The sequence below is a fragment of the Pongo abelii genome, chromosome 5 (assembly GCF_028885655.2).
Source record: "Pongo abelii isolate AG06213 chromosome 5, NHGRI_mPonAbe1-v2.0_pri, whole genome shotgun sequence".
Lineage (NCBI taxonomy): Eukaryota > Metazoa > Chordata > Mammalia > Primates > Hominidae > Pongo > Pongo abelii.
In genome coordinates, this window is record NC_071990.2 from 88,847,058 (window position 1) to 88,919,146 (window position 72,089).

The following is a 72,089-nucleotide window of genomic DNA, read 5'->3' on the forward strand; positions in this document are numbered from 1 at the left end:
TTATTTTCTGAAGAGATTTGTCAGAAAGAATGTTTCTCACCATTCACGTCTAGAGAAGACTACAGAAGACTACAGAAGACTACAGAGAAGACTACAGTGTGCATAATGTTATTTCCAGGTGTTGATAAAGTTGGTGCAGTGACGAATGAGACAGCTAGATGAGGATGATATACCCAATGCATAAGTAAAAACAAAACATATTACACTTTGGGAAAACCTTTCTCGGAAGTCGGTAGGATCAAATGGTGGAAATTCTAACATAACTGATAAGACTACAGCACCTAAAGAAAGGCAGTCACCTTTCTCTCCACATCTCTGCAGCCCCTACAAAGCAATCAAATCAAACCAATCATACGATAAAATATTTAGAACATATTATATTTTGGTTTAACCTGCTAACACAATGATAGACCTTGGCATTTTCCACTGCTCAGAGTTTCTTTGTGAGAAGAATTCACCCCATTAGGTGACAGCTGTCGCTGTCCTTGGTACTAAAAAACATTCACGCTCTCTCCCTTTTTTTCTAATGCAAACTAGGAATATTTGTGACTTGCTTTCATAGTGTCTAAAGCACTTGGGTTTTTAATTGATTATTTTTTAGAACAGCCAAGCTTTCCATTGGAGAATTCTTTGAATTTTCAAACAAAGCCCCGTGCCACAGAAACCCTGCAGAGTCATGGAAAAAAAGCAATATTATATCCCAATGAAAGCATTTGGTTTCAGGAGCAGCCATGCTAACATTCATCAACGTCCTTCACTGCCCCCAGTAGTTGCACTGAAGTGAACTCCTGCTGGATGAGATTGTCATGGTCTCTGACCTTCCACTTCTCTCCCCACACATGTTTCAGATTCTCAGACTGCACTTACTGACCAAAGTCGGACAGCCCCCAAAGAAGAAGCCAAATTATCAGAAGGATAGGTGCCTGGATAGGAGGCAAAACGAAAGACAAACGACCTTTATGTCCCAAACTGATGTCTTTAGCAGCTTCCGTCAAACAGGGCCATGTGAGAACATCAGGAAGATTATCACAGTACGGTAGAATCCTCTAACCCACCTCTGCTCCCTGAACACGGTGCATTGTCAACAGTTGAATTGCCAATTGCTTAATCTAAGCTTTTTGAGTGCTTTTTACTGGTCAAAAAAATAATAACAGGTTAAAAGAATGGTTTCCAATCCCTACATTTACTCACATCACAGCTGGTGACACTTTCATTCATTTGGGTGCAGTAGCCCATGAGGATAAAGGGACAATGGAGATATAACAGGCTAGTAGTATATTTAACCCAACACACTGTGACACTAATGGAACACATCACAGACATGGTAATATTAAACTATTTGCATTAACTCTCCCTTGTTGCTGGAAATCATGCTGTGACATGTGTCATATTTAATGAGAAGATAACCTTAAATACTGCATTTTGACACAAACATGTTTTACTACCAACAAAAAATCCCATAAAAACAAGTGCTTCTACATAGATTGCTCTTGCATACACTGACTTAAGGTAAGGAGATGACAAAAGCTGCCTAATTAGCAAGATGTTTTGAAGCTAATACTCAGGAGTGCTTATGCTTCTGATTTCCATTTGTAAATATTTTCATTTTCCCCCAACTGTAATGAAATCTGAAGCTAGTCACACTTTTGATTGGCTTTAGTTTTTGTTTTTTTTGCCTGGTAGGGGCAGGGAGTGGCGAGTAGAATTTCCCTGTATCTAGTGTGAAGATAAAATATTTAGTGTAGAAATTGTATATACCTTCACAGTATCCATTCTGTCAGTATTTCATTGATGTTAAAGGATTTAAAGGGTTTGATCTCCTTTCATATAAGGAAGACTGGGGATGGGGCCCATTGGGGTCTAGCTAACAGAATGCTGCTTATTCTCACTTGAGGGTTTCAAGGTGATGAAAAATTTCCAGAACCTGTGCCCAAATGGATTATAGTCAGAATTAAGCAAAACAGTTGGAGACAATATATTAATTTTTTTAAAAAGCCTAAATTTAAAAAAAGCCAATACGCAAAACCAAACATTTCAAGAACCAAAGGGATTCAATAAGAGAAAAGATTTCAAGCAGTGGAAAGAAGGTGAGCTATGTGAATTTTCTTATTTGGGATTTGATTCTCACTCTTGCTCTTTTAGAATACCCATGGTCCCTGGACTGGATATGTTGAGGGGCCCATTCCATGTGGACAACATAACTTCTTTTCATACATGGGCTTTGTTATTGTTACATGGCACCCAGATATCTCACAGCATGCTGCATTTGGACATGGTTTTACCCCATGGAAAACTTAGAGTATAAAAATATGGATCAATAAAGAAAAGATGCTTAATTTCTGTTATGGGCATAGAATTCTTTAGTAGATATTTGATCTTTCACCTGTTGCTATGGTCTGAATGTCTCCTCCACTGGTTTTACACTATTCAACGACTTGACATCCCCAGTGGAAACAAATCTGAAAGGACTCAAAAGTGTTTTTTTCCTCTCCCACATCCAGAGCAATCAAGATCTCTAGTGAAACATAAGCCCTGCAGACGATGAGTTCACAAATTAAAAAATTACAAACTGCACAAGGAAATGAATCACCATGAAGAAGAATCAAGACATACAAATAAGACAAAATTAGCTACCCAAATCTGAACATAATAAATTTAAGACTGTGTAGATTTTGAAAAAACTAAATAGAACCTCTAGACATAAGAACAAGAGAGATTAAAATTTAAAATGCTAAAAGGGGTAAGTTTTAGTGTGATAAGAGCTTACATATCAGAAAGAAGCATGTTTTTATTTTATATAAAGATTATAAATATTATGAGAATAAGGGAATTGTATGCAATATTTATTAATGCCCACTAGGAAGATCTGTATTAAGTTCTGAAGATACAAAAATCAATTAAGACCTATCCAGTCCCTGACTTTGTGGAGCAAGGTCTAGAACAGACCAACAATAGTGCAATAAAAAGCAATAAAATGTTGTAGATGAATAGGGCACAGGGAGGGTATAGACAGGGAAGTGATCAAGCCTATCTAATGGGGTCAGGCAGAAGGCAGTCAGAAAAAGCTTTATAGAGTTTAAGGTTGAAACTGCCTTTGCAAAAATTATAACAGAAAATTATGACTGTGAAAGAGATCTGACATAACCAACTCCATCTTGCTTCTAACCTCCAACCTGTCTTTGTTCATTCCTTGGCATAGGCCAAACTAACTTTGTTTGTAGTTAAACTTAGTTTATAGTTAAACTTTGAAACAAAGATGATAACAGCCCTTTTCCAAAACAAACCCCCTTCTTGGCTAGGGACTAGACTGCCTTGCAGGAGTAACAAATTATCCACAAGATTAGAAATTATGGTTTAGGAGTCAGGCAGCCTGAAACCACAAGGTTGTGAACCTCCACAATTGCTCCTATGGATAATGTCGTTATTGTAAAACCTAAGATTGATGCTCAAGATATTTTTCAGACCCTGCACTTGATGAATCAGCTGGCACCGCCCAGATTGATAAACTGGCTCATCTAGTCCAGTGGCCCCACCCAGGAACTGACTTAGCACAAAAGGAAAGCTTCAACTCCCTATGATTTCATCTCTGACCCAACCAATCAGCACTCCCCTATTCCTGACCTGCTACCCACCAAATTATCCTTAAAAACCTCAATGCCTGAATTTTCAAGGAGACTGATTTGAGTAATGATAAAACTTCAGTCTCCCATACAGCTGGCTGTGTGTGAATTAAACTCTTTCTCTATTGCAATTGCCCTGTCTTGAGAAATCAGCTCTGTCTAGGCAGTGGGCAAGGAGAACCTGTTAGGCAGTTACAAGATGCTTGAGTCTTGAAAGATAAGTAGATGTTTTCTAGACCAAAAATGAGGGAAAAAACATTAAAAGTAAAAAACGCATGGTACAGCACCATGGTATGGCTGGGCCACTGGGTGTAAGCGTGAAGGAGAGTTGAGAAGTAAACAGGGGCAGATCATGGACAACATATAGTAATTTTTACTAGGATGTATACAGGAAGCACAGTGATACAGTACTTAAGAACCTGGAGTCAGACTGCCTGGGTTAAATCTTGGATCTGTAACCTACCAGTAATGGGACCTGTCTCAAGTTACTTCATTTCCCTGGATCTCAGTTTCTTCAATTGTGAAACAGGGAACAATGCTACAAATCTTCAGAAGATTGTTGTGATACTAAATGAGACTATGGCTGTCAAAACTTGCCTAATTTCTAGTATGTTTTAAGTGCTTAATGATCATTAGTTCTTGTTATTATAACTGCCATTCTTATTAAGAAAAATATGATTTTAAGAAAGATGGAAGCAGACAGCAGAGTAATCAATATTACAACATTTATTCATTTAACAAATAAATATTGGAGACACCATAGAAGTAACTGGGGTTATTGTAGTGAACAAGATGGATTCAATTCCTGCCCTCAAGAAACTTAACATTCTGAAGGAGAAGACAAATATTAAACCACTAATTATCATCTTACAGTTCTGACGGATGTTAGCTAAAATGGTAGAGAAATACATTATCTTGATCAGCAGCACCTAGAAACTTTGTTACAAACGCTAATTATCAGTTCCTATTCCAGAGCTACTGAATTGAAAACTCTGGGTTTGGGGATTCACAATCTGTGTTTTAACAAACACTCAAGATGATTCCAATGCAAGTGAATGCTTAAGAAGCACTGTGTGAAGCTTTTACTGTTCAATTTAATGGAAAGAGCTCTTCACTGTAGTTTAAAACACCCTAACAGAACCTGGAATGGAACTGCCGAGAATTACTAGGCTCCAGGTATTCTTATTGTGCCTTCAGATTTTCATGGGTTTCTCTGAGGACTAATTTAGGTTTAAAAAGACTGTTTCTTAAACCGAATCTTGATAAAAATCTTCAGAAAGAAACCAATAGCTAATTATAGTCTGTTTGGTTTCCCCTCTTCATTACCCCCTGTGGAAATTGAATATAGGCCTGCTGTCTCTAGCTCGGGGCTCCACAGTCACCCAACTGCTAAATGAGGCTTTCTAACCAGGAGTGGAAGTGAGGGTCAGCTGTACACCCAGGCTAACATTACCAAGAATACAGCCAATGGATTGTAGCTCAGTGGTAGATCACAGAGTACCTTTTAAAGAAAGTAGGTCCAGGCCAGGTTTGGTGGCTCACGCCTGTAATCCCAGCACTTTGGGAGGCCAAGGTGGGTGGATCATGAGGTCAAGAGATAAAGATCATCCTGGCCAACATGGTGAAACCCTGTCTATATTCAAAATACAAAAATTAGCTGTGTATGGTGGTGTGTGCCTGTAATCCAAGCTACTCCAGAGGCTGAGGCAGGAAAATGGCTTGAACCCAGGAGGTGGAGATTGCAGTGAGCCGAGATCATGCCACTGCACACCAGCCTGGCAACAGAGTGAGACTCCATCTAAAAAAAAAAAAGCAGGTCCAGTTAACTGCAGGGCTTTTAATTTGTGATGGGGCATACAAATTGGGACAATACTATTACTAGAAAAGGGTCCCCATCCAGATTCCAAGAGAAGGTTCTTGGATCTTACACAAGAAAGAATTCGGAGCTGTTATAAATAAATTTTTGGTGCTGCAAAAGAAATAGCACTCAAACATAAATTTAATTTTTTCAGCAAGGCAATTTTTACTTCTATAGAAGTGTGTGACTCACAGATGTAGTAATGGCAAGACCACACCTGAACAAGGGAGGGGAAGACGTTCTTATTCCTGATGCAGGTAGCCTCTACTGCTCTGTCGTTGCCCTATTGGCTAGGGTTGGACCGCACAGTCTAAGCTAATTCTGATTGGTTATTTTAAAGGGATCAGGGGCACGAGCTGGAGTCGTGGGGTGAGTAGTTTGGCGGGAAGGACGGTTACAGAACAGGTGACTCAGGATGATTCAGGTCAGAGCAGGTGACTGGGATGAGTCAGGACAGACCAAGTGACTAGGGAACAGATGTGAACTACTGATTAGAACTGGTGGGAAAGTTGTTTACTGAAACAAGAAGTAAGGAGGTGAAGAGAACCAGGAAGTTAAACTTTATAATGGAGAACAAAGAATAAGAGAGCTGAACATACTAACAAACTGATTCTTTGAAGAGCAACATGGAGTTCACTATATTTAACAGGGCGAGTCCATACAGTAAAATAAAAGCAAGTTTATTAGAGAAGTAAAGAAACAAGAGACTGGCTAGTCCATAGTCAGAGCAGTGGCACTGGCTGCTCAATTGAGTATATGTATGCTTATTTCTTGATTATGTGCTAAACAAGGGATGGCGTATTCATGAGTTTTCTAGGAAAGGAACAGGGATTTCCTGGAACTGAGGGTTCCTCCCCTTTTTAGACAATGTAGGGATGTAGGATAACTTCAGGTTGCTGCCATGGCATTTGCAAAGTGTCATGGTGCTGGTAGGATTGTCTTTTTGTATGTAAATGCATTATAATTATAGTATAATGAACAATGAGAATGGCCAGAAGTCACTTTCATTGCCATCTTGTATTTTTGTGGGTTTTGTTTATCCTGTTTTATCAGCAGGGTCATTGTGACCTGTATCTTGTGCTGACTTCCTATCTCATCCTGTGACTAAGAATGCCTAATCTCCTGGAAATACAGCCCATCAGGTCTCAGCCTCATTTTACCCAGCCCCAGCTCAAGATGGAGTCGTTCTGGTTTAAACGCCTCCGACAATACCACCGGTGGTTTTTCTCTTTGAGTCTCCTTCAGAGTAATACTCAACTTTTATCTTAAATGTATCTTGAAAAAATCATTCATGAAAATCCATTCCAAGGGATGCCAGATGATTAACCTGCCCAGAGCTGCCACAGGTCCAGTTCAGGCCAGTGCAGACGACAGCTGTATGTCACAGCATGTTGAGAGATAGATAGCCTGTTGCTGTGTTCTTCACTCTCCGAGATGGCCCTTCTCAAACAAGAGGAAAGCAGCTGACCTCACTAAAGTTTAACAGCTGTTACAGGTAAAGGCAGCATCCTTGAGGCTGAAGCTAGTGTAGAGGTAACTTTCATTCCCAAAGCTTGTTTGTAAGGAGGAAGTTATTGTTTGGAGGAAGTTTTCCTATAGACATCTTTTTATTCATGGTTCTTAGACAACCAGATCAACCCACACTCTGCCTGCAGAATAGTATTAATAGTGCTTTTAACTAGACATAATCGGTATCTATAAAGGAAAAGGAGGAATGCATTTGGATGCAAAGAATACTTCTCTTGGCCGGGTACAGTGGCTCGTGCCTGTAATCCCAGTACTTTGGGAGGCCGAGGCGGGCAGATCACTTGAGGTCAGGAGTTCGAGACCAGCCTGGCCAATATGGTGAAACCCTTTCTCTACTAAAAATACAAAAATTAGCCGGGTGTGGTGGCACGTGCCTGTAGTCCCAGCTACTCGGGAGGCTGAACCCAGGAAGTGGAGGTTGCAGTGAGCCAAGATCATGCCTTTGCACTCCAGCCTGGGTGTTGCAGGGAGACTCCATCTCAAAAACAACAAACAAACAAACATAAAAAGAATACATCTCGGTGTGTGTTGTTCCCCTTCCTGTGTCCGTGTGTTCTCATTGTTCAATTCCCACCTATGAATGGGAACATGCAGCACACCAACATGGTACATGTATACATATGTAACTAACCTGCATGTTGTGCACATGTACCCTAAAACTTAAAGTATAATAATAATAATAATAATAATAATAAATACATCTCTTTCCCTTAATGGCAGGGTTAACAGAAGCAGCATTTGGTGACACAGCATTGTACTGGGAGAAGGGTGAAAGAAAAAGGAAGATGGATTCCTTTAATAAGGATGTAGTGCTCTTTTATACTTCTATACGTGTGTAGTGAAAGAAAATGCTTGATATCAAATATAAGAAGGCCCCTCTTAGTGTTCTGCACTGGAGACTGCAGGCATTTTGATTTGTGGGTGGAGGTGGAGGGGTGGGTTGGATTGCAGGTTATTTTACAGCCCAGGGGTGGGCTGTTTGGCAGCATTAGAATGTGGTCCTAAAGTAGATTCCTAATAGTTCTTTAGTTAAACAAGGAAGTGATTGACAAATGAAAACATTTTGTGTGTGTGGCCAAAATATTGGAACCAGTATGAGATGCCAAATATTATAATGTAAATTCAGAAGCATTCCTGGAGTTTTTTTTAGAACCAAACCACAATGAAAGTGCTCCTGATGCAACTTTGCCATAATAAGGAAAAATTCAATAGGTCCAATACCCCAACCTTTGTATCTGCCCAAGGCAGACCATGTGTGCAGGCAACAAGGATAGGGATGGGTTGCCACAGAGCCGAGGAATACCTGATGATACAGGTAGAAATTATCAAAGTGGAAGGCACCTACCTCAACATATTTTTCACTCTAGAAAATGGGTTATTTGGAGAACAGATGTTCATGATAATAAGAAAAGATCAGAATAATTAGTTTTTATTTTATTTACTTTTTTATTTTTTTGAGATGGAGTCTCGCTCTGTCACCAGGCTGGAGTGCAGTGGCATGATCTTGGCTCACTGCAACCTCCGCCTCCTGGGTTCAAGTGTTTCTCCTGCCTCAGCCTCCCGAGTAGCTGGGACTACAGGTGCATGCCACCATGCCCAGCTAATTGTTGTATTTTTAGTAGAGATGGGGTTTCACCATGTTGGCCCGGATGGTCTCCATCTCTTGACCTTGTGATCCGCCCACCTCAGCCTCCCAAAGGGCTGGGATTACAGGCATGAGCCACCATGCCTGGCCAGTTTTTATTCTTCAAATGGTTGACTTACATTGCTATTTGCATGTATTTCTTATGAACTCTCAAAACTATACTATGAGATAGGTACAAACAGAGAAAACTTGAGGTAGAGAAGCTCAATAACTTGCTCAAGGTCACAAAGTGGTGGAACCAGGTTTTGAACCCAGGCACTCAGGCTCCAGAGCTTATGCTTTTAATCAGCTAAACGCCTGTAAACTTAACTGCCTCTTAGTCTCTCTGGATTTATGGACAAAAGAATGCAGCAGCTTTTTGTAGTCTAACCTCCTACAGGTGGAAGAACCTCTGTTTTCTAAACTGCACTTAACCTCACTTATTCTGCAAATTCAGATGTTATGCACAGAGACTGAGGAAATTTTCAATGCATTGACTTAATAATTTGGGCATTTTCCATTGTTATTTCCCTCCCCATTGGTCTCCAGTTGCTTTCCAAACCCATCATCACTGCATTGCCTTTGGAGGATATTACAGTGGCAAAAATGTTTTAATTCCCAGATTTGCTGTGTGTTTGTATATGACCTTAAAGCTAAGGAATTCTCAGGTGATTCTAGTATCTACATTTGTAAATGGCAGTATCTAGGCTGTAAATAGCAGGTAATGGCTATTGCCTGATGGGTTTTTACAAAGCAATTTCTTTGTAAATGACGTTTGGTTTCTAGGGTCAAAGAATTACATCAATTAAATCAGACGTGAAAGGTTCTGACATGATACCAGTTATGATTAGGAAACAGAAGAACCATGGAGATCGGAGAACAAATACACTCAATTGAGTGAAAGTAACAAATTATTGGAAAACACTTTTCAAGTAGAAAAAAATGACAGGTATATGAACAACAATATTCTTACTAATTTTATTTTTTTTAATTTTTATTTTTTAGGCTGGATTTAAAAATTTATTTTATTATTTTGAGACAGGGTTTTGCTCTCTGGCCCAGGCTGGAGTGCAGTGGTGTGATCATGGCTCACTGCAGCCTCGAACTCCTGGGCTCACATGATCCTCCCAAGTAGCTGGGACTACAGGTGGGCATCACCATGCCCAGTTAATTTTTAATTGTCTTGTAGAGACAGGGTCTCACCATGTTGCCCAGGCTGGTCTCAAACTCCTGGGTTTATGCAGTCCTCCCGCCTTGGCCTTTCAAGATGCTGGGATTTTAGGTATGAGCCACCATGGATGGCCTAAATTTTTTCTTACTAATTTTAAAAGAATATAGAACTTCTCCCACTGCAGCCCATCAAAATCACCTTTAACCATTTTTGTTTGGAAAAATGACTTACTATAATATTTTATTTAGAGACTAAAATTCCTGGCTAGGCTTGTGGCTGATGTCTATAATCCCAGCACTTCGAGAGGCTGAGGTGGATGGATTACTTGAGCCCAGGAGTTTGAGACCAGCCTGGACAACATGGCAAAACCCTGTCTCTACAAAAAAATACAAAAATTAGCTGTGTGGTGGCACATGCCTTAAGTCTCAGCTACATAGGAGGCTGAGGTGGGGAGGATCACTTGAGTCCGGGGGTGGAGGTTGCAGTAAACTGAGATCACGTCACTGCATGCCAGCTTGGGTGACAGAGCCAAATCCTGTCTCAAAAAAAAAAAAAAAAAAAAAAAGTCTGGGCACAGTGGCTCACGCCTGTAATCTCAGCACTTTGGAAGGCTGAGGCAGGCAGATCACCTGAAGTTGGGAGTTCAAGACCAGCCTGCTCAACATGGTAAAACCTCATCTTTAACAAAAATACAAAAATTAGCCAGGTATGGTGGTGCACACCTGTAATCCCAACTACTCAGGAGGCTGAGGCACGAGAATCTCTTGATCCTGGGAGGTGGAGGTTGCAGTGAGCCGAGATGGTGCCGGCAATCCAGCCTGGGTGACAGAGTGTGAGTCTGTCTGGAAAAAAAAAAAGAAAAATGAAAAAAAAAAAAGCTGAAGAAGCACTTATTTCATTGATTGACAGAACTGGAAACTTAAAAGACATTAGATTGAGGTGGTGAAAGCAGCCCACAGACCTTCTCAGAAATGAGATCAAGATGCGCACAGGAGAATTACCAGAAGAGCCTGTCAGATCTCAAGGAAAGGTTGACAATAGATCAGGATCTACACAGCAGATATTATTTAAACACAGAAGATGTATATAGCAACATGGATTACAGTATCTATTCCCTAAATACCAGAACCATATCAACTTTAAATCTGCCTAATGGCACCCTAAGAACTGATGAAGAAAAATCCTCTTGTTTCATGTTCAGACAGGTTAGAAGAATCCATGGGCTTCTTGCTCCACATTGTTCAATGCTTTCCAACTCCCCTCAAGACATGGTGCATGCTCCAATATTCCCTATTCTATATAAGTGCCAAATTAAATCTCAGTTTCCTAAGTCAGACATTCTAAACCAGTGTGTGAAAAAACAGCTTTGGGAGGGTTGAGTTATTTTCCTCAGTCCTTAGAGTGACTACATAGGGCCTGAGGCCAGTGGTTTCTAGCCATATGCAGCTTTGGCAGTTTACTCTCCTGTAATATGGAAATAATATATTCTATGCATGCTGTGATTTTGCTTTTTTTTTTTAAGTTAGGGAAGAACTTTAAACTTGGAAGACCTGTCCTGAGTATAGCAGGTAGGCACTCTGATTAATATTACAAGATTAGCTCATACTAATTTAGGAAGCATTTGGAACAGTGTCCAGCACATGGTGAGTGAAGTTAAAGTGCTTGTCAAAAAATACATATAATTGAAGCTATTATTTAAAAGAATTTACACTAAAGTATAAATGACTAATATGTTCAATGTACCATGAGGGTGTTAGCTGACTAATAAAGGTTCTTGTTAATCTGAATTAATTTCTAATTGGATAAATCACAACTTGTGTGATGAACCCTTGCAACCTGTGCATTTTATGCCTTGCAAACTAGTCCTATAAGGCAGAAAATGCACAGATCAATGTTGTTTTATAGTAGAAACTATAAAACACTTCTCTATCCTACACTTCTGTATCCTAACACCCTTACAAGTGATTTCATATCCCATAGGATTTCGTAAAAATAATCATCATTGGAGCAAGAAGTGAATGTTGGCAAGAACCATAATGGACATTTAAAATCAAGGAATTATAGATATAAATCAATAAGCAAATTCCGGTCAATTAATGCCAAATATCTTCAAAGAATAGAGTAAAGCAATCTGGTCTTGGCTCAGTGCTTTAGCGTGTGAAAGACAATGTAGCAATAAGCAATTTTACCAAAATATCATAACACAATATCTGAGAGTTGAGAATTATTGTACAATCCTATTAACTTGATTAGTCAAATATACAAGTTAGATTTTTCAATCTAGGTTGCACTGATTCCCAAAATTAGATCTCAAATCAGGACTGAAATAGACCTATCAGTAACATGGAGAGATTTCAAGTATATTTCTAAATCCACTAGGAATCAACTATTTTTTTTTTTTTTAACTTTCAGTGCCTTTAATTCTTTGCATATATGTAACCTTTGGGAAAAAATATATATTGCAGGGTTTGACATTATGTATGAATTCTATGCACATAGATTGACTGCTACTGAGTCTCCAGGAGGGTTTGGAGAGAGCAAAGTGGCACTGAATTTGATCATAGAAGACAGAATCATATTTTTAAAAGAATTCTCCCAGCAATTCAGCTACATAGCAAAGGTTTGTCACTTTTCCTCTCAAACCCTTCTGGCTGTCAGTGCTCTTGGAGGAAGGTAAGGAGGAATGCAAACAAACTGCTTGGGTGAAATCCAATAATAGAGTTGGGCCCTACTGGGGGCTCCTGGGAAGAAACAGCCCATCTAACGTTACTTCCACTGCTATCTCATTGTCCATATACTGCCATTAAAACCTTTCATTAGGCCGGGTGCGGTGGCTCATGCCTGTAATCCCAGCACTTTAGGAGGCCGAATGGGTGGATCACCAGGTCAGGAGTTCAAGACCAGGCTGACCAACATGGTGAAACCCCGTCTCTACTAAAAATATAAAAATTAGCCGAGCATGGTGGCGCACACCTGTAATCCCAGCTACTCAGAGGCTGAGGCAGGAGAATCACTTGAACTTGGGAGAAGGAGGTTGCAGTGAGCTGAGATCGTGCCACTGCACTCCAGCCTGGGTGACAGAGCGAGATTCCATCTCAAAACAAACTTTCATTAATACTGTACCTTACAGACTTAAGGTGTGGCCAAAGAAGTGATCCCGTCTACTCACGATGCCAGCCTATTTTCCCTTTGAAGCAACCAGGAGAAAGATTTAATGGGGCCTCATACATGGGTTAGGGAAGAAGTACAGCCAACCTCAAACTGAGCTACTAAGTCAGGCTTTCAACTTAGGCTTAGCATCCTTTCCGCTTCAGCACGGTAGCTTCACTGAGTCTCTGCAGCTTTAGGGAGCCATTGCCTGAGGAAGTAGCTGGTGATGATGGCCATTTTGGAGAGCCTTGGGAGAGGATGCAACACACTATAGGAGGCTGAGGTGCTTAGTCTTCTGGGCATGCAACAGACATGGACAAAACCATTGCTGAATGGCAGTAAAATCTGCTCAGCGTTCTTTGCCTTGTTTATGATCTTCTTGTTATTTAGGAACTAATTACACAGTCTGCAGAGTGTCTCTGTTGCCAGGCCTTGTGCTGCTCTCTGACCACTTGCCTGCCTGTTATTTGTCTGTAGACAGAGGTCAGCGAGAGAAGCCATCAGACTTTAATCAAACTTCTCTCCCACTTGTTAATATCAGTGACAAAATCTTTGATGAGGACAGAATGTTTCATACTTGGCTATCAAGGATTCGGGGATCTAGGGATTATTTATGGATTTCATTACGCACTTAATTTCCATCCACTGTTATTGTGAATAGCTGAGGTTTTGCCTATATCCCTAACACAATTTCAAATCTGCAGAGGGGCTCCTATGCCCTGAAGTGCTGAGCATGTTCAGGTTGCCATGCCTATCCAAGAATTCTGGGTTGCAGAATACAAAAATATGCAAGAAGTACTTGTGTAGGATTTCAGGGTAAGATAAGTGAAAATGTTTTAAAGTGTAGGAACATCTCACTTTGAACAATAGAGCTGTTTCAGAAAAAGTTCTTGTAAAATGGATTTATGAACATTTAGTTACATTTTAATCGACCAGAGGAGTTGACAACTCAAGGCTCACTGTGCAATGAGCTCTTTTGCAGGTGCAAAGTATTTATGTGAAGAAATAATTCCCTCCCCATGTATCTTTTTTATGAATTTGAATTTTAATATATCAAGTTGTCTTAAAACACCTGTATAGCTAAATCTGCCAAGATGCTTTTCATTGAATATCTGGTAGATGAAGGGACTCATTCTCCCAGGGAAATATTATAAACAGCCTGGCTGTTTCCACTTTCAAAGCTGAGAAATGCTTATTGTAAATTGAACATAAAGTTTTCAATGGGCCACACCTAATTAGGTTTCTACGCTTCTTGAACACTCACTCTCCGCATTTGGGAGAAAAGCAAGGAGAGCAGTTCATATACTCAGGTTTAGAAGCTTTTGCTTTGTTTAATGTTAAATCTATTTGTTACTATATTTACATATATTTGGGTAAGAAAGGCCTATGTATTTGTTTTTATTTTAAGTTTCTAAATCTTGTATCTTTGCAAATACTTTAATCACTTGCCTACAGAATTTTCATTTAGACCCAAAGAATCAGAATAAGCTCATTTTCATTTATAAATTTCATCTTTTTCTGCTGTTTATGCCTCATCTTTTCTCTTCTACTCCCAGACAAAAGCTTGTGTTTTTAGCTCCCATTTTCCAGATGATTGCTCTGTCTTTGCTGTCATTTGTGCAGACGGCTTCAGAGTTGCCGCACAAACGTATAGTGCCATAAAAAATAAGCCAGATTTTTTTAAAAAAATGTTTAAAACATAGTAAATCTGCTTTTGCCTACTGTTTGACTTTCTCTTGGCTCACTGTCTGACATCTATTAGGTACACTTGGAATATTCTAGCCCTGGACATGAAGGAAAGAATTTGCTTTTAACATTGCTTTGTACTATTTAAAGTCAGAGATGATAGTAACCAGAACAATGGCATTGAGCCTTGTTGGCAAGTCTTTTGGTTTACGGCTTTTCCTTGGCTTTGGTATTCATTCTCATCTTTGCATCTGAGATGAGAAGTCCTATTTTGGTTAATGACAACTTCCCTCACACATGCCTAATCATCCTTAGAGGCAGACCTGGAGGCTCTTTTGGTTGTTTAGGCATATGTTCATTTATAAACAAAAATGAGTGTATTCTGATTCTTCTGGTCTAAATGAAAATTCTATAGGCAAGTGATCAGTTAGTAACCTATCCCACAAGACAGGGCAGGAAAAATTAGAAATGGAGAGTCATGGAAGCTGACTGCATTGGTGGACACCACGTTTTAACCATAGCATTGTTTGTTTCTGGTTCCTAAGCACCAAGGGAAGTCTACTAGCATGCACACAAAGCTTCAAGAAGCTTCTTTACTTCAGGCATCTCCTTAGGCCACCTTGTTAAAGAATTTACTTTCATAATCAATTTCTAAGAATCAGTATTTCTTTTCCTATTTTCCTCCACTTGGACATAATGTGATTAGAACAAAGAGTTCTCATGCTTTGGGACTGATCAGAATCATCACTAAAGAAAATACTACCAACAGTCCTACCTTCATGTAGGAACTCTGTTGTTTTCCCTCCACTTGCACATCATAATCGCTGTGAGAAATGAGGCTCTGGAGTAAGTGAATTCACATGGAACCCCATCTTCTTGGAGGGCTCTCTGGGAGGGGCAACTGCACCAAGATTTTTGTTGAACCATGTTTGCTGCAACGATGACGTGTCCATCACACTCATATCTCTCGAGAGGCCCCCTGGGAGATAGTGGCATTTTGCAGTGAGTGTGGCCTATTCTGGGTCATACCAAGGAATATATGGATCTATCTAATTTAGGTAAATAATGATGAAGTACGTAGGGATTTTCCCTCTCTTAAGAACTGGAGGATGTTTTCTAAGGCGTTCTTCAATCAGTGGGAGGGTACAAACACTTGAAAGTATTCACACTGGATTACTGGGTAAGACAAATTGCTCATAGCCACCCAGGTTAGAAAGATTGGGATTTAACATGACAAGCAATCAGAGGCCGAATTGAATGGTTAAAGGGTCTGTGTCCCTTTGTAGAATAATCAGAGATTGTTAATGAAGCACAAACCAGAAAAATTGTTATTAGGCTTGTAAGTGCTGGTAATACAATGTGTCCAAAAATACATGGCAAAGCTCCCTCTCCCTTAAAAAGACACAAAATTTACACAAAAAAATTGTGTGAAATGTGTATGGTAAAATCTTTATAAAAGCTGTGAAATGTGCAGTTGATTTGGAAAAGGGTCAATGCCAGAATATTTTAAAGCTTTACTCCCCCCCTTGCAGTGTAATCCAAAGATGTCTTCAGTTTTTTCCTTCCTTTATAAACTCAAACTCTTAATTGAAAAGCAGTCTGTGTTACTCAATATGAATGAAATAAGTACACTTGGGTCAGCTGTAGGGTTGGGTTGCTTTGGACAGTTTAAAAAGATTCTCCTCTTAGCCCTTATCTGTTTGTTCCCTGAAGGATTTCTGTATCCCTTCAGGCAAACCAGGCAGTAGCAGCAGCAATAATCTTATTTACAAAGGGGGCAGGAGGGCAGAGGGTTGGAAATCCCAAGGGCTAGCTTTCAATACGGTCCCTGTCATCTTGAGATCAGAGGGTTTGCCCCAGCCCAGGTGAATAATGACCAAGAACACTTTGTGACTGATGACTCTGCTATATGTGGGGAGTTAATTGATGTCCCTCTGTTCCAAGTGAATAATCCACTTTCTAGCAATGATGGTAATGTCATCAAGTGGGAAAATATGCAGCCAGCTAATGTGGAAACAAGATATAGAGTCCCCACCCCCACCCCAGACTCTCTTCTGGGCAAGCAGGAAGTGATACTTTTACAGATACATATAATGCTTTGTAAAAAATCTCTGAACTAGCAGAACTAGGAAAAAGCTATCTAAACTTTGACCTTTTTGACTAATATTATGAATCTTCTCAGACCTCTGTAAACCACAATGCAGGTGCATTAAGAACAATTAATCACCTTAGCATCTATGACCCTTGGTTATCTGGCCCTCCGCCCTCATCCTCATTACTCTCCTTCAGGTACCATGTCCCAGACACATGAGACTATGTGTCATTCACTGGACATACCACACTGTCTTACATCTCTCCCCTCTTACCCCCAGCTCACCATAATTTATCTCCTTGGAGCTTCCTTTATCCCCATTTTTCCCTTTATTCTTTTCATAGGTAGCTCCTACTTTGTCTTCAGTGCTCTATTCAAGCATCACCTCTTCCTCCTAAATCAGGTATTTGTGCCCTTTCTAGTTTCCCATAGCCTCCTCCATTTTAGCATTGATTGCATTGTGTTGCAATTATCTTTTTAAGAGCTCACCGACTTTCATTAGATCTTCAGTAATTTGATGATTCACCATGGTAGATAATAAATGTTGCTTGAGTTGAACAGGATATATGCACAGCACAGTTCACTTATATAGAAATTGGCTTATGGGTCTCAACTCAGTAACCTAATAGCTAAGAGTGAATCTGAGCTATACCACTTACTAGTTGTGTGATCTTCAGCAGGCTACCGTCTGTCAAACGGGAAAATTAATACCTCACAGAATGGCTGAGAAGATTAAATGAGATGATTCATTTCATACTAAATGAGATAAATACCAATTATTGTTATTAATGCCAAGTACGAGGTAGGTTCTCACTAAATACTTGCTAAATTGTATTTTACAATTTTCACAATTTACACTTCACTGGCTATCAGAGTATTATTTCCTCAATGACGTATTCTATGTACGAGTTAAAAATAAAAGGCAAGTTTGTTTTTTTTTTTAAATAAGTGAGTTAAAATCAAAACAAGAAAGTGGCCAAAGGGCTGGAAAACTCGCTACTGTAGGTGGGACCAGGAATTATTTTAGTGCCCGCCTCTGGAGATGAAATAAATCTAACTTCCCCTCAGCCACTCTTTCAGCTATCCAAGGTGTGTGATGATTCATATGAGGCCAAGTAACAAAGAACACAAATTTAATTTATTTTGACATTCAGAATAAATTTGACAAAGTTTTTGAATTGCTGCTGTCTGCAAAGGGAAGGAAAGGAAATAGAAACATGTACCTCATCACACCCATGCTCCCTTGCAATGTGGTGTGATGGAAAGATCCAGAGTTTAGAGACAAAAGACCTGGGTTTGCATTCAAGAGCAACTTACTAACTACCCATGTGAGCTTGGGCAAGATACTTGGCCTCTTTGAGCCTACATACGTAGAATTAGACGTTAGAATTTTAAACATTATTTTTACTAGGCATTCTGGTAGGTAGAGGTGGTGGTTTTCATCTTTAAATTTGTTAGCACATGGGAAATTTTCAGTAAATACTTGTGGAATCTATGGCTTTAACTGAAAGAAAAGTGAATAAAAGGAGGCACTGTTTAATAAAAATAATTTGGGCTTTGGAATCAGGACGTCCTGGGTTCTAACCATAGTTACCTTGTCTTTACCTCACAGAGTTCTCCTTTTGCTTATAACATGAAGTTAATAAGAGAGACATCACAAGGATGCTGTGAGGGTTAAATAATATATATAAGGTGCTGGCACAATGCCTGACACTCAGTAGGCACAATAAAATATAGTGTCTTTGTCCTGATCACTAGCTAAAGAACTGGTATAGACATTATTAACTGAATAAGCCAAAATGAAGTATTCCAACACAGATTAATTCTAATACTTTACATTGTTGTAGCCTTTTGCAGGTTTCAAAGCTCTTCAAAACACTTTATACCATCTGATGTTACTGCTATTTTCAGAGCTGGCATTTTTACAGATGAGAAAATCGAATCAGGGGTTGTGGCTTGTTTGAGTCTAAACAGCTAGAAAGTGAGCACACACTTCTACATTTCTGCTACAAGTGGGTCTGCATCGACACAGCTGGTAATTCCTCCTCCAGTGTTCTTTCCAACACAGTGGCTGCCTGGGTCAAAACTGGGTATCTTTGACATTTGTCATGATTCTGATATTAGCCAAAAAGATTGTGTACTCAGTAAGGAACATATGAACATTTTCAAATAGATCAGGCTTACCCAAAGTTGTATTCTATTGTTATTAAAATAAACACGTGAAGTGCTGCATTAGTCGTCTATTTCTTAGTGTTAAGAGAACAATTATTTGTTTGCTCTACAAATATTTGAGCATGTTCAAAGTAATGAAGGAGGTGCTGCAGTTAATACTTGGGAGTCCCAGTGTCTGATTTTTCTCTTAAGCTAAGATTGCAACTGTAATATTTTAATCACTCTTCCCATTTGTCAATTTCTTTTGGACATTTCCCCTTTTTCTGGACATGTCACAGGGAACTATGTAGTCTATAAGCCCAGGTATTTGTTATTTACTATTACCCAGAAACTTTTGAAGTGGTTAAGACAGTACTTAATGACCAGCATTTCTGAGGTGTTCGGAGACCAACCCATTACATATTTCACCTCCTAAGCTAACTAGATATATACCCTCCAAATTTCTCCTATCAGCATTCCAGGGGCAGGGAGTAAAGGAACAATGATGATGTGTACTGTTCATTTTCTAAAATCCAATATGGAGCCAAGAACTTTACATGTATCACCTTCAATCCAGGAAAAACTTACAGAATATTCTAGAGATGAGTACAGAAATTTTCCAGTTGGAACCATCCTTGAGGAAAACTGGAGTTTCTGCATGTCTTAATTGATTTTGTTTCTACATTATCCCAAATGTATATTCCAATATAGATAGTAACATATATTGATTGTGGATTAATTTTTGAGTCTTAAGATACTCTATGAAGATACTGAAATAAGTATCTTTCTCTCATCAAGTCTCAGTATGAAATTCAAGAGCTAAGAATACCTATCATTTGTTTTTTGTTAAGAAGCATTCAGCTTATGCACCTAGCCAGAGTTTACTAAAAGAGGCAGAACGATCGATTTTTGACTAGTCATTAAAAAGCAAAGATAATCTACTCTCAATATTTCAATATAATCTATTTTCAAATATTTACTTGAAAAAATTAAAATCTTTCAAAATTGACTGCAAACATACTTTATTTCAGACAGTAATATTTAAAATTCATTGTAATGCTTTCTTCATTATAAAATTTAAAGGTATTTTCTCTTATTGTTCAAACTGAAATTATGAGTTTTTACAAACTGTGTTGAAAAGCACTTATCTCTTTTCTGTGGTTCAAAATGTACAATGCTCATAAATTCTTTCAATTTATATTGTACTATGTCTGTTAAGTCTCAATTTACACATTATGAATGGTATGTTTGTTTTAATTTACTGCAAAATCAGTTAAAATCTTTAATGAAATAATGCTTTTTAAAGGTGTGGTGGCCTTTTCTGCTTTATTGTGTATAAAATAGCTTCTTGTGTGTTTTTCCTACGTTAAAAATAAATAGATTAATCCAATATGTCCCCACTTTTCAAGTAAAGTCATAAGTGCTTTTTGAGGAATAAATTAGTTCGGCAATCTTTTAGAAATTAAATCCTTAGTATTTTGCCATCAGACTGTGAAATAAGGCAGAGTTCAAAGGCATTTTATGTTCTTCATGGTAATCTAGAATTTTTATTTGATTCCAGGTAACTTTGGACAATAGACATGATGAGATGTTTTCTCTTTGAATAAGTAACAGTTTAATTACACCATTGAAATAAAATATACTATGGGCTTAATACATTGTAAATATTACAGAAGAAGTACTACTTTGCTATAGTAATTTAATGACTGAAGCTACATTTAATAACAATCTTACCAGTACTTGTATACAAAGTATTATACAGATTACTAACGAAGATATTGCAGTGGTTGCAACGATGTTACCAGCTCAACAAACATCTAACAATACAATATTCTTCTAAGAGGAAAAGTAATAATGTTAGATTTACAGACATTAAAGAGTCATGTTTTCCACTTGAAACATTGGAAATAAATTTGAATCCAGATACAAGAAAAGGTTTCCTTTCTTGGGAACTCTGATCCCCAGTAGGCCTAGTACAGTCAATTTACATGAAGATAGCATTTAAGATGCCACGGCAATGTAAAGAAACCCTCCCATCTGAAAATTACTGATTTCTAGGCCACTGCTCAAACATCTGACTTTTTAGAAACCTATTTACATACATTCAGCCCAAATCAGTAGATAGAATGTTTTTTTCTATATTACAATAGGCATTGTTAACATTTCATCAGAAGGCCAGTGCAAGACAATTAATTGTTAATAGCCATTGCCCAGCATTTAGGAGATTTTAAAATATAATACAAATATACAGTTAGAGTGTGAGAAATCTAATTGTGTGCATGATATGGGTGGTCTCTTTTATGGACATGAAATGGCAGAAATTAATCAACAGGACAGTAACTAGAGCGCTACTCATCCAGGGCCTAATTCTCATCTGGTGGTTGGGCCTATTTCCTGCAGAGTGGATTTAGGCAGCAAAAGGTCCTTGGCATTTAATACCAGATAGACTTAACTCAAAAGTGCCAGAGAGGCCTGGAAATCATCTCAAGTGTAGGACAGATGTCTACAGCATCTCTCAGATTCATATCCTTTCACATATATTTCATACAAAATAGATCAGAGGTTCCTCTTGGAGGCAGCCCTACTTGTCCAAATGAAACATTCTAGGACTGATTCATCATGACTCTGATTTAAAAAAATGAGCAGGTTGGGAATTCGGCCCTTTCTGAAGACATGTGTGATGGTAAAACGCATGGTCAGGGCAAGTACATCATCCTCAGAGGAAAGTAAGATACCTCTGATGTCAGACCTTATAAAACTTACTTAAATTTAACTCATATTTAAAGTAATGGATCTAATTATGGGGCTAATTAATGAGTGATATTACCAAGTGGTAATTCTAATGAGTGTATTCATTGGGGACAACGTTTTCGTCACTTGGGTTAAGAAATGATATGAAAAGTGTCAATGTGAATCTAACTAGTTTTAAACCTTTTTAAATGAAGGTTGTATAACATACGTGATGATATTTCACAGATATTTCTTAGAATATCAATAAGCACCAAGTTTAGTGCTGTCAGCCCCATTGTCCCTTAATTTATTATATGTGATTTAGATCTTGAAAGCACAACACACTATAAAATCTACATTGCATACGCACAAATGCAGTTTCAAAAATGAATCGTGAAATTTTTCTACCATAACAAGAATTTCGTCTCTACTAGCTCTTCATAGCTGTGAAAAGAGCATTGGTACTGCCTGGTGAGCTCTGAAATATGTGGATTAATATTCAAGATGATGCAGGACAAAAGACTGGCAATTCTTAAATGGAAACTAGACCCTGCCCTGGTGAGTTCTTCTTGTCAATAATCTCTCCTTTCTTTAGAAAGAGATCTTATTAATCCTCTAGCACCCTGAGCCTTCATCTGCACATGACAGAGAGGTAAAGTAAAGGAACCAGCAGGCAGATTCAAGGTGTGCAGACAGACAATGCAAAGTATCTCACAAGCCACATCCTGCCTTAGAGCGTGAACTGTAAGAAGGGAAACTGCCCCATCAGGCTGCTTGGGTATCTCGAGAGCTAGAAATCACCAGATAGATGCCAGCTCTCTACTTCACTTCAGACTATGTAGACCTTGGGGCCTTGTAGGAGTCATGTTTTATCTGTATAAGAAGAGATTATAATTAAAATTTGTCAGGGTTAAGTAGATTCTTCATCAATATCATTCCTTACTGGAAAAAGGCCCAACAATGAGCACCCACGGTGCCATTAAGGAGTATGAGACCGGGGTGTAAGAAGAAAGCAGCTGTGTTTATCTTCATGCTTGAGTGTATCTTGCTAACCATGAGCAAAGGAGAGGTCTGTTCCTTAGCCCAAACCTACCAAGACAGAGCTGGGTGCTCAGCTGTCACCAAGGGCATGTGGGCAAAGCACAGATGCAGCATATCTAGACGTCAATGCCAAGTGTGTCGGCTCTTCACTGCCGTTTTGTGTCTCATCCACTGTCTGATTCAGCTTTTTTAGCCACATGGGCTGGGTGTGATAGTCCTACTTTAATGTGATGTATATAGTGCATACTACCTACACACGCTATTGAAAAATGTTGTCATTTGTTTTCCTGTAGAACTGTCTTCCTTTTAGTGACTGACATCTTGATCAATATTCGGTGCTCAGAAACCAAAGTACTCTCCTTTCCCGGCAATGACACTATAAATACATCCCTTACTTGGATGTCTGTCATTATTTCTTGCTAAACACTGGTCTTATGTAATACCTAAAGGTCAATTTAGTAATACTTGATCCAATCTCTTAAGGAGGGATGGGGTGAAATTTTTGAATGGTTGGAGTCAGTATTTTTTATCAACAAGATTACAGGAAGAACTCAATTTTAGAAACTGAATCCATGTGGAAGAGTGCAGCAAGTGGTAATAGTTTACACTTGGTCACAGTTTTCTCACTTTATGACATTACTGTAACAGTTACAGGACAGAAACACACATACACACATTTATATTCACACTCACACACAGTATAATTTTACTGATCCAGACACTACTTCTTTTCAATTAAAAAAAATGAAGACTGTTGTCTGGCCACCCAGGCATGAAATCTACTTAAACCTGGAATACAGGAACACAATACTATTCAAGTAAACAGCAACTGCACAGTGATAACAATATACATTAAGATTAACACATGCTGTCTTAAGAGATCCAGTAATAGCTGAAGACTAAAGAAAGTCAGAGATGTCGCTCAAAAAAAGTCAATATGCTTTCTCTCTTCCATTCTGATTATAATCCATTAGAACAGCTATAGTCCAGAAGACAATGTGTCTTCCTATGAAAATGCAGGGCTAATAAATTTTTAAGTGTGAATGAATTCTGCCCAATATATTGAAGTCTTCAAATTCTTCTTGTTGAGGTAACAGAAAAATAAACCTTTATGGTTTTTTCAGTGTCAAAATTAAATAGAGATATTTGAAGAAATACTAAGGTTTATTTCTAAAGTTATATCATGGGCAATAATATAGAAAAAAAGTGCACTCATTGACATGTATCCACTGCTTGTCCACTGTTCTCATAAAAGTCTACCTTTCAGTTTGCTGAACTAAACAAATATTAATAGCACATAAACACTGATACACATCTCACAGGACATAATACATTTTATAAAATATCTCTAGTACTATAACTTGTAAAAATGGACATCTCTGATACTACGGACAGTTACATTTCACATTATAGTGAAAGTTGTGGTTACAAAGGCATTATTCATTTGATGGCATTTTTCGATGGGTTCTTAGACTTCCAGTTGTGTAGCCAAAGGTTTCCCTCCTATTTCATTGAGACTTTGAAGGATCGTTCAGTCACTTAAGCAACAGGCTTTCTTCACTGTAAACCCCTGGAGAATGGAGTTTGGGTACCTAAACTATGGAAACATTAGCAAACTGATAAGTGATCATGGTGACAATCACCTTTTCACTGAGCATGGTAAACTTAAAAAAATATAACCGAGGAGACAACAGACTCTTCTAGATTTTGAGCTTAAAAAAAAAAAAAAAAAAAAAATTTCCTGTGCTGCCAGGGAGGCCTCAGGCTCACAGAGCCTCGGCAGACGTGTCTGTGGACACAGACATGGTTACCTTGGCAATCTTGACCGTGCTCTTGATGCAGCTTTCTGCGGCCCTGTGAACACTGGCTGCGTTGTTTGCGTGTTTGTGCAGGCAGTCCGAGTCCCCCATGCTGTTATCCAGAGGCTGCGCGGTGCCTTCACAAGAGGGAAACATGCTCCGGAAAGCGTGTCGCAGGTCCTTACTCCTCAGAGCATAGATGATGGGGTTCACGGTGGAGTTCAGCAGGCAGAGCATACTGCAGAATGCAAACACCGTCTTAATGAGCTTGTTCATCTTCCCAAAGACATCATACACCATGATTGCAAGCAGAGGGCCCCAGCAGATGATCAACACCACCAGGATCAGGACCAGGGTCTTGGCTAACCTAATGTCCATGCGGGCTTGGTCTGGCCGGGTCACCTGTACCTTCCCATCCTCAGACGTGTGGATGATGATGCTCTTCTGGGTGCCACGCTGAATCATGCGGACGGCATGGCTGTGAGCCTTCCAGAGAATGTACATGTATGCATACACGATGAACAGAAGCAGTACGCTGGTGACCCCGATCCAGAACATCAGGTAGGTTTCATCAATGTGTGGGAAAATGTCTGAGCAAACGGATTGCAGTTTCTCGCAGTTCCAGCCCAGGAGAGGCAGCACGGCTATCACAATGGCTATGGTCCACATCAGGCAAAACGCCACCACGGCCTTGGGCCTGGTGACAATCCTCTTATAGGCCAGGGGCCTGTGAATGGATATGTACCTGTCGATGGCCGTGAGGAACAGGCTGCCCACGGAGGCAGTGAAGGAGGCCGTGACCCCACCCAGTTTGAACAGAAACACGTTGCGGCTATCTTTGCGGTGGAACACGTGGAAGTCAATGAAGCTGTAGACAAAAATGACGCTCCCCAGGAGGTCTGCCACCGCCAGGCTGCCGATGAAGTGGTAGGAAGGCCTGCAGCGGAGGCTGCGAGAGTGGAGGATGACGCACAGCACCAGGAGGTTCTCCAGGACCGTGAAGGTGCCCAGCGTGAGGGACAGGACTGCAATGGCCAGCTGCTGGCTGGGGTTCAGGACCATGAAGCACTCTATGTCCATGAAGTTCTCCCCACATTGGATGTTCTCCTCATTCTCCTTGAAGGACGAGAGAGACTTGTTGTAAAATTCTGTAATGTTCACCTGGTCTGCTGGGACTAGCTGGGGGTTGTCTCCCGCAGTCATCTTCTCTTGGAAGGGACTTCCCCTAAAGGAAGTTAAAGGGAATTTCTGTGGGAAGTACCCTAGTTTGGATGCCATGTCACCTTTGATGTCTTCGTACTGAATGTCATTTGAGCCCACGTACAGGAGGTCAGTGGTGATGGTGCGGAAGGTGGTATCTGCAAGGCCATCTAGGATCGACTTCATAACCTCAGTCTTTGCTTAGGCTGAGCTCAAAATGACTGAGAAAGTGACCCGCAGGGGGCAATCCTAAGAGGAGGGAAAACAAATAAGCTGAATGGTGAGAAACAGGAAGAATAAAAACAAAGAGACACTGTAAATGTGGCAAATGTACTGTCATGGCAACTCATTCCTGTCTCTGAACAGTAGGAGGTCAAATTCTCATCAGATTCAATCAACAAAATGAGTAAGTTACTCAGAGAAAAGCTCTCCAAAGTTCGGGGATGGCGTGACACACACCAGAAACATACGACCTTTTCATTATTTAAACCCTCTCTATTGAAGTCAGTGTGTGAATCCAGGAAGGACCTCCAGGGCCAAGAAGACTGAACTAAATGAAATGTTTCTTGGGGACAATGTCCATTTCATAGTCACGTTAGGAAGTGTTTAGCACCTGGCTTCTCCTATCACATACACATGGTATCCCAGTGCTGGTGGGGGCTGGTGAGAGCACTGATGTGTCACAGGACCCCGACTCTTGGAGACCTCACCTTGTCAGACAAATGAGACTAAATGTAAAAGACAACCAAAGAATAAGACAGTGTAGAATCAAGTGGTGAGTTGTGTGGTCTGTGTGTTACTTGTAGCGGGGGAGGAGGGAGCTAGTGAGAACTGAGGAAGCTTGAGGCCATGTGGGGAGAGATGCTCCTCAAGACAAGTTTCTTCACCCAGAAAAGGAGAGGTCTGGACTGAGCCATGGCTGACATGACTTCTAGGATGTCCACATCAACCAAGAAAAATGTCACAAAGACCAAACTTGCAATGAGGCGTATAGGAAGACTGAGGTTTTTTTTTCTTTCTTTCTTTCTTTTTTTTTTTTTTGATGCAGAGTCTTGCTCTGCCACCAGGCTGGAGTGCAGTGGCACGATCTGGGCTCACTGCAGCCTCCGCCTCCCCAGTTCAAGTGATTCTACTGCCTCAGCCTCTTGAGTAGCTGGGACTACAGGTGCGCACCACCATGCCCGGCTAATTTTTGTATTTTTAGTAGAGACAGGGTTTCATCATATTGGTCAGGCTGGTCTCAAACTCTTGACCTCAGGTGATCCACCTGCCTCGGCCTCCCAAAGTGCTGGGATTACAGGCGTGAGCCATTGTGCCCGGCCAAGACTGAGCTTTTTCACAGCGGGGAGGAGGATATGGAGGAGGCCTCCTGACAGCCCCCCTCATGAGTAGGTTGGTGACACAAGTGTGCCTGGTGACAGGAGACAGGCGGGAGAGTGTCCAAGGATTTCCATGTGAACAGCTAAGAGGAAAGGCCCAAACTTTAAGGCTCTTCGATTCTAAGCTAAGCAATTTGGTTTTGTTTCAAAATAAACAGCCAGAGAACTGATCTTACTATTTATAAATGTTTGTTTAAAATGTGGGCTATTCATTTCTTTAGTTTCTTTTTCAAAATTAGAAGTATAGAGTGAGATCTATGACAATTAAAATAATAATTAAAACAATGTATTACTTGTTAATTGGCATTTGTTGTTCCTGAAACATATCACACTGTATGGGGTTGGGGGAGAGAAAATCACTATTTCAGAAAAAATTTTTAAAATGTTGAACTAACAATAAATGAGTTATTAATTCAGAGACCCTACATATCTGAATAATTCATTTATTCATGTATTAACAAATTATGGAGCATCCACTATGCACTTGTATTATGTCTAGCTACTATACTAGACACTAGTGTTGACAGCATCAAGAAAGAGTCCCTGCCCTTGGCCGGGCACAGTGGTTCATGCCTGGAATCCCAGCACTTTGGGAGGCTGAGGCGGGCAGATCATGAGGTCAAGAGATTGAGACCATCCTGGCCAACATGGTGAAACCCCGTCTCTACTAAAAATAAAAAGAAATTTTAAAAAATTTAAAAAAAATTAGCTGGGCATGGTGGCGCGCCTGTAATCCCAGCTACTCAGGAGGCTGAGGCAGGAGAATCGCTTGAACCAGGGAGGCAGAGGTTGCAGTGAGGCGAGGTTATGCCACTGCACTCCAGTCTGGCAACAGAGCAACACTCTTGTGAAAAAAAGAGTCCTTGCCCGCATGAAGGATATGGTCTAGCAGAGGAGGCAGGCAGCTGACTCAGAAATTAAAAGAAAGCATGGGGAGAGCTACAACTGGGGACGCACAGGATGCCCTGGGGACACCCAGTCTAGAGGGCTGAAGGAGGCTTCCCCAAGGAAAAGGTATTTATGCTAAGAATAGGTAGCATCAGTGTAGGTGGGGACAGGACACAGAGTCAATTAAAATAATTTTATTTAATACCCTAGTGTCATGACTCCTAAGAAAAGTAATTTGGAACAGGCATAAAGTGCTAAATGTGGCCCACCTTCCCACATTCTGCCACCTCCACTTCCAGGATCTCATCACTGCTCACCAGAGTTAGGGCGCCTGCTTTCTGACCAGTTTTCCTGCCCTTCTCTAGTCCTGTTCCTTTTTGATCACTTGCCACACAGCTGTGGGGGTGATCTTCATAAATGTATGCTGATTATGGGACTCCCCTCTTTCAATGTCTTTGCCCTAAAAACCAAATATAAACTTTCACGCAGTTTCCCTTTCAGGCCCAGGCCCTCCAGACACGTATGCAACTCTCGCCTGCCTTCTATGTTTCCGTCCAGCTGAGCTCCTTTCCAATTCTGACCCTCAGGCTCTTGTCCTTAATACTCTCCACAACCTGTCTCCCTAAACAGGACGGCTTTCTATCTCCCACCTGCAGGATGAAGTCCAGTAAAAAGTTTCCTGTGATGTAGCTCCTGCTCACCTCTCCAGTCTTCTTCTTGCCAGCCCTGGCCTTGCCACTTGGGCTACACCAGATGAATTTTAGTTCCATAAACACAGCAAATTGACTGCTCTTCACCTCAGTGCTGTTGCTCCCATTGCCCCTTACACTCCTGCTTGGTCAACTCCTCCCCATCACTTTGATGTCACTTCTTGCCATAGCTCCCTGCTTCCCATGGCGATGAACACCCTTTTCTGGGCTCCCAGAATACCCAAACAGAGTTCTATCATGGTACTGACCAGATTTTCTAATACTTCTTTGTGTTTGCATCTGTTCCACTACTTCTTCCCACCCACTAGACAGTAAGTTCACTGAAGATCTTACAGGGGACTTTATCTTAGTATCTACTCAGCATTTAGTAGAATGCCTAACACACAGAAGAAGGCTCCAAATAAGCTGGTTGATTGAATATATCTATTTCAAAATAGAACAAAAACAAGAAGCTCTTTTCTACCCAAGGAAGGGGAAGGATTCTCCCAATGTTGATAAAAAAAAAATGATCACGTAACTTGAATCAAGGTATCTAGCCTGGAGAGCTGCCCAATCCAATTGAGCTAGAAATATCCTCTATTTAGGTAAGGTTATTAGCATTTTAAATGAAGCTGCCTATATAATTATCTAGTCTAAACTCTCACGGAATGAGCTATATGCAATAAGCAACTTTGGCTACAGAGAGGTAAACAAGAATATTGGCAATGCCATACCAAATGGTGAACAGAGAAAGAGCCCTCAGCACTAATGTGACAGGTAAGCCAGAAGGCTCCCTTAGCTCCTCCATGGTTGTGTAACCCTTTTACAAGATCACTGTAGCCTGTGATGGCAGTAGGAGGCACTGCCAAACTGAGGGCCCCGAACCTCCCATGGGTAACTTCTATCATCACTAAGAAAATTGAGGGTTTTTTAGTCTGGGCTTCTGAACCAGTTCTGCATACCTCTCCTGTAACTGTCATAGAATAAAGCAGATGGGAGCCACCACCTACTGGACCAGAGGCAGGAGCTCTAGGGTACAAGCCACACAGAGGCACCCAGTGTGCTGGTACAGTCTGCTAACGCCAATCAAGTCAAGGTAGTGTCTCAGGGGCAAAGGCTAGTGGCTATAGAAATAAAGGATGCAGAAATAAAAGACCAAAGACCAACAGCCAAGCCAGTTGCCCAGTGCTTCCGGGCTCCTTTATCTAAAATATTTCCTGAGTTCCTAACCTCAGCCTGGCTCCAATGTTAACTCTCGAGTATCCTTAGGTTCCCTGTTCATCTGTCTGTCTGTCATATCTTTTCTCATATCCTCACCTCTTCTAGAACATGCTCTATATGTCCCACCATTTGGCTATTTCTCAGGAGTCAACTCTTGCTCTTTGCAAACTTACATTTGCTCAACAACTCCATTTACATATGAAAAGTTTTCATCCATAATCAAAGGGACACAGAAGACAGCCACAGTGTATGAGAGCTGTTCCTTACATGGTCCTGGCACATCCACAAACCTAACTTTTGCCTTTCGACTCCCACCCATACTTAAACACCAGGCTTACTGGCCCTGAGTGACTTGCTGCTCTTTGAATACACCACCATACCTGCACACCTTCCTCCTTCACCTTGTCCCTTCTTTTATCTGGATAGAAGCTCTCTGCCTACTAAACTTATGTTTCCAGGTCTGTGCCAATGCTACTTCCATGTCTGAGACCTTCCTGACCAGCCCCTCCCACTAGGTATAACTAGTTCCCCAGCGCATCCTTCTATTACAGGCCTCATCACGTCATATAATGAGGAGTTCATATATTTATTTCCATAACTAGAATGAGATTTCCAAACACAGAATGGCATCTTTTTTTCTTAAGTGGTTTACCAGCCTGATAGCATGATAGCAGGAGAGCAGAGAGCTGAGTTCCCACAGAAATGTTCACCTGAACCTAATAAAATGGCAGTTGAATTTTTATTAGGTGGTACCTTAAAACAGTGATTTGCATTTGCCTTTTTCTTAAAATTAGAGGACAGAAAAAATAATTAATGCAATAGACATTTAGCCTGAAAACCAGAGTTTGAGCCTCCATCTCCAAGTAGCTCCTGTGAGCCATTCCAGTCATCTTCCCATTCCTTATGCCATCTTCCCTCAATTAACTAACTCCCCCTTTACACTTTCCAACTGGAAGCTAGTTTATCAGAAATTTTGATTATCTTTATGCATTAGATTCACAAGATTCAAGATTCAAAAGGTACAGAAAGACATACAGAGAAAAGTCAATCCCTCTCATCCCTACATCCCAGCCACCTAGTTTTTTTTCTCAAAGGCAAGGAATAAGTTTCTTGTTACCCCTTCCAGAGATACTCCATGCATATTCACACAAATATATGTATTTACCCCCTCTTTGTTTTCTTTTTAGCAAATAGTAACTAACATTATTATACATACCTTTCTTTTCTTCTTAGAAGTACACATTGTGAACATTTCCATATTCGTATATAAAACCTCTCTCTTCATTCAGCTGCCTTAAGGATCTGTTAGATGAGTGTGACCAGCCTCCTACTGATGGAGGTTTAGGTTATCATCTTTCGCTATTAGAAATGATGCTGCAATAAATTGACTCCAACCACAGATCACTCAGCAAGTCACTCAGGGCCAGTAAGCCTGGTGTTTTAAGTATGAGTGGGAGTCGAAAGGCAAAAGCTAGGTTTGTGGATGTGCCAGGACCATGTAGGGAACAGCTCTCTCATATATTGTGGCTGCCTTCTGTGTCCCTTTGATTATGGATGAAAACTTTCATATGTAAATGGAGTTGTTTAGCAAACATAAGTTTGCAAAGAGCAAGAGTTGACTCATGAGAACCTTTTCACATTTGTTATGGCATTGTGAGTAGTCTTTCTAGTCACCTAAGTTCCTAACTTGGACTTAACTATGACACCTCCTCTTTCTTGACCTCTACAATCAGGTAGACCACTAAGTCTTGCTGGTTTTCCTCTTTTAAGCACATAGAGAGAGCTTCTTATGGACTGGTGACACTGAGCCTATTATATATATATCAATTCCCTTATTTCACAATGGCCCTATGAAGTAGGTGCTATTATCTCCATTTTCAGACGAAAGGCATAGAGGGTAAGTAAGTTGCTACAGGCAAAGCTAGTAAGTAGTAGAGCAAGCACTGCACCCAGATGAGAGCCACATTTCAAGCCCTTAATAGCTCCATGTGGTTAGTAGCTACCATACTGGATAGTGCAGGTCTAGGGCCCTTGCTTGTAACTTTTTCTGATACACTGTCTCTCTAAGCTAAGACAGGGATATTACCATCTTCCTTGTTTTCTTCACTGATTCCAACCAGTCAAAGCACCTAGTCAATGGAATTAGGAGTTAGCAGACCAAGATTGGTGTTAGATGGTACTTGGGCAATCAGTCTTTTGAAGCCTCAGTATTTCATCTGTAAAATGGGGATGAGGATGATGAAAATAATGCCTAAATCGCAAGAACTGATCTGAAATTAAATGAAATTAAATGCATGTAAAACATAGTGCCTGACACAAAAGTAAGTCTTCAATGGGTATTATTATTATCATTACTTAGTATTATGGCTCTTTGCTATATACTATATACTAATTATATTGTAAGAATATATTATAATAATATAATACATACTAATTATATCTCAAGAATGCTCATTGCCTTAATTTTTCAATCTTATTTTTGCCTCAGCACTTAAAACATGAAGCAAATAGTAGATATATAGAGACATGGGTGAGGGATGGGGAACCTTTATTGAATGTCTCTTATATCCAGCCATTTGAGAAACTTTACATATATTCTATCATTAAATTGTCAAGGCAACCCTATCAGGTGCTTATTTATAATCCCCATTTCACAGATGAGGAAATGGAGGCCATTGGATGTTAAGTAAGTTGCCTAGAATATGATGGATTTCCAGATGAATCAAAGTTTCTCAGACTCCACAGTCTGGTTTTAGATTTTATGTGACGATTTCAGAATTAACAGTAACTAGGTTAAAGCCATTTTGCATCTTATATTTAAGTCTTCTGGATTCTTAGAAATGTAAATTAAGGCATTTTGCCAATAGTAATTAATACTACCTGCTACTAAATCCCTATTTCCTATCAAAGCTCATCTAGGTAAGTCTGCCTACTTGCATGGCCCTAAAGATTAAAATTTAGTCACTATTTGGAAGAGCTATAAAGCTTCTTCAGTGAAGACAAAGGATCACATATCTTATTCCAGTAATGCACAAAAAACATGTTTCTGTGACTTACTTTAGATTAAGATCACCACCAGTGTGATCACAATTTCCCATTTTAACACAACCAAGCACTTTCATTAAAACAAACTAGCTTGTTAAAATGTAAGCTAGGGCATGGGTGTGGTTATACGATAATAGAGTAATTTCTGTCCAATATAAGCCAATTTAATTAAAGAATACAGTTAAAAATATATGAATTTTATGTAGTTCAAAGATCTCAGTAATGTTGAAATACTATTGTGCACAGGCTATTTTAACAGTTAATGGGATCATGGCAGGAAAACTGCTCTCTGCATTTTGATAATTCTTTCCTTTATTTCTACATTTGGATTATTATAGTAATTTCCACCTTATTATTTTTTGCATCAACAGCTTTCTTTGAGAGTTCATTACTAATATGGCTTAGGCTTTGGGGGACGTAGCTGCCATTAATTTTGTTTTTCTTTGCTACTGGGAAAATCATAATTGGAAATTTCTAGCAAGATGTGTAGATGCACCTATTAAAGAAGCAGTTGGTTTTTATTACAGTTATAGTAAAAGAATGATTGAATGACATATAAGGGAATTTTCCTAGAATTCTGCTTTAAAAAATATAGCCAACATATTCTAACAGTGTAAGCTATATAAATCATGACTTCATAGTAAAGATAAAAATATTTTAAAGTATTAAATCCATTATTTTTAAAAAATCACTTCAATTTTTAGACTAATATCATCTATTCTTTTTGTCTATTTCTCTACATGCAAACCTGCCTCTCCACTACCTCCTTCCAAGAAAACCATATCTATCAGCTAGCAAGCTATGGTATCATCAAAGGAATTTTGTGGGTATGGCTGCTGCATAAAGTTTTTTTTTTTTAATGTTTATCCAGAGTCTTTATTTTTATTCGTATAACCACAAAGGGTTTAAAATGTCCATGTGTTCTAGGCTGAAAACACTGTAGAAGTATTGGAAGGACTGGTGCTCCCTGATATATTATAGACTGCTTTAACCCATCATACTCCTTCTCTGATATTCTAAGTTTCTAAGTGCTTTAAAGAGAAAATGGCTGGCACAGTGTCTACATTGACAGGAGTCCAGGATGTCAAATGCAGAAGTTCCAGGCCCTTGCTTAACTTGTTGTTTTTCCCACTTTGTTGGTTCTGTTGTTCGCTTGGCTGGCCTCATAAAAGAACCTTGTGAAGAGTTCAAGAGAATGCAGGTTCCAGTGGATATATTTGTTGGTTACTTTCCATTCATTTCTGGGAACAAGTCTGTTTTCTACTAATCTGATCAAGAAAATACTGTGCTAATGTGTTTCTCTAAAGTTAGTAGGGAAAATTTTAGTTGACTCTTATAACTGCATTACGTCTAAGTCATGCTGTCAATATACACGGCAGATGCCATAGGCCAACATCATAACCTGATGAACGATGTTTCCACTCCAGTTGAATGGGCAATGAGTCTTTTCTAACTCTTACCTAATCATTAGAGTTTTGGAATTATTAAAGAAGCTTGGTCACTTTTCCCTCATCTTCTACAGCAAAGTGAAATAATTGATTGACTTAATTATCCTGATAATTCAGGCAAAAATACATAATCTTTCTTCCTTATATTAATGTCAGCTCCTTTTCCTACATATGAAAGAAAATTCCATTATATTGGTAATGCTCAATTGGCTCTCATACCTTCAGTTCTTCATGTATTTTGTAACACAAAATAGAAGTTATTTAATGCACCATTTTCTCTAGTCTATTCTTTACTAACACTATATGTGAGTGTTATATTTTTCATAAAAATATATCAATTGATATGAACTTAGGACATTAAGAGACTTGTAAGACTGTATTAGACTGTATTTCTGTTCAAATTTAATGTGAAATATGCCAAAGATTTCACATTTAGAGACTAGTTAAAACAATTTCAGGGCTCAAGAAAATGATGTCTTGCAACTTCATTGGGTTAGGAACTACGTGGTGATGATGCTAAAAAAACAAAGCCTCTTGAATTAATGATACAAATAAACTCATTTGTTGATCTGTATAACAAATTCCATTTACTATTTAATTTTGCTCTTCTGTTTAGCTGTTTCCTCCAATTAAGAGTGCCTTGGCATTTTTCTTGAGAGAGAGATCTTTTCTACATACTGGGTAAAGAAAGCAATTTTATTTTATTTTTTTATTTTTTGAGATGGAGTCTTGCTGTGTCACCCAGGCTGGAGTGCAGTGGTGTGATCTCAGCTCACTGCAACCTCCACCTCCCGAATTCAAGTGATTCTCCTGCCTCAGCCTCCCAAGAAGCTGGGATTACAGGCGCATGCCACCACGCCTAGTTAATTTGTATATTTTTAGTAGAGACAGTGTTTCACAATGTTTGCCGGGCTGGCCTTGAACTCCTGACCTCAAGTGATCCGCCCACCTCGGCCTCCCACAAGTGCTGGGATTACAGGCGTGAGCCACTGCACCCACCCGGAGAGCAATTATTAAAGCAGCCTTCCACTAACAGAGAACATACAAAGTTTTCAATTAAGTAAAAGCCATGGCCATATTCAAAATACTCTATAAAATTGTCTTTATTTTGCATATGAAATTTGGTCATTAAAAGTGGAAGGTGATATATTATTCCAGTCCACAAAATGTGTAGAAACTAGTAAACAGGCTCTTACTTTTGCAGTTCATTATCAAGGAGTCCATAGCAACAGTGAAAAGTATGCTACATGATATCCAATTGTGCAGCACACCTTTCACAGTTTCTTCTCTCTTCATCTATCAGTGAAGGCATATTTTCTCTTTGAGTCCATAAGCATACAAATTAAGTCCAACTAAAAGCCAGGTCTTATTTCTCCAGATTGAAATCTGAGAGAATTTGGGTAAATGCACAATAGAGAAAACCCTAATTTCCAAATATTTTCATTTAAGAAACATTTAAACTTTTATTATATGCCAGTCATGGAAAAAATATATTATTTTTCCTTAATATTTACATGAAGTGGGTGCTATTACAATCTCTATTCCACACACTCAGAGAGAAAAATGCTTTACCCAAGGTCTCTAACTAGACAGGGCAGAGCTGGAACTTCAATCCAGGTCTGCATAATTCAAAGCCCTTGCTCTCAACACAGAGTTCCAAGAACCATTTAATAAGACACCCTTTCATTGATTTACAGGGAAGAAGAGTTGGTTTGGGAGAAGGTACACATTATCTAATGTGTACATGATAATTTTACACAGTAAACAACTGAAATCTGAAGGAATGATCTGTTGACAGCAAAAGGGCTGCCCAAAGCACTTGCAAGTCATCCTTGCTCCATGGTCTTCAGGAACAAAGTATGCCAATTAACTATAAGGTATAAATCCTAACTCTGCATTAGCACCTTGTTTGTAGTCACTGGTGCTAATGGCAGTAACAGGCAAATAAAACCTAAGTCATTTTTGCCACTATTTTGTAAGGGGAGGTGTTTTTTTGCTTCAATAGTCAATTGTCAGGAATATAGATGGTAATGACACTTTCCACAACACCAGTGAGACATGAATAGGGCACCTTCTTTAGGTCTGAATGAGACATGCTTATTAGTAAATGAAAGCTTCAAACATCCATTCCCTACATGGAAAAATTCAAACACTCAAAATCACTCAACTTCCCACCATGAGCCATGAGGTTTTCTTAGACCAGGGAGAAGAAGACTTTCTGTGGCCCATTCCTAAGTTCCTGGCTGGAATCAAGGTAGACCAATTATATAAACCTTGCATCATTTGTTGTTCCAACAAATGAGTGACCGTTACCATCTCCTGGTGCCCAATGGATGTAAAACTGCATTACTACAGCAATGTGGCTAATAGATATAAAGTTATAGGCCTTCAAACGCTTGGTTTAACACATTTTTATTGGGCATACAGTCTGTGCCTAGGATTGTGGACATTATATTCCAAGATATAACATTTTTCTGTGATAGATGACCCCCAAAATATATCCATGCTTCACACCCATGTAAGGGACATGGGTCAGGTCAAGAAAGCAAGGGAAATGGTTCTCCCCTCCACCCCTCCACCTCGAATACAGCCCACCCTTCTGTCTTCCTTTCCCTAGTTGAAAGAGTAGAATAGCTTATAAAAACATATAAAGGGAATAGATTTAATCATCAGATAGTACTGGGCTGTGTAAATTCTCTTTCTCTGCATGCTTTGAGATTTTCTCCCAGGAGAGGTGATGGGCATTGCTGAGCCATCCTGTAGTTGTCTTTATTGTGTCTAAACCCTTCAGACCATGAACACCTTGAGAGCTGGGAACTATCTTATAGGTCCTCTGCCTGGCACAGTGCCTGGCACAGAGTAGGTATTCAATACCTGCTTACTAAGTAAATGTTGGTATGCATCAGCAACATGGAAGATCGAACATAACAGAACAGCTTTTAACCATGGACAGTTTATTCTGGCATAAAGCCAGCTGATCATGAGGGCATTAAACCTGAATCTTGGTCTCATACAAACATCCATCTGAAAAAGTGTCCAAATGGGAAAATTATATTGAATCCATCAATTATTTACCCCAGGATGTCTTATTTCAGTATCACATAGAAATTATATTGATGGCAAGTGGAAGTTATGGGCAAAGATCAGGTATTTACTTTTTATTCCAATCCTTGTTCGGCCTGAGTACATATTATGAACTGCAAAGTTCAGCTACTTAGCAATGACGTATCAAGTATCAAGAGTCTTTTGTGACATGCACAACCTTAAATGAATCTTAATTGTATGCTGTTGATAGACCTTTAAAGACAATATATGAAATTACTATTATAATGGACTTTTTTTCTTCCCCCAAATGCACATTATTGTGCATTGATGTTTCCCAAATGGGTTTCTCCATTTGCAAGTGTGTTTCCAAAACAACTTCTCAAGAGAAGTCGTGAAAATTCAACCACTAGACGGAGTGGCTTTTATAAGCCCTCAGGAATCAATTTGTTATTCTATTTGGTGGACATAGTTCTTGCTTTGGTTGAGCAACTTCTCCTCCTACTACAACATTTTATGTATTTTACAACTGAATTAATTAAAATACAAATAGGAAAATATGTTATGGAGAGTTAAAATGGGTTATTACTACTGCCTACGAAAACTAAATTTCTAATTACTTTTCTGAGGCAAAAGGGCATTGAGAAAATTTAATATATTGATAAAAATTAATTTTGAATATCGGGAATTCTGCCTCAAGAAAGTAATTAAGAGTGAGAAAAGGAAAGCAGTTCTACTTAAAACAAATATGTTTAAACCAAGAGATGTTAAAAGTAAGAGGGGTGGTCTCAAGAACCCACAATCAATATTAATAACCAACTCATTCTATTTTATAAAATATTCAGCTTTCTAATTTCCAAATATGCAATCATCACTACTGGTCCTAATTCTGTGATGAAAAAGAATGGAAAATTAATCTCTATTATTGTAGGGACTAAAATGGAATATTTAACAAGAGAAATGAATCTTGGTTCAAATATTCATACAAATTGAGGACATAGTGACTTTCTAAATAATTCAATTCCTTCCTATCATTCTCTCACTAAAATAATTTTAAATAAGTTTTTATTATTGCGTAAATCCGGGGTTTCCTTCAGACATTATTTTAAAAACTAGGTACTTATGTATCACCTACTTTAGTCAAAATGTTTAGGAAATTTTCAGTGTGTGCTAACAATGCAAGACATAAACAGAAAAATATGCTTTCAAGATGTAAATAATTACATACAAACAGAACTGGAAGAACGAGGTTTCAGTAGCAATGCAAAATATGCTCTGGAAATGTAGTTGTGATTAAGAAGTACGTATGCAAATTGGATGCAAGTGCAGAATTTTTATGCCATTGAAACCATGAGGGTGTTCTATTGTATTCATTCCGGATCAAGCCCTTCTTAGGGTTTGTGTGATACAATTAAGAATTAAGAGATTCCAGGAACTGAAAAGTGTTCAGAAAAAGTGATGTGAACATACTGAATTAGTAAATAAGACAGGTACCAATGGGCTGAAAATTACAATGTACATCTGAAACACCAGTCTGAGAAGTTACACAACGGTTTGTAAGTGCATGCAGGGTTAGTCTATAGGTCAGTGGCTCTCAAAGGGTGGTCTCCCAACCAGAAGCATCAGCAGCATCTGGGAACTTATGAGAAACAAATTCTCAGGATCCAGATCAGATCTATGGAAACAAAAACTCTAGGGTTGGGGTGCATCTCCATTCTTAGCAAGGCCTTTAGGAGATTCTAGCACATTCTGACGTTTAAGAACCACTGTGAAAGATTATGGAGACATACGAAAGGACTAAATGAGAAGGGGAAGTAGATTTAACCTTTAAGAAGAACTAAGGTTAGATAAGAAGAAAGAATATTCTGTAAGTATAGGTTTTTAGATCATTGAAACAGATTGCTACGGGAGCCAGCTCAAGATAAAATAACCTCCCACAGAAGATCTTTATAACCGAGGTATTCCTATTTGGAACAGGATAATGTCATTTAGCCAGAAAATAAGAATAAAGAGTGGAGAACCTCTCCAGTTTTTTTAGTCTACAATCCAGGGCTTCTCTGGACTTTTTCAGGAAACTTTTTTACGTATTTTGTCCAGCAACGGAAAGTGGCTTCAAAATGTAATGTGTACTGATACAATACACAGATATATATTAAGAACTGCACACCATTTTCTCCTAATTCTATTTACAAAGGCTATGCAAAGCTTTATAGGGTTGCTAAGACATTTCCTTCACCACCACTGTGAAGGAACCCATGATTATTGAGCATAACAAGAAAAAACTAAAAGTAATTAACATGTCAGCTTATTTCTTTCAAGCTGGAAATACTTGTTTCTGTTCTTCTTTTCCCCCAAACCATAAAATACTACATCTTAAGAGACAAACCCAGGAAAGAACAAACTAAACTGAAAATTTTGCTGTAGGCCCAAGTAATATAGATCTACTGCAAATTATTTTACAGAATTACTCTGGTAATTATGCAATTTACACTTTTTATAGTGGACATATTTCAAAAATACCTAAAAGTTATAAATATTTAGAAATATATCCCAAGGCACTTAAATATATGACTCTGGGCAAACTGTTCTCCCTCTAATTATTTCATCAATAAAAATGGATCACAGATTACTCACAATTAGTTACTTTAGCTGAGGACTAAAATAATTCAAAGATTTCTCCTTTTTTGTTTATAAGACATTAGATGTCATTTCCAAAAGCAGCTGTGTATCTTCCAAAGTCAAATTCCCACATATGCAGAGACACAAAATTCTTTGGCCAATCTTGCACTTGTTTTAGTTATATGTTAAATTGTCTAGCTTTTGTTTTTCACATGCATACTGCCTGCTCACCACAACTTGTACAAAAGCTAAAGAAAACATTTAGCAAATTCTGGTAGCAATGCATTTCAATGAGCTGAAAATTGGATCCATTTAGCCAAACACCATGGAATAAACCAAAACACTCAGATCATAGTGGCATTACGTCACTCATATAAAGAATAAATAAATTTGATTAATTTTTAAATATAGCTGAGTTAAAAGCAAACACAAGTGACAAAGGTCTAGTACCTGAATGATCTTTTTTTTTAAAGACCAACAATTATATTGATTAACTTGCTATATTAAAAACATCATTTTTAGGCCAGGCACGGTAGCACATGCCTGTAATCCCAGCACTTTGGGAGGCTGAGGCAGGCGGATCACTTGAGATCAGGAGTTCAAGACCAGCGTGGCCAATATGGTGAAACCCTGTCTCTACAAAAAATACAAAAATTAGCCGGGCATGGTAGCATGAGAATCGCTTGAACCCAGGAAGCGGAAGCTGCAGTGAGCCGAGATTGTGCCACTGCACTCCAGCCTGGGTCAAGAGTGAGACTCTATTTCAAAATAAATAAATTAAAAATAAATAAATAAAAACATCATTTTTAGCTTTTTGACCTGAAGAAATCAATGTTATGAATTACCTAGTACAAATGTCCACATAAGTAGAAATTTATTTAAAACAAACTTAAAAATTTTTTTTTTCTTTTTTTTTTTTTTGAGGCAGAGTCTCACTCTGTCACTCAGGCTGGAGTGCTGTGGCTTGATGTTGGCTCACTGCAACCTCTGTCTCCTGGGTTCAAGCAATTCTCCCACTTCAGCCTCCCGAGTAGCTGGGATTACAGGCACGTGCCACCATGCCCGGCTAATTTTTGTGTTTTTAGTAGAGACAGGGTTTCACCACATTGGCCAGGCCGGTCTCGAACTCCTGACCTCAAGTGATCCACCTGCCTTGGCCTCCCAAAGTGCTGGGATTGCAGGTGTGAGCTACCGCGCCTGGACTAGAATTTGTTTTTTCAAAAGCATATTAGAATTTATCGCCAACTTGAATGTAATACTCCTTAAAACTTCACTCAATTTTCAGGACTCACATTGATTCCAATTTTCTTCTCTAAAGTTATGATCTAAAAGAATGAATAAAGAAATGGTGAAGGAAAGAGGGGGACCCTCTCATTTAAACATAAATTTTGAAAAACATAATTTCCTAATTAATTAAGAATCCAAATAAGAGTGGAAAAATAAGACATTAAGTAGTAAAATATTGTATTTTAGGGAAAAATTATTTGCCATTTGTGTTGACAGAAAAGGCAAATTAAATTCTTGCATTCAAAAAAATGCAAAATGTACTTTTGAAAACATTCAAAAATATAGAATATTATGCAATAGCACAATGGGTTAAAAAAGAATTTGCTCAAAAACAATGATTTCCATCTAACCAGTCTCTACATATTCAAAAACAAAAGAAAACAAAGCAAAGACAGCAAAACTTTGAGAGCTTTCCTAAAGTGCAGGTGTGAACATTTCTCCAGCTGGGGCTAAAATAGAATTCATAGTATTCCCAGAACAACTGCAATGACTCTGCCATGCCCATTTGCTCAGGTTTTGGGAGTAAACAATTCTTCCCTCAAAAACCCATACAAACTATGAACCTCGAGAATTCCATGGTGATTAAGTTATTAGCTTAACCTGTCCAAGTGAAACTTAAATTAGAGGCTGCCCATTATTAATTCTTCTATATGGAAAATACTTCAAATATATGGAAAATATAAATGGAAACTAGATCAAGAATATATACATGCAACTGACTGTCCTCTAAACTATTATAAAAAATATACTTTGTTTCATTAGGGGGCCTTGTTTAGTCAAGAAATATAACCCAGGAAAGCTTTTAGTAAATACTTTGATAAGAACTAAAGATAATTACACTACTTTATGTCATGACTTTGACCTCTTATTAGCAATATGTATTAAACATACCCCTTATCCATGTGAGCAAGTTTGAGATGGAAGTTGTTTGCTCTAACATCAAACAATTTCGAAAGCAGCAAGAGGGGTGACAGGGTCTACTAAAAATCACCCACCTTACAAACCTGCCCCCCTAACAAATTTCCTATAGTTTTAACTCACTTGTGGTAATGTTGTAATGTGTTGTATATAAAAAATATAACTATCTTAATATGCATTCTGAGATATGGTAATAACCTTCTGTATTTTCCTCCAACTTGTATAGCCCTAATTTCCAAAAAATAATAAACAACTAAAAGGACTGGCTAAAAAGAAACTGTCTTAAACCCATCAGTGTTTATGATAAAATTATAATCAAATGTGGTGACGCTCATCCTGGCATATTTGCAAGATTCTTAGAACGCATGGGACTGGCACAGATTTCCACCTATCCTGGAAAACAAGAATGGCCTTGTTTCCATTCAAGGTGGATATTTGCTTTAACTCTTCAGTGTCCATCTGCACCAGCTGCTTTGAATGCGGACACTTCCCCAAATTTGTAGTATTTATTTAAAATCAGAATTATATGTTCAAATGTATAAAGGCAACATATTTAAATTTTTATTTCAGTCATGATTTACATCCATAAAAATGTTTATACATGTAAATAAAAGTGAGTTTATATGTCCAGTTGTCCAAAATTATGCAATATATACTTTGATATTATACATATATTCTGGGTGAAGTTACTATTTCTTTTAATCCAGGAAACATTTTGGAGAAATCTGAATTTATAAAGTCAATCCAATCTAATCTAAGAATATACAGAGAATTAAATGCTTATCAAAGTATTAAATAGCAATTCAGTGGCAAAAAGTTGAATCCCCCAAGTCCCCAAAAGCAGCATTCATGCAGCCATAATATAAACTTACCATTTCTCTGAGAATAGGATTAGGAAAGAACTGGAGATTCAGGGAAGAAAACATGAAGTTAAAATTTTGGCAACACAAGGTGTATAAACTGATTTTGATTTCCTCTTATTCTTTGACTTCTCTACCAGTCTTCAGTATGTAAGAGAAAAATCAGCAAAGCAGGCTGCCTCTCAAAATACAGATATGCAGTATGTAAACCTGGCCCTAGCACAGTGTTTCAAACAATGTTGGGTCCAGATTGTTTTAGAGTCAATAGCAGAATTATAAATAATTTAAACCCAAAGCCTGGTTTCACTCTATTTGTCAGTTCAATTAGAAAATGATAAATACAAAAATAGAAGAAACAGACTTACACTGGTGGAGGCATGGCATCCTTTTCAGCAGGGAATGAAAGCTCTCATCTATGTTCTTTATGCAACTGAGCTAACATGGAATTTGGTAAGTAAGATGGAGTCTGTCCTTTAGGTTACTGCCTGTTATCATCCTTTAATTGCTTTAATTAACATTTAATTCACTGTATATTCTTAGATTAGACTGGATTAACTTTATAACATAGATCAATTCAGATTTCTCCAAAATATTTCCTGGAATAAAAGAAACAATAACTGTCACCCAGAATTCTTATAAATTCAAGAAGCTATAACCAAATCTTTCATTTTGCTAATTATGTGTCATTAGGTATTTTCAAATTCAATTTGTTACTCTTGTTTTTGCAGCGTTCCTGCATAGCTAGTTATGGGAAATAATCCCTTATTAGGCCAACTGTTTTCTGGTAAGAAACATTTGGTAAGCGTGGTCAACTATAAACTGCTATTAGAAAGTTCCATCTCATAATAGTTTATTCTTACATAGCAAAGTATTTGAATTCTAATTCCAAACATTAATATGCAAGACAACCAAGGAGCCTGTCTAAATTTCCCCGTGGTTAATGTTGAGTCAAAGCAAAGAACAGTGTTATACGACTGTTTTGAAACAGTTTCTCAGGCTTTGCCTTAGTAATTAATAAGCTGACACTGCATACTAAACACTTATCAACACAATCAATGGGGCTGCTTCCTTCTTGGGAAAATAGGTAAACCGAATCAAAGAGTTTTCTTTTGGAAGAGGCTGAAATATGCCACAAATACAGTGGTTCTTTTCGAGAATTTCATTCCCAGCAGTTTCATCTTGGTAACATTTAACAATTTCACTATTTTACCATTTTGAAATGCCAAAAAGAACACACTGATCCTGCAGCTAGGCTTATTAGAGAAGAGCAATCTCACAGGCAAGACAGAGAGGAACATGGTCCACTGGGAAATGGGTAACAGAAAAAGACAGAAAACAGTGGATAACAAACAAAGCCAAGCACTACTTCAATGTGAGACCTGGTTTTCATCAGAATTTAAAACTTTACACACTAAATAATAATCACTTATGGCTTATTTAAGGTTCTAGTCATAACATTCTTCTTACATACATATATTAATGTTATTAAAATTCAGGGGCATGAATATCTAATTTGCTTTCCTAACAACGAGTATGCAAGCACAGTAATTTTATTTGTGAAAGGCCAGAATTGAGTATTTCCACCTTGTGGCATCATTTTGCCCCCATGGACACTTCGAAACACAATGAGACCTCTCCCCATCAGACACTTGATACATACCTCAGCCAAGAGCGCTCCTCGCCTGGAGTGGGAGACATCTTTGAAACAAAAAGAGTCGGTTTACAGTAAGTTCTCCTCATAAGCTAAAATGGGTTAGTTTTTTAAAACCATGTCCAACATCAAGTCTCTTGCCCCAGTATGGTAATTGCCATTGTGCCTACAAATAAGTGCCTGTAGTATGCAATGTTTAAAATTCTGGAGGTGCATGTCTTCTGCTCATGTATGGATATAATCTGAAAGTAATTTGTCTCACTTAAGAAACTATAAATGGCCTTTTATTTTTATAAAATTGTTCTTAACTGAGTTAGAGAGTGGGGGAGGGGGAGGAGTACCAGGGAAAAAAGGGGCAGAGAAAAATCAATCAGTGTATTTTCCCTTGCAAACTGTCAGTAGGGTAGGATTAGAAAAGCAACACTTTAAATCACATAAAGTCCTATGGGAACCTTAAAGGTTGGTTGCTCTGAGCTTCTCAATATTCTGCAAAATAGATTGATGTCAATGGCGACCCCACTAATACTCAGTGTCCACTAAGCTTCCTCTAAGAAACTGCATTTCCCCCATTGTTCAAAAGATATTAACTTGGTAATAAAAATGAGGAGAAGTTATGGGACACACAGAGATATCTTTCAACACCTTTAAAACCAGTAAATCTGTTCTAATATCTTATTGGATTACATGCCTGAGGAGGCTTAATATATCAAGAAATCAACAACAAAGGCAAGAATAGCACTTATTTGGAGGAAAATAAAAAAAGACGGGAGGCAAAATGATTAATACGTTACTAAACATTTGTTTTTCTCATCTGTTCAATTTTAAATATCTGAGAGACAATCTATTAGAATCAGAAACATGCATGTTACTTTTAAACTTCCAAATGACCAAATGACAGTTTCTCATGTCTATTACAGCAAATATATTTTTATTTGAGAGGTGATCCGTTTATGATTTGTAAGCCTTAACAAGAAATGTCTTTTAAAAATGCAACATTAACTGTAGTCATCTAACGGCTAGTTCTGAGTTAAATGGTTCCATCAACATTCAATTTTAGGTATTAGTTACATGGACATTTGTTTTTCCTCAAAGAGAAGTGGTTCCTGTAGCTTTTTCTTTATCAAAAGTTTATTATTTGACATACATCTGTTTATATGACATTTACTATTTTACATTAGTCAGTTTCTAGGTTTGCAGCAGAGATCGATGTATTTCCCTGGGAAGACTTAGCTGCTAATATGGTTTATAGGCATTCAGCACCAACTCAAGCGCCCGTTTTTCAAACATGCACGATTACACATTTTCTACAAACAGACATCAGTGCATACAGAGCCAGGTGCACACACATTCAATAAATAGTAAATGGTAGAAATCTCCAGAAGTAGCACAGATCACAGTTAACAGGCTGGGGCCACACAGCTAAGTAAACACCGACGCACGATTCGCTCACACGGAATAAGAACTCCACGAAGGACACTTGGGGACCACACTGGTCGTACCCGAGGGGGCGGGAGGCGGAAAAAGTATTTCCAAACGCAACTCTGCCAGGTCTTACCCTTCGCATCCCCTGGTCCTCGGGACAGAAGCTCCCTTGGCACCTCTCGCCCAGCTCAGGGGCTGGTTGTCCGCTAGAACGAAATGTCCCCCACTGACTACGGAGAGCTCTGCAGGGAGCGGAGGCCCCCGCCCCGGCCAAGGGAAGGCGCTGGCACCGCGGGAGACAAGAAGAGGCGGAGGCGGAAAAGAAGTGGAGAAGGAAAGGGTGGCAGAGGGAGTAGCGTGCGGGAGGCGGCGCCGGCGCCGGGCTGCTGGAGAGGCGAGGCAGGGTGGGGTGGAGTGGGGTGTGCCTCCGGCGGGCGGTCAGCAAGTCAGTCCGTCCGAGCGCCGGCGTCCCGGTCTCCAGCGCCCGCCCGCGACAGCGACCGGGACTGGCGCCCCGCTGCTCCGACCGCCGGCGAGCCTCGCCCCTTCCCCGGCTCTTCACTGGGTCCTCCCGCGAGCCCCGCCTGGCCCGGTGTGGGGCCGCCCGTCTCCGCCAGCCCGGGCGCCCGTCGCCTCGTCCCGCTCGCGCGGTCCCTGCCTCTCCCTCCGCTCGCGCTGTCTTTGGCTCCCTCTCGCTCCAGTCCCATTTATGAAGCGCGGTCCCATCACGTGTTAATGAGCCTTTGTCCTGCCCTGGCAGCGGCGGCAGCACAGACCCCGCCGAGGGAACTGCGCGGGGAGGGACCTGCGCGCAGCGCCCGTAGCTCCAAACTTTGCTTGGGGCGGGGGACCCGCCGCGGCGCCAGCCCTGGGGCCAGAGGGGACAAGCCTCTTCGGCCCGCGTCACCTACTTCTCCAATTCCTCCTCCTCCTCCGCCGCCGCGCTCCCGGAGGCCCCCGCTGCCATGACCTCGCTGTGCTCCCGGATACCCTCACACCCTGGCCAGGCCAAGAAGGGGCTCGTGCCTGCGCCGCCCACGACCTCGGGGCCATTAATCACAAGCTCCCGGGTAGCGCGCATCGCCAACACCTTGCGCGGGGGTCACGTCTGGGGCAGCGGGCTGAGCCGGAAGGGGAAGGGGAGCGGGAGCCCAGAGGCCGAGGCGCGCCGGGCCCGGGGGTGCGGTCTCGCGCCCCCTCCCTCCGCCCAAGGCCGCTCCCGTGGCAGGCGGCAGCGAGCCGGGCCCGGGGCCGGGCTGAGCTTTGGGACCGCGCTGCGCAGCCCCCGAGCCATTCGCTACCTGGCTGCGGCCGCGCGGCCACCTGTCCTCCGCCCTCGGGGCGCCGCCCAGCTTCGCGCTAGGCGCCTTCTCCAGCGCCCGCCGCCCCTTCCCGGCGAGACCACTCGGGCGCGCCTCGCCCGCCGGTCACCGATGCAAACAGTTGGGTTCCGTAGGCGGCTGGCTCCGCGCCTCCCGGCCCGGCGCGCCCCCTCCCCGGCCACCCGGGTTCCCGCTCCTCGCACCTTTTCCCTGGAGGAGGACGCCCCACTCCAGGGCCGGACTGGGGGCTCTGGGACTCGGGGGCGGCCGCGGCGGGCGCCTGGGGAGCCGCGGTGTGCTCAGCAGCCGCGGCAGGAATTAGGGGACATGCTCGTTAATTGTTTCCACCATCAGCCGCCGTCTGCCTCCTGTGTGCAAGGATCAAACCTTAATTGGTCTTTACATTTATCATGGTGAATTGCGAACCTCCAAACAAGCCTGGGCCGCCGCTTCTGCCGAGGAGGCGCTCCCCTCCCCTCCGCCCCCGGGGCCCGGCAGGGTGTGCGGCGACGGTCGTGGTTATTTAGACATCTTTATCTCTTGTGAGTTGGGTCGGGAGAGGATCGCACGGTTTCCACCTGACGGAGCCACGTCACGTCGGCCACAAGGGCCCCGCTCTGGGCGCTGGGTTCGGTTCCCGGCCCTCCTCTTGTGGCCGCCTTGGCGTTCGTTTTATGACACCTTGCTGGTGTTCCCAGACATCATCCCGCACCGCTCCGTTTTACCGACCTCCAGGGTCTTCCCGCCCCTGATCAGACCCCAACAGCAACCGTAATATATCTGGACCCTATATTTGAACTACGTGGTGAGAATCCGTGAAAGCGAGCCTCTCAGGGAAAGAAGGAAGATTGTTGAGTTCAAGGTCCTGGAGGAGGGAAGGCTGTAAATCCGTTTTGGAAACGTCAGCCCAAATCGTACAAAGGCTTCCCGCAGAGCACTAGTGCAGTTTTTGAAAATCCCTCAGACTGCTTTAGACTAGAAGTATTTCCGTCAAGCAAATGACCATTTGACTCCATTGAGAGAGAAAGTCCACCGCTGAAATGATTAAGTCCTACTAGGTAGGTGGTTAGAAAAGGTTATCGATAAAGGTCTGATGGACCCATCGATAGACGGAAGAATGACTGGGAGATAGATAGTGGATGTGGGATTAGTGCTGAGCCTTAACCCTGCTGCTTGGGGCAGGCTCTACTCACAGGCATTTTTAGCCCACCTCCGTGGCAGAGACAGCTGCAGCGCAAGATTCAAAGGGAGGGGGAGGAGGCTTCAACATCTGTAGCTTTTTTCCTTTAGGGGTCGTGGTTGTTAGATTTTCCCTTCACCTCACACCCCTGGCAGTAGGAAATATTTGCAAAAATTTTCTCTCCTTATGACCTCCCAGACTCTGATTTCCCAAGAGGCCAGATGACAATAACTTCAAAGTCTCTCCTCCACCTGGCAGCTCAGGTTCAAATGATTGCTAGTAATTAAAAGAAAGGATCAAGGCAGCGCTTCCTCTGACTGTGATAAGGACATCTTTAGTCACAAGAAACCTGGGGGAACTGGACTCCTAGAATGCTTTCAGGCCACAGGATTTCACCTGGGTGCTGCCACCCTCCCCTGTAGCTGGAGGGCATGAGCTGTTGGAGTGGCAGAGCTGTTGAACATCACTCAGCTAAACAACACTGACACACCCTGGTGGTGCCCCTTCTATAAGGAGCACTCTCCCACATGTTGATCTATACCTTCGTGGTGGTCAGCATCAACCTGTGAAAGGTATTCCATGGAAATCTTGTATCTCAACTCAGCCACACCAGCTTTTGCTTTTTCATAAAGAGGAACAATCTGATTATTGTGTCTCTAAGTCATCCCAAATATCTTCTGATTGATGTTGGGTTTCTTCACTGAATTCTATGAAATTCCAAGCAGAAACCTAAGATCGTTGATGGGCCAGTGTGACCTGTGGCCAGAGCCAATCACTCAGAATCTCATCTAGTAGTGACTCCAGCCGAGATAACTGTTTAGTTTGTTATTCTATTGTTGTTCAGGGTTGGGGGAAAACTGGAACCTGACAGCTGAATTGTACTGACTTTCCATTTAGAGCTCAAGGATAATAATCAGTAATGGAGTCAAAATTTGACTTATGACCTGGCATTCTATCACCACAAGTGAATGCTGTGTCAAAACCAAGAGAGTTATGTTCCTTGGCAAATACTGTTCTTGTGGGCATTCATGTGCATCTTTAAATTTTCGTCAAGGTATTAGACTGACAGTCAGGAGAGCTGCTGTACTTTTCCCTTGGATTGGGGCAACTGGAAGAGGGGCAGAGATCAGACAGTAGACAGTGCGAGGGAAAGATGATCTTCAGTACCTTGGAGTTCACATTTTGCAAGGATCACCTTTATGTGGGAGGAAATGATTTAGTTTCCACATGTGGTTGGCCATCCACTGTACTCCTGAGACAGTCAGCAAGAATGACAAATGCAAGCTGTCAGCCTCCCTATTAGGAACATTATGTTGAGAGCACACATAAATTTAACATGAAGTGCTGAATGGCTCTTGGTCATCACAAACCCAGGTTGAATTTGAATCCATGACCTGAGGAAAGGCCCCGGCAGCCCGTGAACAGGCTTCAGTAGTCCCTTCAGTGCTAGGCTCTCTGGTTTTTCAGATCCTTATCCTTTTAAAATTAGAACAGGGCTATGATGAGCCAATTTACTGCCGTTCTGTGTAATTTGGGTTATTCACTCAGTGAAATGTAGAGGATGAGAGCACAGTTAAGGCTGCATATTTCAACTTCAAAGAAAGATCTCAATTTATGCCTGCCAAAGTGTTAAGAGTTCTACTGGCCATAGAGCATCAAGAAAACATGTCTGCTTTGGTGAGATAGCTGTGGATCCAAAAGGAGCTCTACTTCAAGATGTTTTTGGTTTTATTTTATTTTTTTTAACTTGCCATGGTTTGTCGTGCTTCTCTCCCACTCCCCAAATGGGTGGTCTGTTGGGGATGATGAGTCATGATTTCCTGGTTTGGAAAGCGACATCACTCTCTTTTAGAGTTTTGGGGGTTCGGTCCAAGTTTGGTCCTCACGTTTTCTTTGGTATTTTCAGTGCGATGCTCACACTACAGGGCTGGAACGCTCACTGATTAAGGACATTTTAGGAATGATATTATGACTACACGATTTCATTCTAATTCAGAGCATTGCTTTAGAATTTCGACAGCTGTTATTGGCTCTCCTTTGAAGCATTTTGTTTTTCAGTGGCTCTGCATCGCTAGATGGGAATCTGCTTCTTCACTCCCAGTCTAAAGGGTAAGTGTCAGTAAGCCTGCAGACTGGGCTGGGGCTCTGCCATCCACAGAGTAAGGTCTGAAATGCCTGCTCGTGAGATGCTCCACCAGCGATGCAAGCAACTGAAAGAAACTCCTGCACCACTTCTGCGTGCTTCTCAAGAACTACAAGTTGGTGTTGGAAAAGAGATTCTTTTTCACTCAACCGTCAGAAATTAAACTTTGTGAGACCTGCTCTAGGTGGAGAAGTGGGTTGCCAGGGTAGGCAATGAATGGGTAAGGAAGGAAGGGCCATGGGCTTCTTTGACCTTGGGAGATACTGCATTGTATTAGGTACAAAGAAAATTACTGCCACTTCTCAGTGATCTTCCGTATAACTAAATATACGCTCATTAGGGCTTTTTCTGTTGTTGTTCACCTTCTCACCTTCTTTCATTAAATCCAGATCTTTAACATCCCAGCTGAGCAGCACAGGGAAGGCTGAGAAATGACAGGAAGGCATTTTCCTTTGTTCATATGTTTTGTTTTGTTTTTCATCACCAAGCAGAGGATTGGTAATGAGGAGATGGATCATCCTTTCATTTCAAACCATATGAGGAGTATGTTCCAACAGATAATAAACAAGCACATCGTACAAAGAAGGGGGGTGAGGAGGCAGGTTAATAAAGCTTTTGTTCCCCTTTGATTAAACTCTTACAAACAAGTCGTCACAACTTTCCAATTAAAAGGCTATAAATATTATATGTCTAAATATTTCACTTTAGAAAATTAGGGCAAGCAGCAGTATTATAATGCTAAAATATGGCAAAGAATGGAAACATACTACTAAAAGATATGTACTTAATAACTTGGCCTTCTGAGTAAACTCTCTTCTTGGTGTTCTTCATGGTTTATTTCAACTTCAGGTAGAAACTTGGAAAAAGAAAAAGAAATGACCATCTATCTTGGTCTACGAGGATTAAATGAAAGAATATACATAAAACAACCAGCCTGGTACCTGGAAGTTAGACTGTCAATCAGTGATTGCTGTTTTTATTTCTCCCACAACTTCTGCTACACTGTTGCTGCATCTGTGTTAAGTGTATGGAGAGGACCACAGCCTGGCTGAGGCTCTTTAATTCTCAAGCCATAGAGCAGGCAGCTGATTCATAAACAAAGTGCTCACATTTTGAGGGTTTCTTGGGGCTCAGCTGTGACTTCTTTGCTGTCTCTCCCATTCTAAACAGATGCCGTAGATTATCTGCTTTGTACAGTGGTCTGGATGTACTGATACCTTGAGAAGCCCCCATTATCTACTCCCTGCAGTTCACCAGCTTTTCCTTGAAATGCAGCTGCCAGTAAAAAGGAGAATTGGCAAAAGCCAATGGGGTGTGTGGTTTATCTTTGGATTCCGTGTCTGGCTTGTTGTACCTAAAACATTGTTAAAGAAACAGGTACAGCTTAGGCCTTATTGAAGAATTGAAAGGATCAGATTGTTTTTGAATTTTTTTTGTTTAAAGAACCATTAATTTAGACAGGCTGTAGTGGAGATTTGGGAACATTTGGGGATATAGATTTTACCCCCAGCTCCGGTGCTGATGGCCCAGGCTATCATGTACCACTTCTAGGCCTCATTTTTCTATTCTGTGAAATGGGAATAACACTAATATCTGTAACTTCCTTTATACAGTCTTTGTGAATATCTAATAAGATAATAAAGTTAGAAATATATTGGTAGAGCTTCAAGAAAAATTCAAACAATTATTATCAATAATTTATTTGATTTAATGGTCCACTAATTTCTTAGTTGTATCAAATTACATAGAATATTTTAATTATTCTTCTTATTTCAAGAAAGAACAATAAATAAATTGTGAATCTTAGAGCTTCGACAGCACTGATTTTTGTATTGAAGGCCCATAAAAGAGGATGTAATGTGTCAATAACCAAGTTAAAGACTCTTAAGCCAGAATACTAGATGAATGTAAAGGATGATTATAAGTATTGAAAGCAATTTTAGTTCATGGCACGATGATTTTTAAGCTGTGAATTGACTGATTGCTGTGGTCTAAATGTTGGCATCCTTCCAAAATTCATATGTTGAAACTTAACCCCCAACGTGATAGTACTGAGGTGGGAAGCTTTGGGAGGGGATTAGGTCATGAGGGCTCCACTCTCATGAATGGGATTAGTGCCCTTATAAAATAGGTTGAAGGGAGCTACCTTGCCTCTTTCACCATGAGAAGACACAGCATTCATCTCTTCCATCACAGCTTGGTCTTGAACCTCCCAGCCTCCAGAACTGTGAGAAATAAATTTCTATTATTTCCAAATTACCAAGTAATTCTACAGGTTTTTGCTATAGTAGCCCAAGTGGATGAAGACTTTGATCTACCTGTGATTATTGCTACTATAGGCTGCAAACTGTTGCCTGCTGGGGGTTACTTTTTCAACTTAAGAGAACATAGCTTCCTTATACATAAAAATCTATAAAACATACAATTTATTACCCTCTAAAAATATCCTTTTTCTCAAAACTGGGGTTGCTGAATTTTCAGGCTGCATATTCTCCCTATAGTAGTCATTGAGTAAAATAATTATAACTTTATCTCTGTATTGTGTGTGGTTCGCAGGCATCAGAAGAACAACTGTAAGTGCAGAAATCCCATGCGAGAAGTTAATTTAGGAGCTATTAATAATTTCTCAGATATGATCTCATGTATCAACTCAGCACAACTCTAGTGTTAAAGTTATCAAAGAGCATATAGGGGGATGATGAACCATTGGTTAATGTTTTAAAAAAAATCTTTAGTTCTGAGCTTTATATCATGATCTGTTTTGAGGAACATCCTATTGTCAAGGCCACGTCCAGTCCTCTGACATCTTCCCTCCTTTGTCACCTTCTAGAGGAAGCCTTTCTTTCCCCTTCTGCAGTTCTTTCTTCCTTTAATAGCTGTCTTTGTTTTAATAAGGAACCTGTGGGGGCAGGGTGGGGATAAGGAAAGGAAAAATGAACTGAAGGAATAAAGAAACAACAGGAAAAGAGAAAATAAGAAAGATTTTTCAGAAATATTTATATATCTTAGAGTCCCTTAAATACTAAAAATTAGAAACTCGAGATGGTATGTGACATTTGTACCCTGACACTTCGCCTAATGTGAAGTGGTAATGGTGCTCAGCTTTCCCACGGCAGCCCCAAGAGTCTGACGTTAGAGAATTCCTCACATGTTCTGCCAGGGCAGACACGTAACTAATTTATTTCTGTTCTAAAAGACCTCAGAGAAGAAGACTGGTCTAGAATATCTCTGAAAGAGCACATTGCAACAGAGTGGATATTTATTTTTATTTTGTTGAAAAAAATGATTTAAAGATACTACAATGTCAAGATGACATCGTTAGGTGATATGACCGTAATATGTTGGGACTAATGTACTCAATTGATTGGGTCACTGAGTCAAGTCGTGGGTTCAATACTCAAGTTCATCATCTAATTTTTAGCCCTTCATTATTTTTGAGTAAAAATAGCATTTAAAAATACTGTTTTAATAAATGCTGAGACATACTCATTATAAAGAAAGACTAAGTAATAGAAAGTTTAAGTGAAAGTCTGCACCCCATACTCCCATCTCTCAATTCCTTACCCAGAGAAATTTGCTGTTAAGTGTGATGTATAGCCTTTTAGCCATTGTTTGTATATATAATTGGTTGGATGAGTTAAAGGACAAATCCCTAGAAGTAGAATTTTCCAATCAAAGTTTTGTGCATTTCAGATGTTGAAAGAAAATGCCAATTGCTTACCAAGCCCTTTAAATGGATTTGATCAACTCATTTAAGCACATGGCTGGATGCAAGTGAGAACCCCATCTGGCCCCATCTCTAGGACAGCATTGGGCTAGCTCAAGTATGGTAGACCAGGGGACAGTAGCACTCCACACCCCAAGGGCTTTGGAAATTTGTAGGAGGAGAGGTATTCTGTTGTCGCCATGACTGGGAGGTTAAAGTAAGGGATTGGGAGATTAGGCTTGATGCAGTGCACAGGGAGGTTCCACACAATTAAACGTTGTCCTGTGTCCCACACAATTTACAAATATTTTGGTGGGCATTCATATTGGTGAAGAACGTGCTTATTATTCTGGGCCCAGAGCCTAACTACATTTTACATATAAATTCAAAGTTGGTTTTTGCTGTTGTTGTTGTTCATGGTTTTAATATACATTGAAGTTTTTAGGAATATAACCACCATGTAAATTGAGAGTTAAAACATTATGGAAAATTACCTTACTGTGGCATTTAAGCCATAGACCAGCATATCTTTATAAATCTATATTCACCACTAGGGCATTTGCAGGGATTCTATGTATAATCTCTATGCCTAAACTTACATATTTAGAGCATTATACTGACTTTTAAAAAAACATGTGTGGAGTAAATTATATTATTTATTTCACTTAAGGTACACTAGAAAATATCTGTTATAAAAGGAGCTGTGTCGGGCCGGGCAGAGTGGCTCACACCTGTAATCCCAGCACTTTGGGAGGCTGAGGTGGGTGGATCGCCTGAGGTCAGGAGTTTGAGACCAGTCTGGCCAAAGTGGGCGAAACCCCTTCTCTTCTAAAAATACAAAAATTAGCCACATGTGCTGGCATGTGCCTATAATCCCAGCTACTCGGGAGGCTGAGACAGGAGAATCCCTTGAACCTGGCGGGGTGGAGGTTGCAGTGAGCTGAGATCATGCCATTGCACTCCAGCCTGGGCAACAAGAGCAAAACTCCATCTCAAAAAAAAAAAACAAAAAAAACAACAACCCTGCGTCTGACAAGGTTGAAACCCACTGCTCCAGAGAGCAGTCACATTTCCTGGTTCAGATGTGCTCTGCTGGCTCATGTGGTCTCTGGTTCTCTGATTCCGCTTGGTTGGCTCCTGAGGTGTTCACCTCCTTCTCCATGCCCCAGAACCCACAGGTTAAGAGTTACTCCAAGCTTATACCACAGTCTCAGAGAACATGACCAAGACAGGTCCATTCTGCCTTGTGCACTCCAAAGGAACAGGCAACTTGTTGGCAGAAGAGTTCCTGTCAGTTCCTAGGAGAAAGCAAGTTGACCAACCTAGTGACCATGAAGCACGCCTGAGAGGAGTGAAAACAAGAAGATACTCGCTCCCTGCCGATGCTAACTAGTGCTTTTTGCAGTTGTAGGTATGGAAGGAGAGAGTGCAAGTGTAAGAGATTATTTAGTTGCATTTCAGGATATTTCTTAGTCTCCCTCTTATTCTCCTAAAATGATTTATTACTGTTTTTTGACCTTTGTTTTACATAATGTGAAAATCCTTTCTCCAAAATAGTGACTTCCTATGGAATTACAAGACTCTGAAATTTTAAAAAGAGGAAATCTGAATCCATCACTAAAATGTCAGCCTCATCCAGAATGCAAGTTCTATGAGTGTAGGGTTCTGCATGTTTTGTTCATCATTCTAGTCCCAGCATGTAGAACAGTACCTAATCTCTTCTCAATGATATCGATTGAATTAAGAAATTCAGACATTATGTAAAGAATCCTTTCCTTTTTTTTTTAAGTTACAGAGCTGTGACAAATATTCCTCTTATTTCCCCATGCAACTGTGCTTCCAAACGTCAAAAGTCAAACTTTTTTGTACAACCTTGTTTAACCCTAATCTCCTAATTTACTCCAGTGTCATGAAGAACCAGTATCGTGCTGGATCACTGTAACATAAGAATATCGCACAGACTTACATATAATGAGTATCATCTAGAAATCATGAAATCCCTCTTAGGGCATTTCATTCTTGAAACTGTGTTTTGTTTGTTTTCCTTTTCAGTGTTTCTTCCGCAAATCAAATCTACCACTCTTGTTTCTCTTTTAAAGCAATGTGAAAAATCAAGTGTCCTGCTTATTGACATTGTTAAGATAGAATTGCAGTGTTCTGGGGGTATAGGTATCAAGCTTTGAGCATATATGTGCTGAAAGTTGGTGTGCCCTGGAGTGTGCCAGGCAATTTTCCTTCAATCTGTGCTATAACTGGTAGTTTTTGCAGTTTTAGGTGTGGAAGAAGATTGCAAGTAGCAAGCTGAAAAATCCACCTTATCTACCTCAAAAGAAGGGGGCAATGACTTAGCATTGTTCCCAGCCTGCTCTGTGTCATCAAAGGCACATGTTTGAAAGACTGGTTGTCTGGCCGGGCGCGGTGGCTCACGCCTGTAATCCTAGCACTTTGGGAGGCCGAGGAGGGCAGATTACCTGAGGTCGGGAGTTTAAGACCAGCCTGGCCAACATGGTGAAACTGTGTCTCTACTAAAAATATGAAAAATTAGCCGAGTGCAATGGCACGTGCCTGTAATCCCAGCTACTCTGGAGGCTGAGGCAGGAGAATTGCTTGAATCCGGGAGGCGGACATTGCGGTGAGCCAAGATCATGCCACTGTACTCCAGACTGGGCTACAGAGCAAGACTTCATCTCAACAACAAAAAAAAAAAAAAAAAAAAAAAGACTGGTTCTCCATTTTTGTGGTAGGCAATGTATCCCACAAAATATCACTGCCCAATCAAAGGCCAATATAAAAGTACTAACTGATCCTAAAAGAAACAGAAAATAACAGGCGCTCTTCCTATGTTTCTTCATTTATCTACCTTTGTGGACATCTGCTGAAAATTGTGTATCCACCATAACTCTTACTCAGTTACAATCATAGTATAACCATTGTATTAGGACCTGAGATAGATGCAAAAATAAATATGATGCAGTACTTGACCTTGAAGATTTTTCAGTGTGGTAGGGAAATATGGATATAGAGATTTACGTGCAAAGAAGTCCTTGAATTGGATAGATTCATGTGGAAACACAGAAAAAAGAGTAACTAATTCTTCCTAAAGTGAGTGTTTGGGTAGTGAAAGAAAATTAGGAAAAGCCTCATAGGAATGAGATTTGACCTTGGCTCTGAATAATAAAAAGCATTCAAGTCATAGAAAACACCAAATGTAAGGCTGAGAGTAGAAATAAGGATGACGTCTCTAGCAAATGGAAAGTTTAGAGCACTTAAAGGGAAAAGTGTGGAAATAAGTCAGGAGATGAGACTGAAAGTGGAAGTTTGAAAACTTTTCTTAAAGGATATTATATATTGGGCTGAGAAGTTTAGACTTAAGGACTTACCTTACCATATGCTAGATGGAGTGGAGAGAAGACAGGCTGCAGGCATAATGACCATTAGAACACATTTAGGAAAACTTACGAGGAGAGATAGCAGGGCAGCAACCTTGGGCATTGGCCTTCAGTAGAAGTGATAACCTCAAAGGCCTCTAGGGCTCTGCAGGTATCTTGAATAATTAAAGGGCTGAGTATAAGGCAACAGAAAGTCCTGGGACCTACAGTGGCAGAAAGACTAGGTGCGCCAAAGCACTCAAATTCAATAAAAAAAGTAACAACGACAACAACATCTTTGTTGAACAAATAGAGCTCATATGGGGATCAGATTTGTCTGCAGATGTCAGTTTGCAACTCCTTGATCAATATAGAATGATCTGTTTACTCTCTTTTTGGTACCCTTTCAGAAGAGACAGCATTCCTGATCTTCTCTGGTGAACTATGCTGGTGTTTGGTCACTCTGAAAGTCAAAGACTTTGGTACTTTCTCAACTTCTGCTTCTTTAGTTCAAATTCACTTCCTTTTTTTCTACCTTCAGTGCGGCCACAGATCATTTGGTTCCCCCCGCCCCCATTCTTAGAGTCTTTCATATTTTTTACCTTCCAACTCAAAGTACATTTTGTTTAAAATCAATACATGAAATTACAGTAATAACCACAACTAAGATTTGCATAGCACTTCATGCTTAAGATGCATTTTCATCCCCTTCTTTTGAGGTAGATAAGGCACATTTTTCAGATTAAAAAAAACCCAGACTTCATTTAAACGGCATATGCAAGTTATACAGCTGGAAGATGGCAGTGGAACTTTGGTATCTCTCACTACGTCAGTTTGCTCTTTTCTTGACCTCATCGTGCCTCCCATGGCCTCTTTGCAAGTTGGATGACTCATCTGCATATTTGTTCTGTCTAAGTACAGAGAAGAAGAATACTGGTTCAGAACTTAGAAAACAATGGCATTTTAATAAAAATGACAATTTGGACCTTAAAAACATTAAATTAATCTTTTCTTTAAACCACAATTTTGTTGAGTTGACAGTGTGCTAAAATGATGAATATTTAAAGGTTTAATTTTTTTCTTAATATGGAAAATTTATTCCAGTGACTACTTTTAAAACTCTTGAACTTTGAACTCATTCATTTGTTTATCCATCAAACCTTCATTATCAGATATTGTGCTAGAAATACAAAAAGGAATAAAACATGGTTTCTGGCAGCAACTCAAGCTCCAGGTCATTTCTGATTGCCTCCATGCTGGATCCAAGAACTGACTATCTTCTGAAGGCTTTTCCCCTTATGCCCCTCTGAAAGGATTTGTACAAATATATCAATCTTTTTGATGGAACCATCTCAAGTTTTACTTAACTATAGGCAAAACTGGCAAGCATATAGCATTCTTTGAACAATAGGTAAACAGAAAAATCATGTTGCCTACAAATGTATTTTTAAACCAAAAAAATGTGGGGGATGAGGGTGATGATCCAACTCAGAGAACAGCCATTTTCAGTAGACTGTTTTGAAAAAATAACTGATTTGTCTTCTTATTAAGATTCAAGAGAGAATTGCATTTATATAACTTGAATAAACATCTAAAATAATTAAGGATTGCCTGAATTTGAAAATCATGACTGCCAAATTTAAAACAGAGATGGAAGCAGCCAATAGAAGAAAATCAGTTAGTGAAGTACAAAAGAATTTGCAAAACTCTCCCAGAACACAGAAGAAATGGGTAAAAGATTGAGATGATGAGTGAGATTTAAAAATATGGAGAAAAGATCATGGAGATTCAATCAAGGAATATAGAATTCCCAAAAGAGACAACTGAATTGTTGGGCCAGAAACAAAGATCAAAGTGTTAAGGTAAGAAAAGATCCAGAGAAACTCAGTCTAAACATCTAGACATTGAAAGTGTGAATAACATTCCCATTCACATTGTTTTATCATAACAAAACAATGACAATGCTCAACCATTAAGAGAACGTAAAAATCCTAGACATTTTCACCACCCTGCCCCCCTACTCTTGCCCCCGCCGCCCACAACACACACAAAATAAAACCAACAACAACCCACCAAGTTATCTACTGTGTCTGTTGGGATTCCTGCAGGAAACAGCAACCACCTCTGATGGTTTCATGAAGAGACTTTAATAAAGGCACTACTTACCGAAAGGATTAAAAGAGCAAACAGGAAGGTGAGGCACCCAGAGACTAGCAACAACCTGTTGATGTCTCTTGGGCTAAAGAAACAAGAAGAAGAAGTAAAGTTAGCAGAGCAGGGGCCCTGTATGTGTTCTAAAATCACAAAGGGACACAGCTGCTGTAAGAGATTCTGCACTGGGCTAGGGGAAATGGGGAAAAGGTAAGTTCTGACCTCTCTCTCCCCTCCTGCCCTCTGATCACCTGCTGGTACTTTCCATTGCCTGAACCCAGCCCGTAGCCAGCAGGCGAGGGGGCCAACAGAGGCAGAAAACAGCTGTGAGCCTTCTAGTGGTCACAGCAGGGTAGAGAAACATTGAATGGATTTGGAGGGCGGGGTGGGGACTTGAATAAGGAGAATAAGGAGTATATTTATCAAGGATCAAATAACTAGTTCAATTGAGAAATACTCAGTTAGCTTTGGAAAAAAAATACTATAGTACATGGATTCCATATTCAAAAATACTGTAGTACATTAATTTGTTGTTCATGTGTGAATGAAGTAAAAAAATTGTCAGGGATAAGCAAGGGCTTAGGGAACCTTCTAGAGGATTCAATGAGTGTAAGACAAACTCAGTCTCTGCTCTCTGAGCTTGTATTCATGTTATAATTAATTTGTAATGAACAGTGTCATGTGCTGGGAGGAAAAACTTCTCCTCTCCCAACTCAGGTCTTACTGGTTGGGGGCCTGTGAATTAAGTGACAATAAACAGATTAATAGGAGAAAAATATATTAGGCATGCAGGAGTACCTTATATAGAGAGTAGCTCCTAGAACAGTTAGAGTCTCTTAGACTATTAGTCTATTAGTCTAATAAGACAGTCTATTAGTATCTAATAAGAAGGGCAGAAGTTAGACTTTCAAAGGTTGAAAGGTTCTGATGGGGCTCATTCACACCATTTTTTTGGATTGTCCTGTTGTGCAAGGCCACTGCCTTCTTGAATGGACACCTCCCCAAAGGGGCTTCAGGGGCAGCTGACTCTCATAAATCCCTGTCAGATGAAGGAAATTCAAAGATTTCTTTCTGAATCTTCTGCAGCTCAGATGTCTTTACTTTAAAGTGTCTCCATACCAGTTTGATGGGCTGTTGGTCTCTTCACATGGTTATGAAAGTAGAAGCACAGGGTGTTACAGGTATACCTTGGAAGGGAAGAACCTGGTTCAGCATGATTAGGGAGAGCTTGGAAGGAAGTGGGGCCTTAGTTGAGACTGAAGGGTGAGTAGATGTTAATCAGGCACAGCACCTCAGGAGAAATCCAGGAAGAGGGATCAGTAATATGTACCATGTACCATCAGGTTGGCACCCAGTAGGTATTGAGCAACCATGATACGAGAGTTAATTAAAATAACCTAACGACTAAAAGCCTTAAGAAATGTTCACAGGGAACTGATGTCATATATACATTTAGGAAGTATATATGTCCATTAAGGAGCTGGCACTGGGACACAAAAACAAGTAAAATGTATTCAGACCCATGCTTTTGACTGGGCAGTCCCAGAGGGAAGCAGGTAGAGACTTAGAGAATTAAATAAGCCCTTGATGAGAACTGTGTTCAAAGCACCATAGGGAAGTATGGTTGCTATGATGCATCCTATCTCCCCACTTGCCTGCTGAAAAGAGCCTTGATTTGGTGTGCTGCACTTGACCCCTGTATCATCTCCTTTCCTCCTCAGAACTTTGCTGTTATGTTTGGGGATATTCCAAGTGTCACTAATAAACTTAATATTAATGCCTGTATCATCCTTGTCAATGAGAACTGTAGAGGAGAAAAGATTTCTTATCCATTGCTAGGTTCATAGCTGAGGCTTCTATAACAAAAGACAGATACAGATTAACAGGAGAAAAGCATACAAACTTATTTAATGTAAGTCTTGCGTGACACAGTAGCCTTCAGAAACGAAGATCGAAAGAGTCAGAGAAACCTGTGTATTTTCATTCCTGAGTTTGAAGAGGAAATGGATAGTTGTGGAAAAGTATGACTGGGTAAAAGAAGTATGGTCTAATGATGGTAAACCAGGAGGAACTTAGCAAAGCCTGTTTGTTCTCCAGGTCTTCAGAGCTCACATGAAGGTCTTATGGCCTATTCAGGTGAAGGTCAGAAACTCCTTTTCTAGAACTAATAGCCTGCTTCAGGGGAGAAGGGTGGGAGAAGGTCAGAGAGAGACCTTCCTGCTTCTGCAGTTTTCTCAAACACCAAGGTGCCATATTTGGGGATAGCATATCCTCAGCCCCATCAGAATCATATTCTCAAAGATCTGTCAGCCAGTTGGCAATACTAACTCTGTCTCCACTTTTTCATTTCCTTTCATTTCTGCGCTTTATCATGGTAAGAGAAATAGTGCAGCTAACTGTTCAGTTTCCCAGAAATTTGGATGAAATTACTGAGGAAATATCTTGTCAAAAACCTCTTTTTAAATTTGTTTATTCAAATGAAGAAAGCACAGGGAGTTCTTCAATAGTTCTACATTAAAAGGCATATCTTGTATTGACTAACAAAGATTTTCTCCTTGACGAAACTTTAATAAGTCTCCCCTGAGCCCTCTGCTTAACTAGACCCACCTTAGGCTTCTGTCTCCATCCTTGCAGTAGAGTCCAGTTTGGGCAAGAATCCAGTCAAGTCGATTTAGCCAGAATCTTCCACCCTGCATGTCTAATCAAATTACCTGTGCCCATCCCCCACCATGTCCCAGGTGACATCTAATCACCCTGGCCTACCTTCAGAAGAATCTTGTTAGGTCAGTTTAGTGAAGAATTACCCTACTGATGTGGTTTGGCCCTGTGTCCCCACCCAAATCTCATCTCAGATTGTAATCCCCATAATTCTCATGTGTCAAGGGAGGGGCTTGGAGGGAGGTGATTTGATCATGGGGATGATCATGATCATCCCCATGGATGATCCCCATGATCATCCCCCCCCAGCGTGGGGGGATGATACCCCCACGCTGTTCTCCTGATAGTGAGTTCTCACAAGATCCAGTGGTTTTATAAGTGTTTGACAGTTCCTCCTTCATGTGCTCTTTTTTTTGCCACCATATAAGACGTGCCTGCTTTCCCTCCCACCATGATTATGTTTTCTGAGGCTTCCATGTGGAACTGTGAGCCAATTAAACCTTTTTGCTTTGTAAATTACCCAGTCCTGGGCAGTTCTTCATAGCAGTGTGAAAACAGATTAATATACCGACCCTTTTAGTGAGGTTCCATCCATGGAACCCCCCAACTCTGCTCATTGGCTGTAAATTCCCACTTTTCCTGGCTGTATTTGGAACAAGCCCAATTTCTCTCCTCTACTGCAAAACCCCATTGAAGGAATCCTGAGTAAAGTCTGCCTTACTGTTCTTAACAAAAGTGTGAGAAGAATTTTTTTAACATGACACACATTTCAGTAATCATTATCCTTAATAATTCTTTAAGGGACATACAAAGAAAAAAAGCAGTACAAAAAAGGGAAATAAACACAAAATGTGCTTGGTAATAAGGTACATATAGCCTAAAATGAGATCATTAATAATTAGAATTGTTCAAAGTTACTTCTCCTCCGGAAAAATAAGATTTTTATATTTATAGTTAAATGTGTAATTAAGTATTCTATGCATGTCATGTATAAAGGTATATTTATGCAATGTAATTTTAATCAGCTTTCTATATTATTTATCAATAAAAATAAGAAAAATCCAAGAGTGCTTTGGACTTTAATATGCAGAATCTTAACTCTCACATCCTGTCACTTTTGTGGGAAAAAGAAAATGGTTGGATAAGAAATATGCTGATTTAACTTATTTTCAAGTTATGAAAATAATGTGATTCTTGGTAGCTATGAAAACAGAGTAGTCTCTAATGAAATATATGCATGAAGGGAGCTATTAAGTCACACTTTATCTTCTTTATCTGGGTTTGTGATAAAATGTTCCCTACTGTTTAAAAAAAGCTGCAGTGAATTGAAGAGCTAAACTCTCTCCATCAAGGGACTAATGATTCTCCTGTTAAAATGTAAATGGAGTGGCCTTGAGTGCTTTAAAGCTTGCTAGGAAAGACTGTGGAATTGTCATTATCCTGTCATTACTGCGGCTCCCCACAGGAGCAATTGTAAAGGGGAAGGAGGGTTGAATTGAACTTCTAAGTGCCGGGGACACTTCCTGTAGCATTGAGGCAGTTAAGAGAAGAGCCTGGTATTCCAGAGATGGCAAGTGAGGAAGCAAACACAGGAAAGCATTTTAGAAGGTGATATATTAATAGTTTGGATATTTGTCCCCACTCAAGTCTCATGCTGAAATGCAATTCCCAATGTTGCAGGTGGAGCCTGGTGGGAGGTGTTTGCATCAAGGGAGTGGATTTCTTATGAATGGTTTAGCACCATTTCCTTGGTGCCGGCCTCCAGATAGTGAGTTCTTTTAAGACTCGGTCATTTAAAAGTGTGCAGCTCCCTCTTGCCCCACTCTCTCTCTTGCTCCTGCTTTTGCCATGTGATGTGCCTGCTCCCACTTCACCTTCTGCCATGATTTTAAGCTTCGTAAGCCCCCAGAAGCAGATGCCAGTGATGTGTTTCCTGTTTAGCCTGCAGAACTGTGAGCCAAGGAAACCTCATTTCTTATAAATTATCCAGCCTCAGGTATTTCTTTTTAGCAGTGCTAGGACAGCCTAATACAGAAGGTCAGGTTAGAGAGAAAGTCCTGGGTAGATGCAGAGGCCACAGCCACTGTTGGGGTGGGTGAGGACAGGTCTGAACAGATTACAATTTTTTTTTGGAAGCCAAAATAAATCATTCTGTTGCTGGGTTCAATCTGGACTTTATTCTTTCAGAGCAGAAAGGGGCTCAAAGGCAAGAAATTGTCCTTGGACTGGAAAGCAGAAATGAAGTAAAACAGGCGAGGTCCATGCGCCTCTGAAATTGTGTGTAAAAATGCATGTGTCTCTGTGTCTCTGTCTCTCTGGGGAGAAGATCAGATCTTTAGCAAGCATCAGATTCTCAAAGGGGTCAATAACTCTATCCTCTTTTCCCCTTCTCCCTTCGCCAAAGAAACTAACAAAAAGCCACTGAATTAGAAATGAAACTTCCCATTTATGGAGTTCTTAACATCTGAAAGTGAAGTGTCAACAGGGGCCACTTGAAAGAATTTATTGTTTTAGACATGCCAAGAGAATTGATTAACCTACGCTTATAGTTGTAATGTTTTCTCCCTCAACTATATGTCATTTATCTCTAAACTCCTTCACACTACAGCAAAATTTAATTGTGCATTGAAGTGAATCTGTGTTAAACTAACGGGTTAAGTGGAATGAAGGAAAGTCTTCTGAGAAGAAATAAAAGTCCAGAACTCAAAGGACTAGACTTTCAATCTATTTTTCATAGGATATCTTCCCTCTTGTTCCTCCCACCTTCAGGCCCCAGCCCATATGTGGCATCAACAAAAACCTGCCTTTTCCTACCAGACTGTATTACCCACATGACTTTCATCTTTACTCACAAGATTCATATTCCGTATGATGTATATGTTTGGGCCCTTTCTCTGTCTGTCCCCATGCTACTTAATGTGGAGTGACAAAACCTGGGTACCACACCGGAGCAAGGTGTCATTATCAGTGTGGCATTTGCTGTCCATGTCAGGTTGGGTTTGCAGGCGGCTTGCAGTCCAGGCATCTGGCAGCTGCTCTTTGTGTAAGGTTAGTTCCATTGCAGTGCTGAGCAGCGTTCTCAGGAGGCAGGTAGCTTCAGAGGCACATAGAAATGGAAATGGTTGGCACTGAACTTGGTGACTGGGCTCCTTTTATGTCATTTAAGGATTTATTCATCATCTAGCTGGAGGGGAAATATGTGCATGTTCTCAGTAGTTATAAGTTTAATGCCAGAATATAGGCACACATTGCTGGCAGTCTTTTTAATGATAGGATAAAAAGCTTTCAGAGGCGAGAAGGTAATGGTGGGGAGCAAGAGACTGTGACAAAAATAGGGACGTCATAATTTGCCTCTCCTCCACATTCCTGAATTAGAATGTATGGGAAATTGACTCTGGGGTAAAGCTATTTCTGCTCTTCTCTGCTCTCATCCATTTAGTGCAAATGAAAATGCTGAAAAATTATGGACCCAGAAATCCTAATGTACATGATGTAACAGAATCTTAAAGACATGAACAAGAACATCTAAAAATATTTTTCTTGATAGAAATCTGATATAACCAGGACATTTGATAAGATTATAAATTAATTCACCTATTATTCTAGAAGCAAAACTAGTTAGGCTAAGGATACGGTGTATAATATAGCAAAGAAAGCTTTTTCCTTTCTGGAAATACTGTTTTTCAAAATGAGTATTCAAATTTTTTAAGAGGAAAATTCATACTAGAATTTTATATATATATCTATTTTTTCATGTGTTAAAACTTTTAGAACAAAAGCCTTAACATACTCCCTGAATTTTATATTTCTTACAAAGGATATTGAATTAAGTATTCAAGAGTGTTTTAAGTATATTTATTTTCTGTGGCATTATACTTAGCCAAAATCATTTTATGCTATATGCATTTTCTATATTTTACTTTTTTTTTAGAAAATATAATTTTATACTTGTTTTTATATTAAAGATGATTTTGAAATAATTTGATATTGTGGACAGTTCTACACTTCACAGATTCATTTGTAAAATTTTAATGGAGCATTTTGTTTAAAGAAGGGACTTCATATCAGAAGAACAATTTCCCAGGGGGAACTCTTCTCAAGTATGATCTCCTACTATTGTAGTTTGAAGTTCAGAAGTCTTTAATAATGTCACTCCAACAGTATTTGTGTCCTATAAATTAAATAGCTTAAGTAAAAATAGGTGAAGGGCATTTACCATCATATTTGTTTCCATTTTTTAAACAAATGTATTTTATATATTAGCTCTATCTACTGAAAAAGCCTAGAAAGTGACTGATCCAATACCAATAAACTCCTCTACCAGCCAGATAGTGGTCTCTAAGCAACCATTTCCCACTAGAACAAAATAGGGCTTGTTGGAGAAATGGCCGATTTCAGGCCAAGGGCAAGACGAGCCTTGCATATCATATGCGAAATCTGGGAAGCTATTAAAGCCAATTGAAGTCATGTCAAAAAAACTCAGGAGCCAACTTGGGGAGGCATCCACCCACCCAAAGATGAAATCAGTGGATTATGAAATATATGTGATGCTCAAACTGAAGCATATCGAATACACTTAAGTTCTTAAGTTCATAATGACGTTGGGGGGCAAAAGCTCATTGGAAAAAAAAAAAACTCATTCGTCAACTTTGGAGAATGCCAGGGAATCAATTCATTATTTTGATACTGTTAAATAAAGGGAAAGAATCAAGCATTCTGGTTTTCCAAAATGAACTGTACCACAGGATAACCAAATGTTTGAAGAGGGGAACTTTCTTTTTACAGAATTTTAACGAATGGTTATAGAAGGAATAATATACTTAGAATGTTACCACTTTGGAATCTTGAATGAAATAATGGATCTAGGGAATGATTATCGTGAGCTACTAGCATCACAAAAAGAGAGACAATCATATATTATGTGCCTCCTGATGGAAGTACACACCACTGTCCATAAAATCTTCCTGCCAAAAATTGAACCTGATCCAATCAGCCTCTGCAGCCAGCTACCAAATTATAGGAGATACATAGGATGGAGGAACATGTTAAACTATTCCACTGGCATGGAACCAGCACAGTCTAGAAACTTTACAAGACAAACAAACCACAAACCAAGGTATTTTCAGCAAATGAATTGCAAGGGGAATAGACAAAGGGAGATATCCCTATGAAATAAATGAGATTTGAGACACACCAACCAATTGCAATACATGAACTTGATTTGATACTGATTCAAACATTTAAGTCATTTAGAAATGATGGGTAAAAGGAGAAATTTCAACACCAACAGGATATTTGATGATAGCAAGCAATTATCATTAATTTGGGTAGGTGTAATAATAATGTTGTACTTACATTTTTAAAGTTATTTTATTTTATTTTATTTTATTTTTTCCCAAAACAGAGTCTTGCTCTGTTGCCCAGGCTGGAGTACAGTGGTGCGATCTCGGCTCACTGCAATCTCCACCTCCCGGGTTGAAGCAATTCTCCTGCCTCAGCTTCCTGAGTAGCTGAGATTACAGGCGCCCCCCACCATGTCTGGCTAATTTTTGTATTTTTAGTAGAGACGAGGTTTTACCATGTTGGCCAGGCTGGTCTTGAACTCCGACCTCGTGATCCACCCACCTTGGCCTCCCAAAGTGCTGGGATTACAGGCATGAGCCACCGTGCTCGGCAAAAAAAGAGTTATCTTAAAGTTTTATACTGAAATATTACAGTTTTATACTGAAATATTTTTCATTGAAATATTTACATTTAAAGTTTTATACCGAAATAATTACAGAGTTTGCTTCGAAACAATCTAGGTGGTTAACAGAAAGAGGAGATGTGGGTAAGACTATAGATGAAACAAATTTGGCTATGAGTTGAAGATCATTAGAGCTGGGCGCTTGTCCATGAAGATTCACTATTTTACTTTCTCAACTCTAGTAAGGGTTTCAAATTTTTATAATTAAATTTTATAATTAAATGTTTAACAAATATTTTGAAGATTTTTCTTAACGATTGTTTTAATATCTTCCCTTACCTATCCTTATTTAAGTTTTTTAAAAAGACCAATTATGATCTCAAATAGAACTGACTCAGATATCTTAGCTCTTTTAATTGGTAAACAAATCAAAACTAAGCTCTCTTTCTGAAGCTCCATTTCTTCTTCCAAGACTTCTCTGTTAACTCTAGCAGTTAGAGAAAATACGCACTTTATCGCTATTCCAAAGGGAGACAAACTGGGCTGCAACAGCCAGCTCTGCTGTGACACAGAGCATGCTGTTTCCTCCTGGCTTATAACTCAGATCTACTGAACAGTAAGGATAACAATTTAGTGGTGCATGTACACTTCAATAAATGCCCACTTGAGGAAAATTTTCAAAGGGAAATATAAATATGCAAACTGAACTCAAAATTTCAAAATGTCATGAAGAAAAATTTTATTTATGTATGTATATAGTTATATATTGAACCACAAGCTTTATCTGAGTACTTATCTTTTTGGTAAGCAAGATAAAATTTCTATCCTCAAAGAATTCAAAATCTTAAAATAAAAAATCAATGTTTACAACTTACTTTTATAAATATTATAATAGTGTCTGTCTCTTAACTGTTTTGCCTTAGCATCTTGCAATATCTGGCACATAAGGAATATAAATGAATATTTCATAGATAGATGGACAAATGATGTTATTGAGGGATGTGGTGGGAGATAAAATAAGAGATACCTGAAGGTCAGGTCCAAAAGGGCCAGGCATACCATGCTAGGAAAATACTCTTTATGTGGAAGGCTAGGAGCATTTTGTTGTTACTGTCATTTTAACATTACTTTTTTTAAAGAACAGTTTCTGGTTCACAACAAAATTGAAGGTACAGACATTTTTCTTCTATTCTCTACCCCTACATATGTACAGCCTCCCCAACTATCAACATCCTGCACCAGAGTAGTACATTGGTGACAATCAATGAACCCACGTTGACATATTATAATCACCCAAAGTTCGTAGTTTACATTAGGGTTCGCTCTCGGTGTTATGCATACTGTGGGTTTGGACTAATCTGTAATGACATGGATCCACCATTATAGTATCACACAGAATAGTTTCACCGCCCTGAAAAGTCCTCTGTGCTCTGCCTAGTCATATCTCCCTCCTCACTAACCCCTGGCAGCCACGGATTCTTTTACTGACTCCAAAGTTTCTGCCTTTTCTGGAATGTCAGACAATTGGAATCATATAGTATGTAGGCTTTACAGATTGGCTTCTTTTACTAGTAACATGCATTTAAGTTTTCTTCATGTCTTTTTCACGGCTGGACAGTTCATTTCTCTTCAGTGCAGAATAATATTCCATTGACTGGATGTACCATAGTTTATCCACTCACTTGCTCAAGAGAACATATTGGTTGCTTCCAAATATTGGCAATTATAAATAAAACTGCTATAAAAATTTATGTGCAGATTTTTTGTGGACACGTTTTAAACTCATTTGGGTGATATCAAAAAGCACAATTGCTAGATCCTGTGGTAAGAGTATGCTTAGTTTTGTAAGAAACTGCCAAACTCTCTTTCAAAGAGACTACCATCTCTTATTCCCACCAGCAATGAGTGGGAGTTCCTGCTGCTCCACATTCTCACTGGCAATTGGTGTTGTCAGTGTTCTGGATTTTGGCCACTTTAATAGGTATATAGTGGCATCTCATTGTTGTTTTAATTAGCAATTCCCTAATGATATATGATGTTGAGTATCTCTCCATATGCTTATTTGTCATCTGTATATCTTCTTCAGTGAGGTGTCTATTCAGTCTTTTGCCCACATTTTAATCTGGTTGTTTATTTTCTTATTGTTGAGTTTTAAGAGTTCTTTGAATATTTTGGATTACAGTCTTTTTATCAGCTTTCTCTTTTGCAATTTTTTTTTCTCTCAGTCTGTAGCTTGTCTTCTCATTCTCTTGACAGTGTTTTTCACAGAGCAGAAGTTTTTAATTTTAACAAAGTCCAGCTTATCAATGATTTCTTTCACACATCATGCCTTTGGTGTTGTATCTAAAATGTCATCTTCAAACTCAGGTTATTATCTAGGTTTTCTCCCATGTTATATTCTAGGAGGTTTATATTATAGTTTTACCTTTTACATTAGGGTCTACGATTCATTTTCAGTTAGTTTTTGTAAAGGGTATAAAGACTTTGTCTAGATTTATTTATTTATTGCTTGTGGATGTCCGGTTATTCTAGCATCATTTGTTGATAAGACAAGAGGAGTTTTAAAAGCTTTTAGAAATGAGAGTATATGTCTTAAGAAATAAAAGGAGAAATTTTTAAACTGTCTTTCATTTACTCTTCCAGGATAAAAATACACTCTACCATAATCAAATAAGGAATTCATTTACCAATATTAGACATAAAGCAATTAATAACCTCTATTGCAGGAAGCCAAAAATACTTATTTATGTATTCTATGGTCTTCAAAAGAGTGAGGAATTTCATTTTTTCAATTGTTATACTGGGAAGAAGCATATTATTATGAATATAAAATATATAGCTGAATTCACTGAAGAAACAGTCACACGAGATCTCTAAATTCACAAAACAAAAATATTATATGAACTAAAGACAAACTGTCAGTTCACAATTGATTGTTGTTTATAATCATCATTTTAAATAACAAAATGGGATTTTGGTTGTTTAATAAAAATACAAGCTATAAAAGATAATTATATCAAATATAGTTATCATTAATACTAGAAATTCTTCCTGCTACTCAAAAACTACAAAAGAAGGGAAGAGTCTGTTGTAGTAAAGAAAGAAAAAGACAGACATTATCATTAAACACAATTCATATGGTACCTTGTACCCAGATTGCAAAACTGCAAATTCCATTTACATTGATTCTAGGTGCAATATAGATAAAGCTAGTTCAAAAACATAATTAATTCTACTAAGATTTGGCAGTAAAATGAAATAGTAATATTCATTCATTCACTCAATATTTATTATGCCTCTACCATGACTAAATAAATGAAGAAACAGTATTATAGTAGAACAAAGATGCATCAGACAGAGACCCACTCCCAAAGACCACACCTTCTGCTAGAGTAGGTAAGAACCTACTGAAATGACATAGTTAAAATAGAAAAAGATCTGGAGATAAAAGAGGCACAAATTAGTTGCTAGAGATTTCAGGGAAGAAAAAAATTCTTTCCAGCTGGGAAAATCAGGAAATATTTCACAGAGGAGAAAACATTTGAGCTAAATCTTAGGAAATTGAGGGACCCTACCATCTGCCACAGCCTTTCTGTGCAGAGCCTGCTTGTTTCACAAATCTCAAATACCTGAGTTTGAGGAGATGAGGGTGTTGTCCTCTCCTTGCACCTTTGTTTCTACACCACTACTCCTTCTCTATCTTGTAAAAGCTCTGTTCCTCTGAGGTTCATGCCACTGAACTTTCTACCCTCTCCCA

At 39.5% G+C, this 72,089-nt stretch overlaps 1 protein-coding gene across 4 annotated transcripts; it reads right to left on the minus strand.

Moving 5' to 3' along the window:
- Window positions 1-20,019: 20,019 nt before the first annotated feature.
- Window positions 20,020-47,805, minus strand: CNR1 (cannabinoid receptor 1). 4 transcript variants are annotated; one of them, XM_054557848.2, is made up of 2 exons: window positions 47,644-47,805; window positions 20,020-25,898 (listed from the first exon to the last, which is right to left on the minus strand). In XM_054557848.2, the coding sequence occupies exon 2, from the start codon at window positions 25,833-25,835 to the stop codon at window positions 24,417-24,419; it is 1,419 nt and encodes a 472-aa protein (XP_054413823.1). In that variant the 5' UTR covers window positions 25,836-25,898; window positions 47,644-47,805; the 3' UTR covers window positions 20,020-24,416. The 4 variants fall into 4 exon arrangements, with proteins under 4 accessions (XP_054413823.1, XP_009240349.1, XP_054413824.1 ...); XM_009242074.4 differs by lacking the exon at window positions 47,644-47,805 and adding an exon at window positions 46,252-46,341; XM_054557849.2 differs by lacking the exon at window positions 47,644-47,805 and adding an exon at window positions 44,706-44,728.
- Window positions 47,806-72,089: the final 24,284 nt, after the last annotated feature.

What these genes read in the sequence shown, in the direction of transcription:
- CNR1 (XM_054557848.2), bottom strand. Translation starts at nt 25,835, where the DNA reads ATGAAGTCGATCCTAGATGGCCTTGCAGATACCACCTTCCGCACCATC.